Source organism: Suncus etruscus, chromosome 17 (assembly GCF_024139225.1).
Source record: "Suncus etruscus isolate mSunEtr1 chromosome 17, mSunEtr1.pri.cur, whole genome shotgun sequence".
Lineage (NCBI taxonomy): Eukaryota > Metazoa > Chordata > Mammalia > Eulipotyphla > Soricidae > Suncus > Suncus etruscus.
The window spans coordinates 26,552,271-26,624,359 of record NC_064864.1 but is presented as its reverse complement, the minus strand read 5'-3'; positions in this window follow the sequence as shown (position 1 = coordinate 26,624,359).

Genomic DNA, 72,089 nt, shown 5'->3' with positions numbered 1-72,089 from the left:
GAGCTATTACATTGTGTTGTGGAGAAAACTGTATAGCAACAAACTTATGTATTCTCTAACTCCTAAACCACAAGAATTGTGAAGTAGTTCATAATGATTAGTGTTATTTGATTTCCAGGAGTGCTGGGGAATGGATTTCAGGTCCCAACCATGCAAGGCACACAATTAATTCTTGAGTCATATTTTGGGTCATTCTGTGTGTCTTAATATGCTAATACTTGGAGTGATCTTTATTAACTGTTGACAGAAACTTGTTTACTGGCCTAAGTAATCTGGAGAGGAATATGTATAACAGGAGTTGAAAGATGCAATACTTTTTGTAATGTATATGATTTTTACTTCCTTACTTCTTTTGTTTATATTAGAAAGTATAGACAGGTCATCACTTAAAATGAAGTTTGTACCAGACTACAGTTTTCTAAAGGATTCTCTAGGAGATTAGGAGATTAGATTCTTTGTCCATACCCTGTACAGATTTTGATATAGTTACAGAAGAACTTTCTACTTCATTTACTCTATTGAAAACTCAGAGAATCAAACTGTGCCCGTTTTAGTAATAATTTTCCCACTGTGCCATTAATACAGAGAAAAAGTACTTTCTGGTCTTGGAGAAGACTAATTGGTAGGGAGGAAAGAAATAAACAAATTAGAGTTGGTAATTCTATTGTGATAAAATGTCTTAATGCTAAAATTACATTGGAAAGCTGGCTCATATAATTTCTGAGGGAGGCTTTTAGTGTACATTGCACATTAAAAGGCATTTGTATGTGCATTTTAATTTGATGAATGGTGACACCTTCCCATTCAAAATGCCAAATAGTAGTTGATAAAGTGTTGAAGAGGGACTGAAACAAAGCAAAGGGAAAAAAGTCTGTAAATTTTTTTATTCCCCATAAGAACAGTCTGGGAACATATTCAGAAACTCTTAGGTACAAAAATAATCAATGTCTCTGTCTCTCTGTAAACCATTTTGGTCATTGCTATCTTTATGCCCATACATATAGTTTCGTTACTAGTTAATGATAGGAAAACAAAGAAAAACTATTTCTAACTTCGATTATTTTTGTATCTGATGATAGTGACTTTTGTGGGAGTGAGAATTATAGTAGGATGAGTTTGGATGGTATAGAAACATTATAATCTTTAAGAAGGGGTGTGATTAATAAAAGTGAGGAAAATATTTTTCAACACAAAAGGATTGAACTTGCTTTCATGGTGTGACTGGACATCATGTTATATAGTGAGTATTTGCTTCATTAACAGGAAAGTAGAAAATACCCCTAAGTAATTGAATAATGCATCTAATATTATTTCTAGCCTGAACATTAAAGGTTTAACTTGTTTATATATTACTGCATTTAGTAAAATATGAAAAATAGAGAAAAAACAAAGGGAGGACTTTTAATAAAGGGAGAACATAGAGAGAAATTAAAGGAAGGGCTATTATATAAAAGGACTTTACACTAAAAGTTTTCAAGTTCTTTAGTAGTAAAATATTTATTCAATTAATAAATGATTTCTAAAAATGATCAAAATCAGCACTGTGCTAGAAAATAATGAAAATTTGATAAAGCCTAAGGTGTAACCATTAATCTTTTTTTGTTAAGGTCTTAGAAAAAGAATGTCTGTGTAAGAGTATCATTCTATCAGACTACAGGTTCTTAGAGGCTATTAGAATAGGTCATAGGAAATCTGAATCAAATGGTAAAACATTTAGACAGCTAAATAGCAGTGTTTTTCCTGCTGGATTAACACCAACAACAGGTAAAAAAAATATGGGTAGGTATTTAATTTTTCTATTGTATGAAGAAGGTAGCTAATGTTTTTAGTTTTACAGGTCTTAAGATTTTGAAAAAATTGCACTTTGAGATGTACTTAACGGATTATAATCAATGATATTTCTTTATACTTGGACTCATACCTGCTTCCTGTTTTACAATCTTTGTCACACATTGTATTGATTGGTGTATAAACTATATAAAATGACAAAAATGATAATATAGTTTTTCAAAATCTATGTTATATGTTGTAGCTTCTCCGTAGCTCTCTTGAAAACTTCCTCTCAAAATATAGGGTATTTCATGAGGATACCCAGGAAGTTAAGTAGTGTGATTCTTGTATATGTAACAGAAATCAGACTCTTTCTCTCTTTAGGACAAAACAAATTGATTGCTGTTATTAGAAAGTCATCTAAAAATCTATGCTCCAACTTTATCCATAATGTCAGATGAAATCAAACTTATCTCCATAATATTAAATTAAACATTAAATCAAACTTAAATGAACATTAAATCAAACTTATCTCCATAAACCACTTATGTATGATCGACTCTCAGATATATGAAATAATGAACATTTATTGTTTAAACTTTCAAATTTGGGGTAATTTGTTAATAGTAATAGATAACAACACTATTATATTTAATGCCATTGTTCTATGGATGCTTCCTAAAATGTGAAGGAAGGAAAAATAGCCAAATTGTCTGAGAGCTAGTGTTTAAGATTGCTGGTTTTCAGGCACTAGAGAAAAAGGGAAATAGATACAGCTATGACTTTGGCAAATTACTGGCATTTATTTTCTCAATATATTAAGTGACATTGCCTACAGTGATGTCAGTGAAGATTAATGGGATAACATTTGTATTGTGTCTACTATATTGTTTGCAATATTTTAGAATATCAACTGACATTTCTTCCAGCTATAGTTTACCAGCTACATTTTTAAGGTTTCATTCTTCTTTACAAGATATAATTTCAGATGTTCATATGAGTATCTTTAAGTTAGTTGTGCCTTTATATTTTTCGTTTTCTTTAAATAATAATTAAAATAATTCCCAAAACTCACTTTCCAGGGTCTTTGAAAGAAACTTATCAAGATTATTATTATCTACCTTTAGAATGTATATGCAAGAAGTATTGGTGAGGACGAATCATATTGAGATTGTTTGCCAGAAGAATTGCATGAGGATTTCACAAGACTTGCCACACATCCATTATTTTGTCTATATCTGGAAGCTGGTAAATTATAATCAATATTCTATATTTTCTATGTATAGCATTCTGAGGAGATTATTTTCAGCATTGGGTAGTTAGAAGGTAATCTATTCAAAGCAGATGGGTAGCAAATATTTTCTCAGAAATTATTTAATGTCACATTTAGAATTCTTGTACAGCTAAAATTTGAGATTAGACATCAGGCATCTGACAATTGTCATCCTATCTGCCAGTCAAATATTTCAAAAAGCACAACAATTCTGCATTTCATATAGCTTACTGGTAAAATTAGACTCTTGCTGATGGGCGCAGACTGCAGGGAAATTACTTATTTTTGTGTATTTTCCTTTAGATGTTAGAATGAAGAACTTAAAGTGCTGCCTTCTTTATTGCTATGAGGTAAACATTTTGGTCAGATAACATTCCATTTTGGATGATGATATGTATTTAAAATGAGTTGAAAAATGTTCAAATATCAGTTATACAAATGGGCATAAAAAGAAAAATAATGTTCGTCAAGGTAACGTTTTAACTCTTAAAAGGGTAACATGCTTATCATATGAAAATATTATATTTTAAATACAAATATAAATTATGGATTACTTTTTATATCTATTTTTCTTGTAGTCATTCTAATTCATTCTCTCTTAGACTCTACAGGTATTTTAAGCATGATAAAATGTTATATAATTTGCCTTTTGATTTATAAAATCTAAATTTTATTGTTAAAAAGGAAAGGAAAACTTATCATTGAATACACTTTATACATCAAAACTTAATGTAAGATAAAGATGAGAGAGCAGGTGAGAAAAAGTATACTGAAATTCATCTAGGTACTACTGACCATACCACTGGCAAGTCCTTGCATTGGACAATCAAATATTTAGTTGTGTCCTTAGTTGCAGGAACACATCCTTAGATGGGGTGATTTCTCATTCTGATCAATCATCCTGAGGAGATGTGTTGTTCTCAAACAAGCTGAGAAACTTATGCAGATGCATAATCCCATTTTACAATTTTTTAAAAAAAGACAAACCATAGGGGCCAGAGATTTAGTGCAGCGGTAGGGCGTTTGCCTTGCCAGTAGCTGACCCAGGACAGAGCTGGGTTCATCCCCGGTGTCCCATATGGTCCCCCAAGCCAGGAACAATTTCTGAGTGCATAGCCAGGAGTAACCTCTGAGAGTCACTAGGTGTGGTCCAAAAACCAAAAAAAGTCAAACAATAGATAGCATGACCTCAGCACAGATTCATCAGCTAAATTTTCATTGAATAGATATTCAGATTTGTTTAAAGATACTATAAGAAATCGTAGCTTACTTAAAAAATTAATTAATCATTTCAGCTGGTTTCTGGTCAAACATCCTGGTGACCTTGTCTTAAAATAATTATCTTAAAATAAAATTTAAAATTGCATCAGTAAGTAGCAAGATTCAGAAGAATGTATACATATAAATGTGTGCTGAATGGCCAAAAGGCACATGAAAATATGCTCAACATCACTAATCGTCAGGGAGATGTAAATCAAAACTACTATGAGGTACCACCTCACGCCACTGAGATTGGCACACATCACAAAAAAGGAAAACAAGCAGTGCTGGCGGGGACGTGGAGAGAAAGAAACTCTTTTTCACTGCTGGTGGGAATGCCATCTAGTCCAACCTTTATGGAAAGCAATATGGAGATTCCTTCACAAACTGGAAATTGAGCTTCCATACGATCCAGTTATACCACTCCTAGGAATATACCCGAGGAACACAAAAATACAATACAAAGATCCCTTCCTTACACCTATATTCATTGCAGCGCTATTTACAATAGCCAGACTCTGGAAACAACCAAGATGCCCTTCAACAGATGAGTGGCTAAAGAAACTGTGGTACATATACACAATGGAATACTATGCAGCCGTCAGGAGAGATGAAGTCATGAAATTTTCCTATACATGGATGTACATGGAATCTATTATGCTGAGTGAAGTAAGTCAGAGGGAGAGAGAAAGACGCAGAATGGTTTCACTCATCTATGAGCTTTAAAAAAAAATGAAAGACATTTTTAACAGTATCTCAGAGAGAAGAGAGATGAGGGCTGGTAGGTGCAGCTCATGACATGAAGCTCATCACATAGAGTGATGAGTGCAATTAGAGAGATGACTACACTGAAAACTATCATAACAATGTGAATGAATAAGGGAAGTAGAAAGCCTGTCTCAAGTACAGGTGTGGGGGTGTGGGGAAGAGGGAGATCTGGGAAATTGGTGGTGGGAATGTTGCACTGGTGAAGGGGGGTGTTCTTTACATGACTCTAATCATACAACTATAATCATATTTGTAATCACAGTGTTTAAATAAAGACAGTTAGAAAAATAAATAAATGTGCGCTGATACCTATATTCATATCATAGCTATATTTATTCATTAATTTTCATGCAAATGCAATACCTATAAACCTGTGATATGTGTATATAATTATAAGTTAATGAATTTTCTTGGATAATTTAAATAGTAGTATTTTTATGAAGCATCATGATTACAAACATGTTTATAGTCAGGTTTGTTATAAACAATGAATATCCCCCTTCACCACTTTAACATTTTCACCACCAATCCCCCCCATTCTCTCTCCTAAAAACTTGATTTTATTAGTAAGTACTTTTTCTTCTTATTTATTTCTTGATTGTTCATTTTATTTTAGTTTTGCTTTTGTTTTTGGACCACACCCGGTGGCAATCAAAGTTATTCCTGGCTCTGTATTCACAAATTGCTCCTGGCAGATTTGGGGGACCTCCTCTTCAATCTGTGCATTAGTCTCTCTCCAGAGATCATAAAAGATATCAATGATTAATTCTTCTGCTAGCTAATTTTTTGCTTTTCCATTTTCCTTTGTTTCTGTTTTTCATATGATTCAAAGATTATTCCTTTTGTTATTATAAATCTTACACACCCTTTCATTGATCTTTAATTTCTTGGTCACTTCATTCCTGGGTATAGAACCTTATTTTTCTTTAACACCATTAAAATGGTTTACTGAATGTTGAATTTTGTTATTATGGTTGGATATTGCATTTTTTAACTTTTCTAATTCCATCTGTATAGATTCTTTGATATCCTGAATCAGTTAATCTTTCAGTTGGTTGAATTGTTCTTCCAATAATTGCCTTATTTCTTTGGACATTGCTTGGAGCATATTTTTAAGTTTCTCATTGATGAGACTTTAAGATTTAAGTTGAGTTTGATCATTTCACAGGACTAATTTCTTTGTCTACCAGAGTATGTGAGTTGTTTGTTTCTTCATTGTTTTTAAATATTTGTGGGTTGCAGTGAATTTATATTAGATTACCAATTGCCTGATATCTGAACATTTGTTTATATTTCAGCAAACTATTACTCTCTAAAACTTGCTAATCTAATGATGTCAGTGCCCTAGTATGCTATTTTAGGGTTCATACAGAGAAATAACTAATTAACCCATTTTCTTAGAGGGAGATTGTAGAAGCATTTGAGGTCAGATATCAGAACCAGAAACATGAGGAATAGTGGGATAGAAGAAATGTGTCTGCATGGTCTTAGCTTTAAGAAGTGGGTGCTATAAGGGGACTTTTCAGTGCAGGGAAGCCAGAGAGAAGTGGTACAAGACACGGGGATAGTTGGGTGGATAGGGATCAGAACCCTCCATGGACTTAGATGATAAAATAGGCTCAGTCAGCATTATGGTCCCCTGGGAGCATGTACTGGCTTTCAGATGTAGGTACAGGGGCTTCAAAGTACAGGTAAGTCAGGGAGAAGTGGCACACAGTGTGAAGACAGTGGAGCAGGCTAGCTCATGCTTTTTATATTCAGTTAGGGCCTTTTATAGAGCACAATGATCTCAGCCACAGATTCACATTTTGTCCTACCTCTGAAATACTAAAAGCTGTTCTATAAAATTCCAACGTGAGCAACTTGTTTCCCAGAATACTAGCACAGAAATGTTTCAAACCTGATGTGTATATAAGTATGTAGCACTTTTATTTTTTAAAGAGTGTCTTTCATGAATTATTGACTCTAAATCATTGTCAGGGGAAACAAACTGTAATTCAAAGCCAAATACTGAGCACTTAATTTATTTACGCATTCTACACAACTCAAATGATCATAACACCATCTCTGGAAGTATAACAATGTCAGCATTGTAGACAATGTACTTGAAAAAATGTATGCATATAGAAAAAAAGAATGCACTTAAAAGCAAAATTTATAATATGTGGCATACAGATGATTTATTTCATTACATTAAAACAAAATTACTTTGTATGAAAGGTTTATATGCAATTGTATTAACATAATCTCATATATGATGATAAAACTCTGGCAATCAGTTAATTGGCCATACAAGAAAAATTTAACTTTTCCAAACTATAATATGGAGAGTGGCTATTTATAAAATGTGTAAAAAAGTTGGCATGGCTATCAAATAAAACTTTCTGTGAAATAATTTACTAGAGTACTTAGTATATGTAAGGTGATAAATTGTGATTAGCTTCCTATGGTACATTAACTGTGAAAATAATGCCTTAGAGTGTATTTTTAAAAGACATCTTTATTAGGAATATGTTTATAATGATATAATCAATGTTGAAAAACATAAGCAGATATAAATTTATTCATGAAAATGAGGCCCATATATAAAGTTCATTATTTTAGGGTCAGAATACTGGCATTTTGCTTTCCAGTTCTTCTTATTTAGTAATTATTAATTTGGAAACTACTGGGAAGTAGAAACAGCAAAAATGCTTGTGGATAAAAACTGAGCAGATTGTAGATTCCTTTGAAGTTTAGTTCACTTATCTGCAAAATCTCTAACTCATGCCTATTTTGTTTGTTTGTTTGTTTGTTTTGGGGCTCCTGGGAGGAGCTCAGGGGTTACTCCAGGCTTTGTACTCAGATATCGTTTCTGGCAGGCTCAGGGGACCATATGGAATGCTGATTTGAACCACTGCCTGTCCTGAGTTGGCTGAGTGCAAGGCAAACACCCTACCACTATGCTAGAGCTCTAGCTCCCTAATTTTTAATGAAAATTAAAGATAGCTAAGTAATATGCAACATTTCAGTACAGAATATCAGTTAGTACTAGCTCCAATTCATTTTTAATTCCATTGGTAAGCATTTTTGTTAAAGGCCTTAGTTTCTGGGGTTATTTTTATTGTCTTTTAGGAAAAAAATCGCTACAAAGATAATGGTTATCTGAATAAAAAGCAGAAAAAAACTAATAGCAAAAATTTAAAGTTTTGGAAGTTCAAAAACTAATCTAAAGTTTGCTTATTAGGAAAACTAATTCACATTTAAAAATTATAATCAGAGGATAGATAGTACTGCTGTTAAGATGCTTGCCTTGCACATGGCCAACCCAGTTAAATTCTTGACATATAGTTCCCTAAAACTAGCCAAAAATAATTCCTGGGTGTAGAGCCAAAACTAATCCCTGAGCATCATCAGATTTTGGGTAGTCCCCAAAACCAAAATTCAAAAATCCAGTACAAACTCACTCATGAAACAGTAATAATAATAATAATAATAATAATAATAATAATAATACTGATAAAAGACAATACTTTTGTCAGAATAACAAAATTTTGTTAAGGTTAAATGCTGCTGCAGTTATATAGGATCACTGCAAGGAATCTTTAAAAACAAGGAAGAAACAAAGAACTCACATACTCTGGTAGACAAAGAAATTAATCCTGTGAAATCATCCAACTTAAATCTTAAAGCTTCTTCAATGAGGCTCTATGCAGGGACACCAATCTGGCCAAAACTTCAGGCATATCTATATTTAGGCTGATATCACCAGGACATTTTGGGAGTGAGTACTGGAACCATGATCCCAACCAGCTTTCATACTTTCATACATGAAGCTGGGCCCGGAGAGATAGCACAGTGGTGTTTGCCTTGCAAGCAGCCGACTCAGGACCAAAGGTGGTTGGTTCGAATCCCGGTGTCCCATATGGTCCCCCGTGCCTGCCAGGAGCTATTTCTGAGCAGATAGCCAGGAGTAACCCCTGAGCACCGCTGGGTGTGGCCCAAAAACCAAAAAAAAAAAAAAAAAAAAAAGATGAAACAAAGCCATGAAGCTGGAAACACACCCCACAAAAGCCACATTATCAGAAATACTGCTTAAAATTTCTGGACCACGTGACCTAAAACTTGTATTTTTAAACTTAAGACATCCATAATCTCAGTGAAAGGCAAAGATTAAATTAAGTAATGGTTCCCCACTCATTCACATTCAAATTTTAGTTTTCTTGCTAATTTATTATAAAATTGCAAGCTAAAGATTTTTTCCTTATGATCTTTTTTTTAAAATGTAGGTTAAAGGTAAAAATACATTATACTTCAAATTTGTTTTTATTATTGTCTGATCATTAATAGCAAATACAAACTTTACTTATGCAGTAGATAAAACTATTAGATACTTAAAAGTCTTGGGGTTAGTGAGATAGCACAGCAGGAGGGTGTTTGCTTTGCAAGAAACTGATCCAGGACAGAAGGTGGTTCGAATCCTGGGCATCTCATATTGTCCCCATGCCTGCCACGAGTGACTTCTGAACGCAGAACCAGGAGTAACCCCTGAGCACCGCTGGGTGTGATGCTAAAAAAAGATATTTACTATCTTTATGCCCATCCAATGAGCTTGCAAAAACAATTTCAAAAAAGCAATCAACATGATGGATTTTCAGTCAGTTTAAGGCTAGATTTTACCTTGTTGCTCAAAGTATGGGCCATAAAGTTGTCTCCCTTTAGATTTGATGGAAATGCAAAGTTTCTTCACTTAATCCTATCAAACTGGTATTTACATTTTTACAAGGTCTCTAACTGTTTTATAAGCACAGTGACTTCTGAGAGTAGCAAGCCTTGACTACAGCATAAATTCTACTTGCATCTTACCATTGATTAATTTTGGTAAGGCAAATGGAAGAAAGACATGAAACAAAGAGGATGTAACTTGCAGAATGGAAATATAAATATAGGCACAGGGAACTTGGCTATTTTTAGAACCAGTAATTCTTACAAATGATTATTTTGAGCATTAAATGTTGTAAGTTTAACATGCATCAGTGTACCTAACAGCCAGATGATAAGAGTTCACAAATGCCCCTTTACTTATTAGAGAAATTTAGTGGCATTTTCGTGGCTACATTTTCACAGCAAAATAAGTCTATTAAAATAAATGATGGTATCTATTACATTATTTTATAAATACTTTTAGATATAGATAAATTATTTTATCTATTTATCTATTATCTATTAAAATAATCATTTTGCTTTAGGCTAAAACTTATTTTCTAATTTTATTAGGTCTCTATAGAAGTCAGTTTAATACAAGTCTTATAGACTTTGGCAAGAAGGACTTGGACTCTTTCCCTTCCTAAAGAGGGTGTAATGAAGGGTTTTAATTGCTGTACAATTAGAGCTTTGATATAAAATTAATTTTCAGTGATAGTGTTGGTTTTGGCAGAGAGCACAGACTGTATTAAATTAAGTTCGAATATATGCACACACTCTTACAACTTTTTATGCAAATTAAAATTCCTGCTTCATTTTCCATTTCTAGAATCAAAGATTAAAGATAATAAAGCTTTTTAACTTAAATTAGTTAAATGAATTTTATTACATCTAGTCATACTTTATCATAGACTGTACTTGGCAAATTCTTTCCACTTTGAATAGTAATTCACAAGATAACGATTTAATGAAAGTTGTTTGTGTAGATAATATGAAAATATGGTCTTAAATTAAAATTACAGGATTTAATGCGATTTTGAGCATATTTCTTACCTGTAACAATAATGTTAGTATTAAGCCCTAGTGTTTAAGCTTGTAGACTGAAATAAACCTTTTTATAGCAATGATTATATTTGTATACATGCCAAGAAAAGCAAATTATGGGAATAAAACACCTGTTATAAAAATTAAATAGCAACATGCTTTATTTCCAACAAACCGAATCAATTTTGTATCTAAAGTTTAGATCTACCAGTAAGAAAACAGTGTCAAGGGAGGGACTTCAGAGCATAAAAACCGGCTATCCTTTGCAAAAGCTGGATCCCTGTGTGTGACACCAGGCGGGGAAAATCCGCGAAAGTACACCGGCCCAGTGGGGCTCAGCTGTGAAAGACTGTGAGTGTGACCTGTCTATGTCTGTCTACTGTCCTCTTGCGTGAAACTCTTGCGAGTGCGGCAAAAAGAGGCTCAGAGGAGCACGGCCGCTCCGCTTCGCTACGCGGCCTTGCACTCTTTCTAAGGAAAGAACTCCATTGCAACAAGAAGGAAAAATCACACTAAGAACGGCGCTATATCACAGAAGCAAACATTTCTCTCTGGACTGTCTTCTCTGTTGCATGCTCGGGCCTAAGATTTGACCCAGTGTGAGGCTTCATCCACGGAGGACTCCCCTCCCTTAGAGGCAAGTCAGCCCATCCAGAAAGGGAGGAGCCAGAGGAGTGTGCTGCCTACATCATATAGACAATGAATACCACCACAACACGTAGAAAAACCCACAATACAAGTGTGACAATGGGGAAACAACGCAGGCCAGCATCAGACATAGAGAATGAAGATGACAATTCTGAGGACCAGATAATGACTGAACAACTAATCAACCTCTCCGATAAGGACTTTAGACTAGCAATATGGAAGGTGCTCAACAGACTCCAAGAAACCATGGATCGAGTTGAACAGAACACTAATAAGAACCAAGAAAATATGAAGGCAGAAATGACAAAACTCCAAACTGAAATAACATGTCAACTAACAGGACTGAAAAAGTCAGTAAACGAAGTGAATGACAAAATGGATAAGCTCTGGGACAGGGTATCAGAAGCTGAGAATAGACTTGGTGCTGTGGAAGATGAGATACATAACAATTCCATACAGCAGGAGAGATTGGACAAAAAACTTAAAGCAAATGAGCAGACAATGGAAAAATTAGTCAAAGAATGGGAACAGACGAAAATAGAAGTCTATGATAAGATCAACAGAAACAACTTAAGAATCATTGGAGTCCCAGAGACCCAGGAAGAAAATTTCCAGGAAGAATCAATGGTCAAGAACATCATTAAAGAGAAACTTCCAGAGCTAAAGAATATATGTGATCAAATCCTGCATGCCCGAAGAGTACCAACCAAAAGAGACCCCAGAAAAACCACCCCAAGACACATCCTAGTCACAATGACAAATCCCACAGATAGAGACAGAATTCTGAAAACAGCAAGATCAAAAGGGGAAATCATGTTCAAGCAAGCTTCCCTGAGATTTACAGCAGACCTGTCACCAGAAACGCTCAATGCCAGAAAGCAATGGTGGGATATTGTGACAAGACTGAATGAAATGAATGCTTCACCCAGAATACTATACCCAGCAAAACTCACTTTCCGGTTTGATGGAAGAATACATGGTTTCACAGACAAAAAACAGCTCAGAAACTTCACAGACACAAAACCAGTCTTAAGAGAAAAACTGAAAGACCTAATCTAAGACAAGACTACCCAAAAGACACACCAAATTTTGAAATAAAGATGGCGTTAAATCCCAGGACAATTCTTTCTCTCAACGTCAATGGACTAAATGAACCAGTTAAGAGACACAGAGTGGCTAAATGGATCAAAAAACTCAATCCAACCTTCTGCTGCCTACAAGAAACGCACCTGAATAGTCAGAACAAACATAGACTCAAAATAAAAGGCTGGAGAAAAGTTATCCAAGCAAACAACACCCATAAAAAAGCTGGAGTGGCCATACTAATATCAGATAATGCAAACTTTATACTCAGGAAGGTTGTAAGGGACAAAGACGGACATTTTATATTAATCAAGGGGTACGTAGAGCAGGAAGAATTCACTCTCCTAAACATATATGCACCGAATGAGGGGCCAGCAAAATATTTAATACAACTGTTGACAAATCTGAAAAATAATATCAACAACAACACAATAATTGTGGGGGACCTTAACACGGCTTTGTCAACACTGGACAGGTCAACCAGACTGAAACCCAACAAGAATATACTAGACCTGAGGAGAGAAATGGAAGAAAGAGGCCTAGTGGATATATATAGGACACTCCATCCCCAGAAACCTGGATACACATTCTTCTCCAATGTACATGGGACATTCTCCAGGATAGACTACATGCTGGCACATAAAACATACCTCCATAAGATCAAGAGGATAGAAATTTTGCAGACTACCTTCGCTGACCACAAGGCTCTGAAATTATTTGTGAACTCCAAAGGGACTCAGAAGAAACACTTTAACACCTGGAAGTTAAACAGCCTCATGCTCAATAACCAGTGGGTCCGAGATGAAATCAAGGAGGAAATAAAAAGGTTCCTGGAAACAAATGACAATAAAGACACAAACTCTCAGAACTTATGGGACACAGCAAAAGCAGTACTGAGAGGAAAATTTATAGCTTTGCAAGCACACATCAGGAAGGAAGAAGGAGCTTACCTGAGTAGCTTAATGACACAGCTAATAGAACTAGAAAATGCTCAACAAAAGGACCCAAGAATAGGAAGACAGAAGGAAATAACAAAGTTGAGAGCAGAAATCAACGAAGTGGAAACTCAAAAAACAATCCGAAAGATCAACGAAAGCAGAAGTTGGTTCTTTGAAAAAATAAACAAGATTGATAGACCACTGGCAAACCTAACAAAGAAAGAGAGAGAGAGAAACTTGATAACTCGTATCAGGAATGAAAAAGGAGAGATCACTACTGATATGACAGAGATTCAAAGGGTAATCAGAAACTACTTTGAAAAACTCTACGCCACTAAAAATGAGAACCTGGAAGAAATGGATAAATTCTTGGACTCTTATAATCTTCCACGGTTGAAGGAAGAGGATGTAGCATATCTAAACACCCCCATCACCATTGATGAAATTAAAACAGTAATCAAATGTCTGCCGAAAAACAAAAGCCCAGGTCCAGATGGATTCACTAATGAATTCTATCAAACTTTCCAAGAGGAACTACTGCCAATCTTGGCAAGACTCTTTCATGAAATAGAACAAACAGAAACACTTCCAAATAGCTTTTATGAAGCCAACATCACCTTGATACCTAAACCAGACAGAGACGCTACCAAAAAAGAAAATTACAGACCAATATCACTGATGAATGCAGATGCAAAGATCCTCAACAAAATCCTGGCAAATAGGATTCAATGCCTCGTTAAGAAGATCATCCACTACGATCAAGTAGGTTTCATCCCAGGAATGCAAGGCTGGTTTAACATCCGTAAATCTATCAACATAATACACAACATCAATAACAAGAAAAATAAAAACCACATGATCATATCAATAGATGCAGAGAAAGCATTTGATAAGGTCCAACACCCATTCTTGATCAAAACTCTCAGCAAGATGGGAATGGAGGGAACCTTTCTCAATATAGTGAAGGCCATCTACCACAAGCCAGTGGCAAATATTATCCTCAACGGAGAAAAACTGAAAGCCTTCCCTCTAAATTCTGGCACAAGACAAGGCTGTCCTCTCTCACCACTCCTATTCAACATAGCACTGGAAGTACTTGCTATAGCGATTAGGCAAGAAAAGGATATCAAGGGAATCCAGATAGGAAAGGAAGAAGTCAAGCTCTCACTGTTTGCAGATGACATGATACTCTACTTAGAAAACCCTAAAGACTCTATCAAAAAGCTTCTAGAAACAATAGAATCATATAGCAAGGTGGCAGGCTACAAAATTAACACACAAAAATCAATGGCCTTTCTATATACCAATAGTAATAAGGATGAAATGGACATTAAGAAAACAACCCCATTCACAATAGTACCACACAAACTCAAATATCTTGGAATCAACTTGACTAAATATGTGAAGGACCTATACAAAGAAAACTATAAAACTCTGCTCCAAGAAATAAGAGAGGACACACGGAAATGGAAACACATACCCTGCTCATGGATTGGCAGGATTAACATCATCAAAATGTCAATACTCCCCAAGGCATTATACAGATTTAATGCCATCCCTCTAAAGATACCCATGACATTCTTCAAAGAAGTGGATCAGACACTTTTGAAATTCATTTGGAACAATAAACACCCTCGAATAGCTAAAGCAATCATTGGGAAAAAGAATATGGGAGGAATTACTTTTCCCAACTTTAAACTGTACTACAAAGCAACAGTTATCAAAACAGCATGGTATTGGATTAAAGATAGGTCCTCAGATCAGTGGAATAGGCTTGAGTACTCAGAAAATGTTCCCCAGAGATACAACCATCTAATTTTTGATAAAGGAGCAGGAAATCCTAAATGGAGCAGGGAAAGCCTCTTCAACAAGTGGTGTTGGCACAATTGGATAGCCACTTGCAAAAAATTAAACTTAGACCCCCAGCTAACATCATGTACAAAGGTAAAATCCAAATGGATTAAAGACCTCGATATCAGCCCCAAAACCATAAGATATATAGAACAGCACATAGGCAAAACACTACAGGACATTACAGGCATCTTCAAGGAGGAAACTGCACTCTCCAAGCAAGTGAAAGCAGAGATTAACAGATGGGAATATATTAAGCTGAGAAGCTTCTGCACCTCAAAGGAAATAGTGCCCAGGATACAAGAGCCACCCACTGAGTGGGAGAAACTATTCACCCAATACCCATCAGATAAGGGGCTAATCTCCAAAATATACAAGGCACTGACAGAACTTTACAAGAAAAAAACATCTAACCCCATCAAAAAATGGGGAGAAGAAATGAACAGACACTTTGACAAAGAAGAAATACGCATGGCCAAAAGACACATGAAAAAATGTTCCACATCACTAATCATCAGGGAGATGCAAATCAAAACAACGATGAGATACCACCTCACACCCCAGAGAATGGCACACATCACAAAGAATGAGAATAAACAGTGTTGGCGGGGATGTGGAGAGAAAGGAACTCTTATCCACTGCTGGTGGGAATGCTGTCTAGTTCAACCTTTATGGAAAGCGATATGGAGATTCCTCCAAAAACTGGAAATCGAGCTCCCATACGATCCAGCTATACCACTCCTAGGAATATACCCTAGGAACACAAAAATGCAATACAAAAACCCCTTCCTTACACCTATATTCATTGCAGCTCTATTTACCATAGCAAGACTCTGGAAACAACCAAGATGCCCTTCAACAGACGAATGGCTAAAGAAACTGTGGTACATATACACAATGGAATATTATGCAGCTGTCAGGAGAGATGAAGTCATGAAATTTTCCTATACATGGATGTACATGGAATCTATTATGCTGAGTGAAATAAGTCAGAGAGAGAGAGAAAAACGCAGAATGGTCTCACTCATCTATGGGTTTTAAGAAAAATGAAAGACACCCTGGTAATAATAATTTTCAGACACAAAAGAGAAAAGAGCTGGAAGTTCCAGCTCACCTCAGGAAGCTCACCACAAAGAGTGATGAGTTTAGTTAGAGAAATAACTACATTTTGAACTGTCCTAATATTGAGAATGTATGAGGGAAATGTAGAGCCTGTTTAGGGTACAGGCGGGGGTTGGGTGGGGAGGAGGGAGATTTGGGACTTGGGTGATGGGAATGTTGCACTGGTGATGGGTGGTGTTCCTTTTATGACTGAAACCCAAACACAATCATGTATGTAATCAAGGTGTTTAAATAAAAAAAAAATTATGCATTAAAAAAAAAAAAAAGAAAACAGTGTCAGCATATATAAAATAAATGTGTAAAGCCAATAATTAAGGCTCTTGATGGAAATAATTAAAATAATTAAGGCATAAACTCAACATTAGGAACATATAATTTTGACTAAAGTTACTAATAGAGATTTTTACCCCTCTAAGATTTTGCTCTTACATAATAATGAAAAATAACTTTTATATGACTAAATTTTTTCCTCATCTCTAATTAATGTAGTCACATTCCTCAAAATTCAAAATGTGATAAAGTGTACTGTAAAATTTCTTATTCCAAAAAAATCACATATATTTTCACTTTCTAAAAAGTGAAATTTTCATTTTTCTAAAAATGGCAGCTATTAAAATGTGGGTTTATTTTTTTTTAACATTTTCAAGAAATAGATTCAGTTAATCCACAACACAGCTCCTTGTCTAGCAATTTTATTCTATCATTTCCCTGATGCAGAGCTGATGCTTGGTGTAGTAAAATATTTTATGCTAACCTTACAGCAAGGACAGAATTGAAACTGAAAATCTGGATACAATACTACTATTTCTATTGGCCTTAACTATATTGCAAATTAAAAAATTATTTCTTACGTTTTCTTTTTAAGGATTGCTTAGAAGAGGGGCCAGAGCGATGGAGCAGCAGTAGGGCATTTGCCTTGCACATGGCTGACCCAGGACGGACCAGGGTTCGATCCTCGGTGTCCCATATAATCCCCAAAGTCAGGAGAGATTTCTAAGCTCAGGAGTAACCTCTGTGCATCTCCGAGTGTGCCTCCTCCCCCCAAAAACTTATTGCTTAGAAGAGTAGTTACCAACAGAAAGTTTTTATTGAACATTCCTTTTTATGCAACTAAATATTTTAAGATATATTCCAATATTGCTAAAAAACAATGCCTTTATTTTGCTAGTATTTAATGTAAATTTTCCTATTGTTTGAATAACTAATGTTCTACAAATGGAAATAAATATGGCTTATCTTTTCATATCACAAATAGTGAAACAATAATTAGCCACTTACATTTATCATTATTTTTCTACATTTGAAACTGTAATTATAAGGTAAGATCCCAAACCTGAAAAGGCTGAGTCCATAAGTACAGTAATTTTGGGAATTGAGGATAAAAAGCACATAGTTTTTCTGTGCTTTGGATACATGCAAAGTGTATATTTTGTATCACTTTGTATGTAATGGATACCTAGTCTACACACACACACCCCAAATAATTAGAATGTTAAGTTTTGATATGAAGTCCATGGAGATAACAGACTGTTCCTACAGAGATTGTACCAATTTTTAATCCAATGAAAATTAGAGGTTAACAATTTTATTTTCTCAAAGCACACTGTCCTACATTTGGGGGGGGGTGGAGAGCTAGAAGGCAAGTGTTTTAATTAAAGCCAATAATTGCTTTCTGGGCTAACATTTCTTTATTTCTTAACTATTAGTGTATTGCAAGAATTGCAGTGAATTATTTTAAATTAAGATATAAATTCTGATTTTGACAAGATTTTAAACAGAAATGTTAAAAGAAATTCCTCAAACTTCAGTAGATACGTCATTATACCTCAAAACTTAGCATTGACATAACATCCTATATAAATAGTACATTCAATAAAATCAGACATTTAATAATTTAATATAAAATCAAAACTATATATTATTGAATTGTCACTAAATATTATAAAAGCTTTATGCTTACCCAGTATTAAATGTTTGGTATTATATATATTGTTTAGTCTGTTATATTACTTATGTATTTTTTATTTTTGATAGTTTCTTGGGTTTTTGTTCCTTTTCATTAATTTGTTATTTTTGAGAGTAGTCAGATACTTTGTGTAAAGTGTCTAATAGTTTTTGTGGTCTCATGACTTGAAGAATATATCAGATTTAATAGCATGCATTTTGTGAGGCACATAATATGAATTCAGTTCTACTACTGATCATTTCAAGTTGATCTCTCTTGTGAGCTGGCCAATTTCCATGTATTTTTGCGGGGGCCATACCCACGTGACTCTCAGGGTTCACTCCTAGCTATACGCTCAGAAGTCGCTCCTGGGTTAGGAGACCAGATGGGACTCCAGGAGATCTAACAGTGGTTCATGCCAGGCTAACGCTGGCAAGTTTCCATGTATTTTAATGTTATTTCTACATATTGGTTATTTTAGGGGTGATGTCTTGAGACTCTACCAGTCTATTTTTATGGTATATTGACTATTTTAAAATGTTATTACTTATTTATTTAAAACCAAAGGACAGAAGTATTGGCTAGACAGTGAGGTCAAACAGCTGAGAGGACATTGAAGCCTTGCTTTGGTTCTCATGATATTGAGAGACCAGCTTATGGGCACAGGCTGATAAAGAGGACAGCAGAAGCAAACTGTTGTTGCTTTCATTTTCTGTAATGATTTATTCTATAGTTTGGAACAACTTGTGTTTGTTTTTTTCCTTTTACAATAGGTTCCATTTGTTTAATTCCTTGTAGATGATGGTAGCCACCTATGCAGGGGACATGCTGACAACTAATGTACTCTAAAAGATAAAAGATCTTTTCTTTAACAACGTTCTTCCATCCAGCAATAATATCACCTGCATGACCCATCATCTTTTTCCAGGAGGTGCTGTCAAAGCAAAGGCTTGGCTTACAGACCTGAGTTATGCTTCTTCAAAAGTTAATAATAAAATAGGTCATGCTTGCACTGGGCCAGCTTCATGGACTCACCATTTTATCAAAAGTGATGTAAACCAAGTTGTGAAAAATCATAGGTACAACAACCCACGGAGTAGAAAGCTGATCATGGGCTCAAGCCTTCCATCCTGCTGAAGTCATGACAACTGCCTCCACCACCCAAAATCATCATTTTCCTAATAACCAGCCTTATCACTGACTTGCTCTGATTTCCTTCGAGGCCACCAAATTTCAGGTATGCCAGTTTGGGAGTTGATATAAATAGGGTTGTTGGAGTTATGTAATGGCACCGTCCTCCCCTATCTTGCTTCTTCAAGGAAGCTTGGCAGCTGAGCTCTGACCCCTAAAAGTCAATACTTGTGGTATTGATTTACACAATCTACATACCACCACTCCTCAGAGTGCCTACAATTCTGCATCACAGTCTCTGTGTCACTTCTAGTCTTATTCTCTGACCCCCACATATACTCATTCACTGCTTGAATCTAAAGTATGTAATTGAAAACTTAGGTTACTAAATATTTTCAGAAATTTTAGAATTTTCAGATGCGTACAAGTTTTGATGCGATTACTCTGAGAAAATGAGTTTTTGATTTTGGATATAAGATTAACATTTTCACAACTCATTATTCTTATTGTATTTTCTCTCTAGTTAATCTGTGTGAGCATCAAATTAATTTAGTTAAATGTCATAGAAAATGTTCCTTTATTTTTCTTGATATTTTCTCTTGATAACTTTTTGTTAGAGTTGAACAACACAGAATCTTGTCAGAGTTGTAATTTCCTGAAAATATGATGATTTACATTAAGCATTTATTTTATGCATTGATAGTTTATGGTTTTGCTTGTTGTAGTTGGCTTAAATAACCTATTGTTTGGTTTTTTTAATTAGTTTTGCTACATTTCTTATGTCTAATTGATTACATTTTTGTTTTTTAATCTTTACTAAATCAATTTCTCTGTTTTTCTTGGTTTGTTTATTATTTTTATCCTATCTTTAATTAAATTTTATCATTATATTACTGTTCCTGATATGAATAGCTTTCATAATTTATAATATTAGAATCTCTGAAATTTGGGTTTGTATATTTTTTCCTGAAAAGTTTTATTCTGGTAATATGGTAATTTTATAGTTCTTTAAGATATTTTGTTTGCTATTAGAGTTATTCATATTATTAGAAAATATTTTTCTAAAATTTTAATTTCCAAACACAGTTTATTTGTGGCTTAGTATTTAGATATACATGTGAGTTATACATTCATATCTTATTCATTTATATCTTGGCTATTCTTCAGTAACAACCTTCTAGAATTTTATACCATTGCAAGCTTTTAAATAAAATTTGTGGTATTTTTTATTCATTTATTTATTTGGTTTTCTTTTTGGGCCTCACCCAGTGTCACACAGTGGTTAATCCTGGCTCTCTGCTTGGAAGTTACTCTTGGTAGGCTCAAGGTTGCAGCCAACATATAAGACAAGTGCCCTACCTACTGTACTATAGTTATAGCCCCCAAAACTTGTAGTCATTTTTTAAATTTGATGAAACTACTGACCTATTTAATACTTACATGGAAGATATAGCAAGATCAACTAACTGGTGATTAACTTCTTTAAATTTTTATTTTGTGAATGACAGTCTATGATGCTGAAGGCTTAATCCTGACCTATGCTCAGAAATAACTCTTGACAGTTCTCAGGGAACCAGATATGATGCTAAGAATCATAGCAAGGTTCATTGCTTGTAAGGAAAGCACCTTAATCCCTATTTCTACTCTCTCTAATTTGTCTTTGACCTTCATTTTAAAGTTCAGAAAAATGATCTTTATTTGAAATTTATTTCAGTTCTTAGGTTTTTCCATTTTACTTAGCTAATTTCATATAATACCTACTGCTTTTGTAAATACATGCATAATTTAATTATCAGAAACTCCAAATAGTTTTAAATTGAAAAGCAAATCAAGAAACTGTAGTAGTAATATTTTGATTTTATGAATATATAACAACATATAGTTATTTTAATTATTGTATAGAATATTTGTTTTATATAAATTTGCCAATTTTTATCTTCAGTTTATTGTCACTTTAATTGTTTGCAACTGTTTTTTTACAAATATTGTAGAGAGAAAGAAGTTTATTAGTACAAATATCTTAATGTGTTTGTATGGGCACACCCATACAGAAAAACAATACCAATTTAATTCCAAGCAATTATTTTATAAGAGTTCTCCTGGAATGCACTTGTAGAACATATAGATTTAAGAGCATTGCCCCCAGAAAACACTGTATTTTGAAGATGTGTACAAATCAAGATTCTTATACTTATTTTCTATTATTATTATTATTTTAATTACATGGCTTATTTGTTGAAATGAAGGTTTGTTAAGGTATGGAGTTTAGAGTTGGGATACAGAGTCAACCATTAGTGCCATTGTCTATGACATACACAGACTTGCATTTTATCATAACATTTTGCTCTTATATTGTTTTTTTTTGGACATACCCAGCTGAACTAAGGAATCAATTCTAGCTGTGTGTTCAAGGGCTACTCATGGAGGACTGATTCTTGATGGATTGAGGGTTGACTGAAGGGCTAATCCTGGTTTGTCGAGGATTGAACCTTAGTTGGTTGCATGCAAGGTAAGTGACCCTTCCCACTGTACTATCACTTCAGCCCCTATGATAGCTATTTTTATGAGACTATAGCAAAGTACTTCATGTATGCTTTTGCAAATGGTCTGCAGAAATTTAATAAAAAGAAACCTAAAAATATATATACATAAGATCAACTGCATAATAATTTTCTAATTTATCTATATAAATATTTTTCCATTGGTGTTAGCATTATGATACATTTTATTTAATAATATTAATTTTAGTACATTTTTGCAATTTTTATGATTTAATTTTATATTTTATAGCTATTAAATTAATGTGCTATAATGAAGTACAAGACTACAAAACACAAAGATTAGAAATATAGTTGATTTGCCTACTTTTAACTTGACTTCTATAAATCCAAGTATGCACAGTACTTGGAAGAATTAAGTAAATAGGAGACCAATTAACTGCTGAGGCAAATTAAAAAACAATCTGCCTTCTCACTCTAGTTTGTGCAATAACACTGAATGAGATGTTATAAAGACTTCCTGGTGACTAAGCTTTTGTATAGACTACCCTTTGCTACTATTACTCCCAATCTCTGCAGAAAGTAAAATATTATCTTTAAATTTTGGTCTAATATATTATTTAAAATCTCAAAACCTTTATCTCAGAACTTCCTAAATAGTCCTCAACCTGGACAAGTGACCAGTGTTGAGAACTATTTGGCAGGTCACTTATCAGTTTCTTCTGTACTCACAGAAGAACACTATTTTTTTTTTTTTTTGATTTTTGGGTCACACCCGGCAGCACTCAGAGGTCACTCCTGGCTCTATGCTCAGAGATTGCTCCAGGCAGGCTCAGGGGACCATATGGGGTGCCAGGATTCGAACCACTGTACTTCTGCATGCAAGACAAACACCTTAACTCCATGCTATCTCTCTGGCCCCAAGAACACTAATTTTAAAAATAATTTTAAAAGATAACAAATGACATTTCAGAGTGGGATGCACTGCAAGAAATTGATAACCAAAACACTTTGGGTGATGGTTAAGTGAAAAACTGAGTCTCTTAGATAATTTACAGGGCTTCCTTGACAATGTCTCTTCTGTCTAAGATTTCAATTCACAGCTCTCAATCTGATTTATGCACAATGATGTTACTATCAGACACAGATGTAAAAATATTCTGAGCAAATTATTTCAAGGATGATCAGGTGTTGTTTCAGAGTGATGCATATCAAAGCTAGACTCTTTTGCCATGGGAGTTCAGAACATTAAGAGCAGTTTTGACTGTTGCTGGTACTCAGCGAATCTCTTACATAGAAGAGAGGAAGCATGAGGAATGGAAGAAAAGTGAGAAGTTAATTTTTTAATGGGACATTTAGGCTAATTACTATTCTAAATTCTAAACCGATACTAGCATCTGAGTTCTTCCAGGAAGGATATAGAACAGTTGCCCCCTTCTTTGACTTAAATCTGTCTTTAAATAACACTTACCTTTAATCACTATGCCAATTTTTACATACACTCATTTAACATAATAAATTTCAAATGACACCTTCCTGAGTATGACAAAATTGTCCCTTTTTTCAGACATTTTGCCATACAAAAGAAATATTTCTCTGTGCAAAAAATATCTTTTCCCACCTTATAATTCTATAAACACCATTCCTCTTAAAGGTAGAGCATGACATGTGATTTCCTCAGATCAGTTTAAAAAAGGATTTGGGTGCTATTGATTAATGAAAGAATGCTATTTGATAAAAAAAAAATATCTAGGCATTGGAAAAGAGATGAAGAAAGTGAAGGTTTGGAACAAAGATGTACTCAGGCAAAAAAAAAGGACCTTGAGATCTGCTTCTAGAAGATTCCAAAGTCCCATGTTGTATTTTATTTTCTAGAGAAGCCTTTTTTTTAATTAGGTGCTTCCTAGAAAATTCATGTTCGACATATTAAAGTGTTCTAAAATAAGTAAAAAGTTGTGAACTCTTAGCAAGCAATGTTTTATCAATCATCAGATGGGAATACTAACTCAGTCATCAGGAAATAGATGTGTCATCAATAAAATCTTTGAGCTTGCTCTTGTCTATCACTTGTGTCACATTACAAGCAGATATGGTGGTGGGGGGGGTTTCCAGAGAGAAACAGAGATAAGAGGGAATCTGACCCTAACAGCACAGAATATAGCCTGGTTAGTCCACAGCATTGCTGATCATATACATATTCCAACCACCAACCTGAGCACTGAGTCATCTAGTCCAGCTGCTTAGCACTAAAATTGGCCTCTGGCTCCTCTTAGCATTTCTTTGGAGTGTTCTTCTATCTCCAATCTGCCAAACCTCCAAAAAGAGAAAAGGATAAATAGATTCATCTTGAAACAATAATTTTTATCTACAAAGATTTTTCAAATGCATCTGCTTGGCCATTGCATGAAAATATTTATTCATAGATCACTATAATTTTTATGTTATTTTACAAAAATATGTACTTTTCAATATACTCTAAACAAAATTATGGTTTATATAGTGCTTTATTCACATTATCTTTCCAAACAGAAAATAAATCATCGACTTAGAGTAATTTTTGTAAAAATGATGTAGGTGCATTTTCACCAGACACTCAAAGCTATTGCTTGTAAAATGGAACCATGAATAAATAGGGTAATAGTAATTCCAATTTCAGTGGATGGTATGTTTTTTAAAAGGCATTTCTAGAACTAAGTCCAGATTCTACAAAAAGCTGAATCATATTCCTAAAACATCTGTTGGTTGTTGAAAACAAAATTCATATGAATTTCCATTGAACCTGTCCTGAGTATTCATAATCACATTAAGTATTGAGAAATAGTTCACTATCTAAACATTCAGTATTTTCCTTCCACATTTCAAAAAAATTTTTTTTACTAGTTTGGTAAATAATTTCTTTGGATTATAAGGCATACCTGTTCCTAAAGCAAAGAAAGATCTTAATTTTCTCACTGTCCATTTAGGAAAAAGCTTATGTTCTCAAAACTGTCACAATTTGGATAATGTAGATCAAAAGGAACAATTCCAGAAACAAGAAAAAGTATTCTTAGAGTGTTGCTCAAAATTAAAATGATTTTAAATGATTGATATCTAAACATTATTTCTAAGTAGAGTTTTTTTCTTTTGTCCCTTTTCACAAATGCAACAATTCACTAACACTAGAAAAAGTGCTGTCTTCATTAGATATGGATGAGATTGTTCTGGTCACAAAGTATTCTAATAAACATTTTTGCAAAGGAGAAAGGAAGGCAACATTTTCTTTCCAATTTCCTTTCATTCCTTTTCAGTCTGCAATAGCATAAAAAAGTTCATTTGGGGGCCGGGAAGGTGGCACTAGAGGTAAGGTGTCTACCTTGCAAGCACTAGCGTAGGACGGACCGAGGTTCGATCCCCAGGTGTCCCATATGGTCCTCCCAAGCCAGGGGCGATTTCTGAGTGCATAGGAGTAACCCCTGAGCATCAAACGGGTGTGGCCCAAAAACCAAAAAAAAAAAAAAAAAAAGTTCGTTTGGGTTTTGTTTGTTTATTTGTTTCGTTTTTGGGCCATACCAGCAGCACTTGGGGGTTACTTCTGACTGCACTCAGGAATTGCTCCTGGAGGGCTCAGGTGACCATATGGGATGCTGGAGATTAAACCCAATTAGGCTGCCTGCAAGGCAAACACCCTACCTGCTGTACTATAGCTCCGGCCCCTCACAAAATATTTTTAGGTAAGTGACTGAATTCCCAATATGTTCCAGTAAATGAAATGCATTTACCAATTTTTTATTCCATTCAAATATCCTTTTAAGGTATGTGCATGCCCTAGTAGTTGCTTATGAATTATACTGAAAATTCTTGAGTATTTGAATATTTGTCTCATTTCAACATTGCTACTTGTTCTTTGTAAACTCTATTTTAGTCACACGATACTTTGATGGTTACATGGTTCTTTTCCCCAGATTTGCTAACATATAGAATATCTGGAGCTTATGATTCTTCTCCTTCTAATGCAAATCCTTTCTTGATTTTCTCCTCATAGCAACCAAAAGATCCTCATTCCTTATTTATCTCAAAAGTGTTGTCTTCTTGATAAATATTGATCACTTCAATAACATGGGATTTACAATAGTTAAAATGTGTATTGATTCAAAGTACTTTTCTCTTTCACCTTGGAAAAAAGAGTGAGAGGGTATGAATAATTAAAAAAATTAAGCATCCTATTTTCAGAAGTGCAATATAGAATCTAACTAGAGAAAGGGGGTATAGTCAGGAAAAAAAATACAGCGATATAAAACACAAATTGTTCTGACCTATAAACTCTTAATTCAGTGGAAAAATTAAAATAGATATTTTAATTCACTTATCTATCTAGGTGAGGGAAAATAATACTAAATTTATCTATATCTTTACAACAATTTTTATTTCCTTGCTAATATGAATATATTAAAGTGAGGCCCAATTTTAAGAAAATTTAAGAATTATATGTGTAAAAATATTTGAGCATGCTTTTTTATCAGTAATTCTAAATTATATATTATTTTGCTTTTAAAACAACTTCAAAGAGAATTTTCTATAAGCATAGACATTGGAGAATTGTTTATTTATTATTATTTTGGGAAGCCTACTGAATAACACATTTAAGGATATTATGTTTTTTTACAATTGATTGATGTTTGTTTATTCCTTAAAAAAAAACCCTCTGGACTACCATGATAGTAACAACATATATCAAACATAGGTAGATTGAATGAAAATTTAAAGGCAAAAATCATGTTCATTATTCTATTACCTAGCAAGAGAAGTGACATGTCCATTTAGAAATAAAGAAACCAAGACAATAAGTTATTTGATTTATCTGTAAGCCATGGTCAAAGGACTGCAGCCCAAGGCAGCATGTGAGTATCATGGATATTTAATTGATAGTTGGGATTGGTGAGACCAAAAACAAGACAACATTTTGGTAACAAATATAGGGTACCATGCCAGGAAGGGGCCTGGACAGGTGAGTTCAAGAGGAGAAAGAAAAACAGGAGAGACCACTGGCATGATTTAAAAAAATGTCAAACACTCCAGAGCAGATAGTTACCATAAAAAAATTGCAAAAATTTGAAGTTCCAAGATTGAAAAGTTTTCAGAGCTCTTTTGTCTTTGGGTAGAAACATGATATCTTTATTAAATCTGCATTTTCTCTGATGATGTCTCATTATTTTTAATCCTGGTCATTCTTTCCAATTAGAATTAATATCCCATGGCAGGAGCTATAGCACAGTGGGGAGGGAGGTGCCTTGCATGCCTCCTACCTGGGTTCTGTCCCTGGAATCCCATATGGTCCCCTGAGCCTTCTAGGAGTGAGTTATGAGCCTAGAACTAGAAGTATCCCCTGAGCGCCACTGGGTGTAACCCCAAAATTAAAACAAGGGAACAAAAATTAGAATGAATTTCTTGACAAATTGTACACTTCTTCAAGATATTTATTTGTAGATATCATCTTTTGATTCTCATCTTAGCCAACATGGCGGTGGATGATTATCAAGTTGGCAAATTTAGATTCTATACAGAAGAATCCATTTTTAATTACTATATTTAAGCACCATTGTTCATATTTGGTCACAGAATTGTTCATATTTGGGTTTTAGTCATAATATGTACAGCACCCTTCACCAGTGAACTTTCCTGCCACTAATGTCCCCATTTTCCTTTCAACCCCCGATCCACACAAGTCTCTTTCTCTAATTATTTCTCTCTCCTTTATGACACCATGAAATGCACTGTTGCTGATGAAGGGGTGCCAGTCATGCATTTCACTTTATCCCCTTTCAGCCTATAATTATTGTTCAGAAATATCAGTTCCAACTCCCCTTGTCATAGTAGACCCTTTTCTACTTTAACTGCACTCACCTCACTTTATACAATGCTTTCTACCATGGAGAGTCTTACTGACCCTCATCTCTGAATATTATTATCATAGAGTCTTTTTTCTAATTCCCACATATGAGTGAAATTAGTCAATGCATATTATTCTTCCTCAGACTCATTTCCTTCAGCATAATGATATTTATGTCTATCTATATATCTTAACATCATTTTTCCTAATGGATGTATAGTATTCCATTGTGTAGATGTACCATAGTTTCTTTAGCAAGTCTTCTGTTGTTGGGCAATTGAGTTGTTTCCAGATTCTGGCTATTGTAAATAATACTGAAATGAACATAGGAGGGCACAGAGCTTTTTATGTATTTTTATGTGTTTTTATGTGTTTTTTAATGTGTTTTTGTGTTTCTAGGGTATATCTCTGGGAGTGGTATTTCTGGTCATATGGATACCCAATTTACAGTGTTTTGAGAAATATGAATTTTGTTTTTCAGGGAGGCTGACTACCTGCATTCACATCAGCAGTGAACGAGAATCCCTTTCTCCACACATCCAATCAGTACAGGTTGTTCTTGTTTTTAGTGATTTGTGCTAGTTTCTATGGTGTAAAATGATACTTTATTGTTGTTTTATCATTAGATATCCCTGATGATTACTGATGTGGAGTATATGCCAATATTTCTTTTTTGAGAAAATATCTTTTTATTTCTTCTCACCATTTTTAGATAGTTTGATGTATTTTCTTGTCAAGTTCTGTCAGTAAATGACATTTTTTAAAGAAGTGAATCAGACACACTAAAATTTATTTGAAACTAACATCCATAAACAGCTAAAGCAATGCTTTGAAAAATGAAGAAGGGAGGCATCAATTTACCAAATTTAAATTGTATTATAAAAGCAGTAGTCATTAAAACAGCATGGTATTAGAATAATGACAGAAACTCAGATCAATAGAATAGTCTTGCATATTCAGAGAATGACTCCCAGACATGAAATCAAGAAATGCAAAGTAAAACAAGAAAAACCTTCTCAAAACAATTCTCAAAAACTGTTTAACTATATGCAAATAAAGTGAACTCTTATCTATCTTAAAGCCAATCACAAATGTCAAATGAAAATGAATTAAAGACATTGTTATCAGACCTGAAACCATAAAGTATATTGAGGAAAGCATAGGTAAAATACACATGACATTGAAACTAAAGGCATCTTCAGGAAAGAAATTTCACTGTCCAAGCAAAGATAAACAAATGGGTCTTTTTTACTGAGAAGCCTCTGTACTTCAAAGCAAATAGTGACTAAGATACAAACATTACCCATGAAATGAGAGAAACTATTTGCCCTATATCCATCTAATAAGGAGTTACAATCTAAGATATACAAGGTACTGATAGAACATTAACAAGTAAATTTAGATGTTCAACCAACAGAGGGATCATATTAAATCTGTACAATGCTTTAGTAAATATTGTCATTTTTATGATGTTAAACTTTTCCATCCATGAACAAAACCTAGGTCTCCATTTCCTTGTGTCTTCTTTTATTCCTTGAAGCAGTGATATTTTAGGATTTTTTTTTTAAATATAAGTCTTAAAATCCTTCAATTCTTCTAAGTTGGTTTGCGTCTGTAAAGTTTTTAGTGTTGTTTATACATGAAGCTTTGTGGCCTTCTCTCAAACATGAATGGATATCTAGTCTGGTGAAGTATTCTTGGTGAAGTATTTATTTTGTTAATCTTTTTTTGTTGTTGTTATTTTGGCCACACCCATTTTACACTCAGTGGTTATGAACTCTGCTATGAACACTGCCTATGAACTCAGAAATCACTTCTGTCTTGGGGGACCATATGGGACACCAGGGTATCAAACTACCGTCCTTCCTATGTTAGCACGTGCAAGGCAGATGCCTTACCTCTAGCGACACTGTCCCAACCCCTATTTCCTTAAGTTTTGTCACAATATCCCACCATTGCCTTTGATTCTTGAGGGTTGCTTGTGATAAATCTGCTGTAAGTCTTAAGGATGTTTCTTTGTATGTAATTTTCTTTTTTTAAATCTTGCTGCTTTTAGTATTGTATCCGTATCTGTTGTTTTCATCACTGTAACTAGGATGTGCCTTTGAGTGCTGTTCTTCGGATCTCATTTAGCTCGTATACTTTGGTCATCCAGGATTTTGTTCCATGCACTCTTTAGCTCTGGGGACTTCTCAACAATGATGTCCTTGACTGTTGATTCTTTGTTAGTCTTTTCCTTCTAATTCTCTGGGACTTCTATGTTTTTATGCTGTTTTTATTGAGTTTATCCCAGAGTTCTACTTTCATTTGTTTATTTTCTTTGAGGATATTATTCCATATCCTAATTATTTATCTTTTTTTTTTTTTTGGTTTTTGGGCGACACCCGGTAATGCTCAGGGGTTACTCCTGGCTATGCGCTCAGAAGTTGCTCCTGGCTTGGGGGACCATATGGGACACCGGGGGATCAAACCGCGGTCCGTCCAAGGCTAGCGCAGGCAAGGCAGGCGCACCTTACCTTTAGCGCCACCGCCCGGCCCCCTAATTATTTATCTTAAGACTCTTTTCAAGCCTCTTCTTTTGACTGTATGTGTTTTGCAGCTCATCTTCCAGCTCATTGATTCTGTCCTCAACAGCTATTACTCTACTGGTGAAGACTTCCAGTAAGTTACTCATTTCACCTGTTGAGTTTTTCACTCTTTTATTTCAGTCTCAAATTTTCTTACTTCTACTTTCACATCATCTTGAGTCTTAGTAGTGGTTTGTTTGGTTTATTCCATGTATTCTCTGAGTTCTATGGACATTCTGCATTTCTTCTTTAAAGTCTTTTTCAGAGTTTTTTTTTTTTTTTTTTTTTTTTTGGTTTTTGGTTTTTGGGTCACACCCGGCGGTGCTCAGGGGTTACTCCTGGCTGTCTGCTCAGAAATAGCTCCTGGCAGGCACAGGGGACCATATGGGACACTGGGATTCGAACCAACCACCTTTGGTCCTGGATCGGCTGCTTGCAAGGCAAACACTGCTGTACTATCACTCCGGGCCCTTCAGAGAGTTTTTATAGTTGGCTGGTACTTGTTGGATCTTCAGAGCTACCAACTTCATTCTCTAAACATGGTGGAATTCTGCATTGTTTCCCCATTGACAGCTTTGCAGTGTTATTTTTTATGTATTGTGCTGGGGTTAATTGGCTAAGATAAATGCATGGCTGCAGAGGATTTTGAGATTAAATATATGTGTTGTGTCCATAGCTCTCTGGCACTTAATGACTTTAACTGATTTTCTATGGTTAAGATTCGTACATTTCTATTGCTTTTATTATAGCTCACAGATTATTATTATTATTATTATTATTATTAATTATTATTATTGCCTGTCTGTTTTTGCTTTGTTTTTGGGTCACACCTGGCAGCACTCAAGTATTTCTCCTGGCTCTGTGCTCAGAAATCGCTACTGGCAGGCTCTGGGGATTATATGGGATGCTGGGAATTGAACTGGGTAAGTTCTGTGTTGGTTGCTGCAAGGCAAACACCCTACTGCTGTGATATCTCTCTGGTCCCATAGCTCACACATTATTATTTTAATTTTTGTGGTCCTTTTTTATTCTTGAGCCTACCTATGTAGCATTTTGTTTTGTTATTTTGTTTTTTCTGAAGTTAATTTTAGTAATATTTTGTCTCGTGAATTTCTTTTTTGATACTTTAAATTCTTTATTGACTAAGACCATTATATATTTTATTTTAATAAAAGTTTTATCATTGAAAATAACAATATTTATTGATGAACACTTTATTATAACATAAAATAAGTAATTCTTTTGCATAAGTGCAAATATATTTTATGCACATTGTGCTAAGCTTAGCACAAGAAGTCTGACTATACAGAAATATGTTTTATCATGCTTGATTTTAAATCTTTGGCTAATATTTCTCACATATTTTATGTTGTTTTCTGACCTTATTGATTATTCTTTTTATTCAATGTGAAGTTTCTGTCGTTCTTGTTATGACCTGCAGTTTCCAATAGAAATTTGGACATCTGAGTGCAGGTGGTCGCCAACTGAAGCGGGTGGAAGGCGGCCATTCAAGGGAAGCTTGAGCTCCTGGAACAGGCCAGAGTGAGTGCAAGTGGTCGCAGAGCGAGTGGAAGGCGGCCATTCAAGGGAACCTTGAGCTCCTGGAACAGGCCAGAGTGAGTGCAGGAGGTCGCTGACTGGAGCTGGTGGAAGGCAGCCATTCAAGGGAATCTTGAGCTCCCAGGACAGGCCAGAGAGTGAACCTGCACTGTCTGGCAGGAAGGGGGTGGTGATTGACCAGGCTTGACTGGAGGACTAGGGAAGGTTCAAAACTCAGCGACATCACCCAACATCCCCACGTAGAGCCACACCCCGAGAAGGGACCCAGTTCCACACCAAAGGTGGCAAAAGTGGGCTGAAACCTGAAGGTACTGCACTCCAAGCCAAGCCAATAAATGCAAAGAAAGATGGGTAAACCAAGGAAAACATTAACAACAAGGGAGATGCAGAGAAATCAGAACAAGTTTCCAAGTTCACTACTTACTGATCAGGGGAACACTAGACCAAGAAGTGCTAACATTGGTTAAAATCTACACACCTAATGCAGAGCCAGCAAAGTATGTATGGCAACTGCTTGCAAAACTGGAGAAACACATGAAAGGAAATGTGATAGTAGTAGGAGATATTAATACTCCACTATTACCACTGGACAGATCCACCAGACAGAAAACTAACAAAGAAATAAGAGCCCTAAATGAAAAATTAGAAGAACTAGGGCTAATAGACTTATATAGGGCCCTCCACCCCCAGAAAGCAGAATACACATTCTTCTCAAGTCCAATAGAACCTTCTCCAGAATAAACCATGCCTTATGATACAAATCTAACCTGCATAAAATCACAAAGGTAAGGATCATTAGAAGTACCCTGTCAGATCATTATGCAACAGAGGTCAAAATTGACTGTAAAAAGAAACAATGGGAAAAATACAACACCTGGAGATTAAAGAACATGCTGCTCAAAAACAGCTGGATCAAAGAGGTACTCAAGGAAGAAATAAAAAGATTCCCTGAGACAAACAACAATGAAGAAACAACTTGTCAAAACTCGTGGGACACAGCAAAAGCAGTAATCGGGAGAAACTCATAGCAATACAATCCTATATCAGGAAAGAGGAAAACGACAAAATTAGCAGCTTAAAGGACCATCTTAAGGAGCTGGAACAATAGCAACAAAGAAATCCAAACACAACCAGAAGACACGAAATAATAAAAACCAGAGCAGAAATAAACAACATAGAAACTAAGAAAGCAATACAGAAAATCAATGAAAGCAGGATTTGGTTTTTTGAAAGAATAAACAAGGTAGACAAACCACTGGCAAAATAAAGAGGAAAAACACCCAAATAAGCAGGATCACAAATGAAAGGGGAGAGATTACAACAGAACCCCAAGAAATCCAACACATCATGAGGATATATTATGAGCAACTATACTGTTAGGCTAGAGAACCCAGAAGAAAGTGATAAATTCTTGGAAAAATACCAGCTTATATGACTAGAAAAGGAGGATTTAGAAAGCCTAAACACCCAATCATGTCAGAGGAAATTGAAACAGTAATTAAGAAACTCACCAAGAACCAAAGTCCAGGCTCAGATTGTTTTACAGGTGAATTCTTTCAAACATTCCAAGAAAAATTACTTCCACTGATCCACAGGCTCTTCCAAACCATTGAAAAGACAGAAATCCACCCCAATTCCTTTTATGAGGCTAATATCACTTTGATTCCCAAAGAGGGCAAAGATACCACCAAGATACCACCAACTACAGACCAATATCACTAATGAACACAGACGCAAAAACACTCAACAAAATCTTAGCGAACCGAATCCAGCACTTCATAAAAAGATTATACACCATGACCAAGTTGGTTTTATCTCAGGTATGCAAGACTGGTTCAACATATGCAAATAAATCAACATCATACACCACATCAATAATAAAAAGAAAAAACCACATGATCATATCAATCGATGCAGAGAAGGTATTTGACAAAATCCAACACCCATTCATGTTGAAAACACTAAGCAAAATAGGTATGGAAGGAAACTTTCTCAAGATAGTTACAGCCATCTATGAAAAGCCCTCAGGTAACATTATCCTTAATGGTGAAAAACTGAAAGCATTTTCACTAAGGTCAGGAACTAGGCAAGGATGTCCACTCTCTCCACTCTTATTCAACATAATCTTGGAAGTCCTAGCAATAGCAATCAGACAAGAGAAGGGAATCAAAGGAATTCAAATAGGGGAAGAGGAATCAAACTATCTCTTTTTGCAGATGACATGATGATATACATGGAAAACCCTAAAGAGTCCACAGTAAAACTTCTAGAAACAATAAACCAATACATCAAAGTGGCTGGTTACAGAGCCAATACACAAAAGACAGTAGCATTTCTCTATACAAATAATGAAGTAGAGGAGAGAGAGATTAAGAATAAACTCCAGGCAAAAGCTGGCTCCCTGTGTGTGACACCAGGCGGGGAAAATCCGCGAAAGTACACCAGCCCAGTGGGGCTCAGCTGTGAAAGACTGTGAGTGTGACCTGTCTATGTCTGTCTACTGTCCTCTTGCGTGAAACTCTTGCGAGTGGGGCAAAAAGAGCCTCCAGAAACCTCGCTCGCCCAGACGCCATTTTCAGGGAGGGACTTCAGAGCATAAAAACCGGCTATCCTTTGCAAAAGCTGGCTCCCTGTGTGTGACACCAGGCGGGGAAAATCCGCGAAAGTACACCAGCCCAGTGGGGCTCAGCTGTGAAAGACTGTGAGTGTGACCTGTCTATGTCTGTCTACTGTCCTCTTGCGTGAAACTCTTGCGAGTGGGGCAAAAAGAGCCTCCAGAAACCTCGCTCGCCCAGACGCCATTTTCAGGGAGGGACTTCAGAGCATAAAAACCGGCTATCCTTTGCAAAAGCTGGCTCCCTGTGTGTGACACCAGGCGGGGAAAATCCGCGAAAGCACACCAGCCCAGTGGGGCTCAGCTGTGAAAGACTGTGAGTGTGACCTGTCTATGTCTGTCTACTGTCCTCTTGCGTGAAACACTTGCGAGTGGGGCAAAAAGAGGCTCAGAGGCTCTAAGGAAAGAACTCCATTGCAACAAGAAGGAAAAATCACACTAAGAACGGCGCTATATCACAGAAGCAAACATTTCTCTCTGGACTGTCTTCTCTGTTGCATGCTCGGGCCTAAGATTTGACCCAGTGTGAGGCTTCATCCACGGAGGACTCCCCTCCCTTAGAGGCGAGTCAGCCCATCCAGAAAGGGAGGAGCCAGAGGAGTGTGCTGCCTACATCATATAGACAATGAATACCACCACAACACGTAGAAAAACCCACAATACAAGTGTGACAATGGGGAAACAACGCAGGCCAGCATCAGACATAGAGAATGAAGATGACAATTCTGAGGACCAGATAATGACTGAACAACTAATCAACCTCTCAGATAAGGACTTTAGACTAGCAATATGGAAGGTGCTCAACAGACTCCAAGAAACCATGGATCGAGTTGAACAGAACACTAATAAGAACCAAGAAAATATGAAGGCAGAAATGACAAAACTCCAAACTGAAATAACATGTCAACTAACAGGACTGAAAAAGTCAGTAAACGAAGTGAATGACAAAATGGATAAGCTCTGGGACAGGGTATCAGAAGCTGAGAATAGACTTGGTGCTGTGGAAGATGAGATACATAACAATTCCATACAGCAGGAGAGATTGGACAAAAAACTTAAAGCAAATGAGCAGACAATGGAAAAATTAGTCAAAGAATGGGAACAGATGAAAATAGAAGTCTATGATAAGATCAACAGAAACAACTTAAGAATCATTGGAGTCCCAGAGACCCAGGAAGAAAATTTCCAGGAAGAATCAATGGTCAAGAACATCATTAAAGAGAAACTTCCAGAGCTAAAGAATATATGTGATCAAATCCTGCATGCCCGAAGAGTACCAACCAAAAGAGACCCCAGAAAAACCACCCCAAGACACATCCTAGTCACAATGACAAATCCCACAGATAGAGACAGAATTCTGAAAACAGCAAGATCAAAAGGGGAAATCATGTTCAAGCAAGCTTCCCTGAGATTTACAGCAGACCTGTCACCAGAAACGCTCAATGCCAGAAAGCAGTGGTGGGATATTGTGACAAGACTGAATGAAATGAATGCTTCACCCAGAATACTATACCCAGCAAAACTCACTTTCCGGTTTGATGGAAGAATACATGGTTTCACAGACAAAAAACAGCTTAGAAACTTCACAGACACAAAACCAGTCTTAAGAGAAAAACTGAAAGACCTAATCTAAGACAAGACTACCCAAAAGACACACCAAATTTTGAAATAAAGATGGCGTTAAATCCCAGGACAATTCTTTCTCTCAACGTCAATGGACTAAATGCACCAGTTAAGAGACACAGAGTGGCTAAATGGATCAAAAAACTCAATCCAACCTTCTGCTGCCTACAAGAAACGCACCTGAATAGTCAGAACAAACATAGACTCAAAATAAAAGGCTGGAGAAAAGTTATCCAAGCAAACAACACCCATAAAAAAGCTGGAGTGGCCATACTAATATCAGATAATGCAAACTTTATACTCAGGAAGGTTGTAAGGGACAAAGACGGACATTTTATATTAATCAAGGGGTACGTAGAGCAGGAAGAATTCACTCTCCTAAACATATATGCACCGAATGAGGGGCCAGCAAAATATTTAATACAACTGTTGACAAATCTGAAAAATAATATCAACAACAACACAATAATTGTGGGGGACCTTAACACGGCTTTGTCAACACTGGACAGGTCAACCAGACTGAAACCCAACAAGAATATACTAGACCTGAGGAGAGAAATGGAAGAAAGAGGCCTAGTGGATATATATAGGACACTCCATCCCCAGAAACCTGGATACACATTCTTCTCCAATGTACATGGGACATTCTCCAGGATAGACTACATGCTGGCACATAAAACATACCTCCATAAGATCAAGAGGATAGAAATTTTGCAGACTACCTTCGCTGACCACAAGGCTCTGAAATTATTTGTGAACTCCAAAGGGACTCAGAAGAAACACTTTAACACCTGGAAGTTAAACAGCCTCATGCTCAATAACCAGTGGGTCCGAGATGAAATCAAGGAGGAAATAAAAAGGTTCCTGGAAACAAATGACAATAAAGACACAAACTCTCAGAACTTATGGGACACAGCAAAAGCAGTACTGAGAGGAAAATTTATAGCTTTGCAAGCACACATCAGGAAGGAAGAAGGAGCTTACCTGAGTAGCTTAATGACACAGCTAATAGAACTAGAAAATGCTCAACAAAAGGACCCAAGAATAGGAAGACAGAAGGAAATAACAAAGTTGAGAGCAGAAATCAACGAAGTGGAAACTCAAAAAACAATCCGAAAGATCAACGAAAGCAGAAGTTGGTTCTTTGAAAAAATAAACAAGATTGATAGACCACTGGCAAACCTAACAAAGAAAGAGAGAGAGAGAAACTTGATAACTCGTATCAGGAATGAAAAAGGAGAGATCACTACTGATATGACAGAGATTCAAAGGGTAATCAGAAACTACTTTGAAAAACTCTACACCACTAAAAATGAGAACCTGGAAGAAATGGATAAATTCTTGGACTCTTATAATCTTCCACGGTTGAAGGAAGAGGATGTAGCATATCTAAACACCCCCATCACCATTGATGAAATTAAAACAGTAATCAAATGTCTGCCGAAAAACAAAAGCCCAGGTCCAGATGGATTCACTAATGAATTCTATCAAACTTTCCAAGAGGAACTACTGCCAATCTTGGCAAGACTCTTTCATGAAATTGAACAAACAGAAACACTTCCAAATAGCTTTTATGAAGCCAACATCACCTTGATACCTAAACCAGACAGAGACGCTACCAAAAAAGAAAATTACAGACCAATATCACTGATGAATGCAGATGCAAAGATCCTCAACAAAATCCTGGCAAATAGGATTCAATGCCTCGTTAAGAAGATCATCCACTACGATCAAGTAGGTTTCATCCCAGGAATGCAAGGCTGGTTTAACATCCGTAAATCTATCAACATAATACACAACATCAATAACAAGAAAAATAAAAACCACATGATCATATCAATAGATGCAGAGAAAGCATTTGATAAGGTCCAACACCCATTCTTGATCAAAACTCTCAGCAAGATGGGAATGGAGGGAACCTTTCTCAATATAGTGAAGGCCATCTACCACAAGCCAGTGGCAAATATTATCCTCAATGGAGAAAAACTGAAAGCCTTCCCTCTAAATTCTGGCACAAGACAAGGCTGCCCTCTCTCACCACTCCTATTCAACATAGCACTGGAAGTACTTGCTATAGCGATTAGGCAAGAAAAGGATATCAAGGGAATCCAGATAGGAAAGGAAGAAGTCAAGCTCTCACTGTTTGCAGATGACATGATACTCTACTTAGAAAACCCTAAAGACTCTATCAAAAAGCTTCTAGAAACAATAGACTCATATAGCAAGGTGGCAGGCTACAAAATTAACACACAAAAATCAATGGCCTTTCTATATACCAATAGTAATAAGGATGAAATGGACATTAAGAAAACAACCCCATTCACAATAGTACCACACAAACTCAAATATCTTGGAATCAACTTGACTAAATATGTGAAGGACCTATACAAAGAAAACTATAAAACTCTGCTCCAAGAAATAAGAGAGGACACACGGAAATGGAAACACATACCCTGCTCATGGATTGGCAGGATTAACATCATCAAAATGTCAATACTCCCCAAGGCATTATACAGATTTAATGCCATCCCTCTAAAGATACCCATGACATTCTTCAAAGAAGTGGATCAGACACTCTTGAAATTCATTTGGAACAATAAACACCCTCGAATAGCTAAAGCAATCATTGGGAAAAAGAATATGGGAGGAATTACTTTTCCCAACTTTAAACTGTACTACAAAGCAACAGTTATCAAAACAGCATGGTATTGGAATAAGGATAGGTCCTCAGATCAGTGGAATAGGCTTGAATACTCAGAAAATGTTCCCCAGACATACAACCATCTAATTTTTGATAAAGGAGCAGGAAATCCTAAATGGAGCAGGGAAAGCCTCTTCAACAAGTGGTGTTGGCACAATTGGATAGCCACTTGCAAAAAATTAAACTTAGACCCCCAGCTAACATCATGTACAAAAGTAAAATCCAAATGGATTAAAGACCTCGATATCAGCCCCAAAACCATAAGATATATAGAACAGCACATAGGCAAAACACTACAGGACATTACAGGCATCTTCAAGGAGGAAACTGCACTCTCCAAGCAAGTGAAAGCAGAGATTAACAGATGGGAATATATTAAGCTGAGAAGCTTCTGCACCTCAAAGGAAATAGTGCCCAGGATACAAGAGCCACCCACTGAGTGGGAGAAACTATTCACCCAATACCCATCAGATAAGGGGCTAATCTCCAAAATATACAAGGCACTGACAGAACTTTACAAGAAAAAAACATCTAACCCCATCAAAAAATGGGGAGAAGAAATGAACAGACACTTTGACAAAGAAGAAATACGCATGGCCAAAAGACACATGAAAAAATGTTCCACATCACTAATCATCAGGGAGATGCAAATCAAAACAACGATGAGATACCACCTCACACCCCAGAGAATGGCACACATCACAAAGAATGAGAATAAACAGTGTTGGCGGGGATGTGGAGAGAAAGAAACTCTTATCCACTGCTGGTGGGAATGCTGTCTAGTTCAACCTTTATGGAAAGCGATATGGAGATTCCTCCAAAAACTGGAAATCGAGCTCCCATACGATCCAGCTATACCACTCCTAGGAATATACCCTAGGAACACAAAAATACAATACAAAAACCCCTTCCTTACACCTATATTCATTGCAGCTCTATTTACCATAGCAAGACTCTGGAAACAACCAAGATGCCCTTCAACAGACGAATGGCTAAAGAAACTGTGGTACATATACACAATGGAATATTATGCAGCTGTCAGGAGAGATGAAGTCATGAAATTTTCCTATACATGGATGTACATGGAATCTATTATGCTGAGTGAAATAAGTCAGAGAGAGAGAGAAAAACGCAGAATGGTCTCACTCATCTATGGGTTTTAAGAAAAATGAAAGACACCCTTGTAATAATAATTTTCAGACACAAAAGAGAAAAGAGCTGGAAGTTCCAGCTCACCTCAGGAAGCTCACCCCAAAGAGTGATGAGTTTAGTTAGAGAAATAACTACATTTTGAACTGTCCTAATATTGAGAATGTATGAGGGAAATGTAGAGCCTGTTTAGGGTACAGGCGGGGGTTGGGTGGGGAGGAGGGAGATTTGGGACTTGGGTGATGGGAATGTTGCACTGGTGATGGGTGGTGTTCCTTTTATGACTGAAACCCAAACACAATCATGTATGTAATCAAGGTGTTTAAATAAAAAAAATTATGCATTAAAAAAAAAAAAAAAAAGAATAAACTCCATTTAAAAAAGTATAAAAAACATCAAGTACCTAGGAATCAACCTTACAAGAGAAGGGAAGGACTTATACCAAGAAAACTTCAAAACACTTCAGAAAAAAATTAAAGAGGATCTAGAGAAATGGAAGAACATCCCATGCTCATGGGTAGGTAGAATCAACATACTCAAAATGACTACACTACCCAAACTCCTATATAGATTTAACACAATCCCCATCCAAATTCAAACATCATTCTTTAAAGACTTAGAACAATCAATCATAAAATTAATCTGGAACCACGTAAGACCCAGGATAGCCAAACACATACTAAAATCAGGAAGCTGGGTGGCATCTCTTTACCTAACCTGAAGTTATTCTATAAAGCCATAGTGATCAAAACAGCATGGTACTGGTACAAGGACAGAGCCTCAGACCAGTGGGTTAGAACAGAATTTACAGACATAAGCCCCCAGCTATACAGTCAACTAATATTTGACAAAAGAGCCAAGAACATGAAATGGGACAAAGAAAGTTTTTTCAACAAATGGTGTTGGTACAACTAGAAAACCATTTGTAAGAAATTGAAAATTGACCCATATCTCACCCCATGTACAAAAGTCAACTCAAAATGGATTAAATACCTTGAAATCAAATCTGAATCTATAAAGTTTATTGAGGAAAAAATAGGCAGAACACTCGAAGACCTATATATCAAAAAAGTTTTTGATGATAGAATGCCAATGCCAAGAACTTTAGCATTAAACATAAACAAACGGACTACACCAAACTAAAAAAGCTTCTGCATGGCAAAAGAAACCCTACTTAACACAAGAAGATAACTGAATGGGAAAAAAATTTTCGCACTCAACATGTCAGATAAAGGGCTGATATCCACAATATATAAAGCACTCAGAAAGCTGAGACCTCAAAACCAAATAAAGCCATAAAAAAATGGGGAGATGAAATGAATAGACACTTCTCTGAGGAAGACCAAAAGATGGCCAACAAACACATGAAAACATGCTCACCTTCACTCATCATTAGGGAAATCCAAATCAAGACAACAATGAGGTACCATCTTACACCAGTGAGGATGGCTCACATCAAAAATAACGGGAACAATCTCTGTTGGCAGGGATGCGGTATGAAAGGCACTCTCATCCACTGCTGGTGGGAATGCCCCCTAGTCCAACACCTATGGAGAACAGTCTGGAGAGTGCTCAAAGATCTCAGAATTGAGCTGCCATTTTGCCCAGCAATTGCTCTCCTAGGTATCTACCCCCAAGTTGAAAGGACATTCATTCCAAAGTATGTGTGCACCCCACTATTTATTGTAGCACTCAGTATAATAGCCAAGTCTTGGAAACAACCTCGATGTCCAACAATAGATAAATGGATCATTAAGATGTGGTATCTATACACAATGGAATATTACATGGCAGTCACAAATGATACAATCACAGACTTTGCGGCAATGTGGATGGACGTAGAACATATCATGTTAAACAAAGTAAGCCAGAAGATGAAAGACAAACAGAATGATAGCACTATTCTAACGCATCTAGAACATATACCTTATATACAACTAATATTCAACAATCAAATAACAAGGTTTAACAGGGTAGAAACTCCAAACACTGTAACAGTCAACATATACCGGAGAGCTGTGCCCAAAACACATGAAAGAGGTACAACACAAACTCTTGACTACACATTATACCACAAAGAAAACAGCAACAAAAGAAACAGCAGCATAGAGAGAACAGGTATGTAATCAGCCTTCTACTACAAAGGCCCATAATAATCCCTTAGGGATCTTATACAGGATAACAGGTAAAGAGTACCATGGGAAATCACTGACTCCAATGGAAGCATTTCATAACAATTTGTTTAATGCCTTAATCTTACTATATTTAAAATAACCTCTCAGCTTTTCTGTCCACAGGCGTTCTTGGATACAAAGGGTGGACAAACTAAGATGGCATCTCGGGGCTCATGCACATGAGATACCACACCCAGCTTGCACTATGAGAATGTCCTGATAAAACTCTTTAACATACCCTTTATCTCTAGGTTATACCTTCTTTTAGGAACTAAAAGATAGTTGGAAATCCAACTATCCCTTCACCCCTCAATCCCACCCAGATTTCCCACCTCATTAAAACTCTTCACCCTCAGTTCTTAACCCATTAGGCATCAAGACTGACCTCCTACCCCAACGAATCAGTACCCAGCACCCAAATGAAGGACAACCAGTCAAACCCACACCACGTCCCCTGCAAGAAAAGGCAACCAACTCTCCTGCTGACTCATGCTGCGTGGTCCTCCTTACCAACACTTCCTAACGTGGACTGTTATTTGAAACCGGATTTAGCTATAAAAGTATCCCCAATGCAAGAACTCTTCTCAAGACCTCCCTACCACAAATCTTTTGCCATTAAATGGTCAGGTTGTGTGATGAAAAGGCACCCAGGACTCACACACCACAAGAAAATCTCAAAAGACAATGGGGAAACCTGTACTTCCATCATAAGTATAGGACCTGTATTACACCACCTCTTTACCTGCTTTTCCCCAAATGTAAGGTAGTCTCTTGCATCATTCTGTTCCTTTAATTGCTTTTTATTTTATTTTTAAAAATCTTTTTTCTTCTTTCTTTCTTTCTTTCTTTCTTTCTTTCTTTCTTTCTTTCTTTCTTTCTTTCTTTCTTTCTTTCTTTCTTTCTTTCTTTCTTTCTTTCTTTCTTTCTTTCTTTCTTTCTTTCTCTCTCTCTCTCTCTTTCTCTCTTTCTTTCTTTCTTTCTTTCTTTCTTTCTTTCTTTCTTTCTTTCTTTCTTTCTTTCTTTCTTTCTTTTTCTTTCTTTCTTTCTTTCTTTCTTTCTTTCTTTCTTTCTTTCTTTCTTTCTTTCTTTCTTTCTTTCTTTCTTTCTTTCTTTCTTTCTTTCTTTCTTTCTTTCTCTCTCTCTTTCTTTCTTTCTTTCTTTTCTCTCTTTCTTTCTTTCTTTCTTTCTTTCTTTCTTTCTTTCTTTCTTTCTTTCTTTCTTTCTTTCTTTCTTTCTTTCTTTCTTTCTTTTCTTTCTTTCTCTCTCCCTCTTTCTTTCTTTCTTTTTCTTTCTTTCTTTCTTTCTTTCTTTCTTTCTTTCTTTCTTTCTTTCTTTCTTTCTTTCTTTCTTTCATTCTTTCTTTCTTTCTTTCTTTCTTTCTTTCTTTCTTTCTTTCTTTCTTTCTTTCTTTCTTTCTTTCTATATATATGCACATATATTTTTATTTCTATTTTTATCTTTTTTTGGGTGTATGACCTATTTCTGTTTTCTTCTCTTTCCACCCTCAAATGCACCTGCAATATAATGTAGCAACCATTTCTCCCTGCAAAGGCACACTAAAAAAAGGGGAAATCTTATGTATATAAACGAGCTCTTATCTACTAGAGATAAGAACTCATACTTCTCTACAATACAGGGGCCTCTCCAACCTTGAAAATATGTCACGTGGACCCAACTTAGACCCCAGGTGATTAGACACCAATCGTCCAGACTTGAACCCTGGATTCCAGACAGAGAAATGACACAGTTATTCACAACAGCCACAGGAAAGAAATCTCATCCGGGACATCATTAATACTGCTCGAACATCAATAATTGCCAGCTCTAATATGATATCCTGACAACGAGGAAACTGGGAACAACTTGACCTAAGAGCAGGTTATCCAAACGATAAGACAAAATCAAAAGACTTGTCACCCTTTGGTCTGTCCAAATGCCAAGATCGCGATTTACAGATGACTTTCTGATAGAACCATGACTAGACTATATGTATCCTGGGACCAATAAAAAAAGCCCTAGTCTAGGGTGTGAGCTACGACCTGTGCAACAACCATGATCTCTAGTTCCAGAGGTCTGTCTGAGACAATTGCAACGGAATGGGTCTTCTGGAAACAACAAAAACGCTATCCCAGGCCCCATCCTAGGATCAGCACAAAGACCAAGACCACCAACCTCAGAAAACAAATTAAAATGAAACTGAGGGAACAGAACTTCTAGAACCACAAAGACAGACTTCATCATAAGTTCCACTCCCTGATCTGTGCAGATGCCGAGATCTTTAGATACAGAGGTCTGATTTTATCACCCAGGACGGAGCAGAAGTCTTCCATGCACCACAAAAGCACCAAGGGGAGAGTAAATGAACCTGAAAGGAGTCTTTAGTTAATCCCATGACAATATACTTCAAGGGTGGAGAAATCCTGTTTCTCTTAGGCCAAGGGAATTCCTTTTCGAATGACCCCATTATTTACTGTGCCTGTGCAGGAGGGAAGAAACAAGAAAAAAAAGGCAAAAAGCACAAAAATTTTTTTTTATTAATTTATCTAGTTTTTGCTGATTTATTTGTTTTGGTATGGTTATTGAAGCTGTTGTCTCCATTCATATTTATTTTTTTTTCTTCTTTTCTTTTCTTCCTTGTTTTTTATCTCAAGACCATGGCTTTTATGTAGTGCTTATCTTTATTGCTGGAGTGTTCACTGGATGTTTTATTTGACACTTCTTTTTGTACTGTTGTTGTGTTCTACCTCCTTTTTCCCTTTCATCTCTCAAAACTAGTGTGAGAGCTTCCAGAAGAACTCCGCTATTTTTGGCATATTTGATTTTTTCCCCAGTTTATTACTTTTCTCTTCTTCAAACAAAACCATATAACTTAAACTTTCTAGTCCCGCCTCCCAACTAGAGCGGGAAATAAAGGAGGTACCAAGACCAAACAGGTGTAGGACCACTAAGTAGTTAGCTAGACACAGAGGGGACCACTTATTCTGGCAGCCCCGAGGGTGAGGGAGGAGGATATGGGAGGTAGGACAGAAATGGAGGTGGAGGGAGGACAATTCGGTGATGGGAATTCCCCTGATTTTATGTTAATATGTACCTAAAATATTATTGTCAATTATATGTAGGTCACTATGATTAAAATAAAATTATATTAAAAAAGAAATTTGGACATCTTTCATTAATTTATAATACTCTGTGTTTTACTTAATTATTTTGCTTCAGCTGATTTTTAAAAAACAGTACTATCTGGCAATAAAATGTTGTACTGCATCTCATTATTTATAGTTAGATATAGTGCTGATTGATTTGTAATTCTAATTCTACCTTCTTAGGACTCAAGTAGGTAGAAGGGCTCCCCATCAACTGATTAGTGAGTTCAGTTCATTTTGTGTTCATTTACATCACAAGGCATTTGTACCAATCTGTGTCCACTGCTACCATCACAATTTTCAAGGGCAGAGAGTGTAAAACAATAAAAACCTTAATGCCTGGTGTGGTAGGATTCTTGTGTTCTCCAATCTTCAGTGGCAGTGGGAAGTTGTGGTTATTTATTCACAACTGAAGGAGGAGATGAAAACATGGGAAGAGATTTTTGGATTTGTAATGAAATAAATCAGTCTTCTCCAGACTTTTTTTTTTTATTATGTGGAGCAGACTTTAATTGAGACTTACTATCCAAAATGGCATTGTTAAGTTTTTTTCCCTCTCTAAATAAGGGGTACCTGAGGCAAAAAGAAAGCAAATGAAATTCATCAACAATCAGTACATGTGTGTTATAATGCATAAGTAATGTATTATTAGACTATCACAATGTCACTACAATCTTCAATTGTCTTTATTTCTGAACCTTTTTAAGTCTTCTCATATGCAACATGTATAATAGCTAGAATTTTATCATATTTATCAGTATATATAGAAATATCTGCCTAAACTATTATGAAAACAAATCTCATATTTTATCATTTTATTGATCTATTGCTTATGCAATATTAAATCCATATTAATTATAATATTTTATTAAAATATTCTTGTCACTGAGGCTGGAGCAGTGGTGCATACCATAAGGCATCTGCCTTGCTCACGCTAGCCTAGGACAGACCTCCGTTTGATCTCCTGGCATCCCATATGGTCACCCAAGCCAGGAGCAATTTCTGAGCACATAGCCAGGAGTAACCCCTGAGCCGGGTATGGCCGAAAAAAAACAAAAAGTAAATACTAAATTCTAATATTCATGTCACACATACAATCACTCTGGTGAAAGCAAAGCTAGTAATGCATATATGATTTATATTTGAATATATAATGTATACATATATATATACATATAAACAATATGTATTGAATTACTCCATTCTGCTCCAGTAGTATCATCAGACTTTTGCTAATTTTCTCAAATATGACTTCTGCAATCACCATTTTTGTTTATAAAGAGTATTATCTTCCTTCCTTCCTAATCAGTAGTCATAATTTTATTTTTATTTTATTTCATTTCATTGAAGAAACTACAGGAGAATGTTAAATTATTTTAATACTGTCATAATTTTTCCTGCTCTAATCAGACATTACATTACTTCCTCATCCTTCCTTCATTCATTGCAATCAGCAACAAACTACTATCATCAAGAAACTCTGTCATGCTGATTTTTCCTGGTTTTGATACTGGTTCTCTTATTATTGGTTCTGTATGTTTTAAGATAGTTTCTATAGCTCATTCTTAAAATTTTCCACTATTTTATCTGTGAGGACTGTTTATTTGGCAGAAAGATGAGGCCACAACTGATGGTGCTTTATGCTTACTCCTGATTCTATGAACAGGATTCTCTCCTGGAGGGATTTGAGACATTATATGAGCAGCTACGAATTGAACCTGGGTTGACATTATGCATGGTAAGAATCTTATTAGCTGCACATCTTCCTGGTACTTATGGAGACACTTTAGTAAATCTTGTATAGTTTGCTGAGTTAACTTATCTTCAATTCTGTATCCTTTTAACACTGACATTTTATCAAAATCTTTCTTTCCATAATCTTCTATAGCTGTCTTTGCTTCCTTGATGTGACTTCCAGCTATAACAGGTGTATTGGCAGTTCTCTTATATGAAAAGTTTCTAATAATAGTTTTTTTAATTTTTACTTTTCTGATGAGCTAAGAAGTTGAATCTTGAACAATGAAATGTTAGTCTCCAAATTTTTATAATTAAATATCCCCCATGTAAATCTTGACTTCCACAAAACTTATTTATATTCCCCCTCTCAGTAAAGATAGGGGATTGATTACTGGATCCACACTCTTTCCACATCAAAATAAATAAATATTCAAGTCTTTTATAAATCGGCCTCAGCTTCCAAAAATCACATATATAAGGGTTTAATTTAGTGACAATTTCAGATGGTTGAATCCAGAAATATAGTTTGGTGAAAAAAAATACTCCATATATAAGTAAATTTGCACAATTCAAACCATAACTAAAATCCCTCTTGAGTTACTGTGATTTTTGATAACTTTAATGATGATTTCATGCATACATCAATCCAACACCCACTCAACACCAAGGTATTTATTTCCCTCCATTAAGTTCCTAAAGAACTAACTCTCTCTCTCTCTTTTTTTTTTTTTTTTTGGGCCACACGCAGCAGTTCTCAGGGGTCACTCCTGGCTGTCTGCTCAGAAATAGCTCCTGGGAGACATGGGGGACCATATGGTACATCAGGATTTGAACCAGCCACCTTTGGTCCTTGATCGGCTGCTTGCAAGGCAAACACTGCTGTGCCATCTCTCTGGGCCCAGAACTAACTCTCTTATTCAAAATATTCCAGCCCTCACTCTGGAAACATATATGTGGACCAATCCTCCAGTTCTCATGGGTTACGCCTGTATATATGCTCAGAAATTGTTCCTGGCTTGGGGGACCATATGGGATGCCAGGGAATGGAACCATGGTCTGTCCTAGGCTAGTGCATGCACGACAGATGCCCTACCACTTGCCCCACTGCTCCGGGCCCTATGACTTTTTTATGCTTATCCATAATTTTTTTGATATATTATTCATTTCTTTTCAAATTATTTCTACTCTGTTATTTCATAGTCATTTCTTTATTCTCATCCTCATCATGGGGCTTTTTAATATTTTGATTGGTTTCTGCTAGTTTGCTGCTCAAAACTTAATTTTGAAAGTAATTTCTTTATTTAAGCACCATGGTTACAAACACGTCAAAAGCTTCTACTGACATTCTATATAGCCTATTATATCCGTTAATTCTCTTATTTATTTATTCATTGGGTTTTCAACTCTCAGATGTTCTTGTACTTTGCTGACTACTTGAGGTATTGTTTTCATCAACTCATTGAACATCCTCTTTATGCTGTCACTAATGGCGTTGTCTGATTATACTGATGATGTGGAATAGTGGCATAGGAATATATCTAAACTATTCAAAACATATGCCATCTAAACTGCAACCACCAAACTTTGTAATGTGCCTGTCAAGGTGACAAGTGGGGATTGATGAAGTCTGGAAAGTTGGTGAAAGGAGGTTAACACAGGGGTGGTATTAGTGGTGGGATGATGCTGAAATCTGACATGCCTAAATCTCAGCTATCAATAACTTTATAAATTATTATTATTTAAATTAAAGTTATTTTTAAAAAAGCAAATACAAAAAGATTTTTCATAATGTGGAAGACATATATTTATTAAATATATTGAACTAAATAAAGACATTTTCTGATCATTTTAATGGTGTAGTTTATGCCTTTGGTGATGTTGTTTTCACTTTTTGAGTTTTGTGGACTTCTATTTCTTTTTCTCATTAGTTTTGCTGTGTTCTTGATGTAGTAAGGGGTGACTGTGGTCAGAACCCCTGAAAGTTGCTGAGGAATTAGACCTTGATTGTTATTTTTCTTTTCCTTTTATCTATACCAAATGGCAGGAAGAATAATTGTGAGCAATATGTATTCTGTTAATTAGTTGAGTTGTGAGTACACAGACCTTCATAAGCTGTAGTGTGAATCCATATATATGGTTCAGGCCGGTGTGGAGGCTCATGGGAGTTATAATGAAAGGAGGGGCTCTACCTCCCATTCTAGATTATTCCCAGTGGTAGTGCCCAGAAGTAGGACTCACCTGGAATGGTGGAGCAGCAAGTAATTCTTTATTTTTTTTCTCTTAGTTTACATCTTTTAGGAAACCAATGCCTGATTTAGATTCTTTCCTTTCCAAGTCTATGTAGGTAGTATGTCCAAGAATTCATCTTACTAATGCTATTTTCCTCCCTATTTTTTCTGCCTTTTCTTGTTTGTTTATTGCTTCATTGTTTTATTTATGGCTCTATTTTATATATGGCTTTATTGTTGGGCAACAGAATTACTATGACCATTCTTCCCTCTACACCTATACTTTCAAATTATATTGAGCTGTAATTCTGAACAAATCCCTTCTAATTTAAATATTTCACAGACATAATACCTCCGATTCTTTACAAAAGGCTCTATTTATCTCTGTCGCTTGTCATTCCACAACCCAGCTTATTTTTTTTCTTCAGAATTATGGACCACACTTTGTGTGCTCAGGGATCACTTTTGAGAGTTCTCAGAGGGACATATGTTGTGCTAGGGATTTATCCTAGGTTATTTAAGTAAAAGGCGAGTGTCCTACCTACTGTACTATTGCTTTATTCTTGTGAAAACAGTGGCCCATAAACTGTAAGTTTCATAATTCATTGAAAAACTGATTATTTTACATCTTTAATATGTTTAATTTCAATGATGATATAAATTGAGTGTGAGTGTGCTCATTGAAGAAATATACAGTTGAAGTCTAATATCCTCACTTTTTAAAGTTAAACTTGATATGAAGTGATTAAATTAAACACTGTCCTCTCAAGAATACTTCTTAAACCTAAATATTCATTTGAGTTATTTTCTCAATCTTGCATTATAATAATGCATATGAAGAAATTGAGAGAATGGTAATTTTCATACCCAATGTAGAGTTGTAGACTATATCAATTAGGAGAGGAGAAATAAATCAAACTCAAATGGCAAAAAATAAAAAAAAGCAATGATCAAAAGCATATTAGTGAATCTCCCTACTATGAAATACCTGCCCCTATAAAATATTTTGTCAATTCTAAAGCTAAATGGGAAGTAATACTTGTTATTTCTTTGTTTGTTTGTTTGGTTTAGGCCACACTGCAGTGTTCAGGAGTTAATCCTGCCTCTGTGCTCAAAAATTACTCCTGGCTGCCTCAGGGATCAATATGGAATGCCAGGAATTGAACTTGGATCAATCATGAGCTAGGCCCTACACACTGTGCTCTGGACCCTGTTATTTCTTTTTTTAACTAAGTTTGTATCAATTATTCACAAATATATTCATATGTAGTATGGTAAAAAATTTCCTATATTATTATGGTACATAATAAAATTGTTGCAATTATTAGTTATGGGAATGATATGCGCTACAAATAATATAATTATGGCAAATTTAATTATGAAACATGGAGGGTGTACAAATACATTTGGTAATTAGAACATTAGAAATGAAAACGATTATACACATAGCCTTAAAAGTTTGACAAAATAGTATGTGGTAATATATAAACTTGAACATATTTTTGTGGTCATAAAATACTGATGGCAACTAACTCAGTGCAAATCATGTCATTAAACATATATTCATGATAAACCTGCAGTAACATTTTTTACAGATATACTTTTATATATCCTGTAGACAAAGGTCTAGTTAGTGAACATAGACAAGTTTATTCAAAATTTTTCCCTTTTCCTTAATGGCATATATCTGTTGATTCATAGGATAATAATAATAGTGTACTAGGATATTTAAGAATACAAATTCAAACAACACTCTGAATAATCAAAATACTGATTAAGGAAGTAAAGTTACCTAAAATGATGGTTAAGATAAAATAATTATACATAATATTTACAGTTAGATGCAATTTATATGCTTCTCTTTATCAGTTTCCTCATCTATAAAATCTAGAAAACTACAATGCCTTGCTTACAGCATTGTGGCATTTATTTCAAGTACTGATGCAAAAATCAGCTTACTATTGTTCCATAACACTAGTTACTACAATTTTATTTTTATTACAAAAATTAGTGATTCATGTAAATGAAAAGGTATTTAGCATATGACAAATACACTGTAATAGAAACATATATAAAATTATCAGAGCACTTATTAGAAGAGAATGGTAATAAATTCTATGTGAGTTAAATTCACCACTTCAGCATTTATTGACTCAACCTTTCATCATGTCATTTTACTATCTAAGTAATGAGAGTAATAATATCTACCTCTATATATGCACTAAAGTCATATTATCTATAATTATTATTTATTAGCAATTGTTTAAGCTATCAAAGTGTTTGTAATTCTGGTATTCCCATAATTACCTTCTTTTTAATATTGTCTTTTCATGTTAAGACTTTTACCAGGGTTAATTTTGCCAAGATATATTTTGTAAGACCTGTTTTCATAACTGTTAGGAGATAAGGAAATTCATTAGACTCCCAAGTCTAACAGGCATCAGAACACTGCTAGACTTTTTACATTCTCCGTAAAACATAATTAGATCAGTAATATCTGTACTATAAGACTAAGAAGCCCTAGAATACATATAACTAACACAAATGTTTGAAAATGGGTATTTTAATATTAAAATATTAATTAATATTTTAACTTCTCTCATTCATATCTTTTGTATACAAATATGGCATTTTGTAGAGGAGAAAAACAAACACTTGTATAATAAATTAGAGGGAGCAAATAGTTCATATTGCTGTGTTCAGTTTCAGAAAATACAGCGAGAGAATATAGTTTCATTGAAATACCATTTTGAGGATTAAAGTTCTCAGCACGTAGTAGGTAAATTTTAAGAGTTTTTTCCTTTATTTCTGACTTTCTCATTGACTTTCAAAAGATAGAACTGATGTTCTCAAGGTGATTATATGTGAATAAACTAGTACAAAGGAAACATATATTAAAATGATTTGAAGCAAGGCTTGGTTCCCTGAGGTGAGAACTTCCTTTCATCACAAGGTATATCTTATGAATTGTACTACATCAATAAAACTAATGCAAAAAATGTACTCTCAGCCCCAATAAAGAAAAATGTAAAGTATGTACTCAGTTTTTATTTTTTATTTTTTTTCAGTCACACGCGTTTGATGCTCAGGGGATACTCCTGGCTAAGCATTCAGAAATTCCCCCTGGCTTAGGGGGACCATATGGGACGCCGGGGGATCGAACAGTGGTCCTTCCATGGCTAGCGCTTGCAAGGCAGACACGTTACCGCTAGCGCCACCTCGCCGGCCCCTCAGTTTTTATTTCTATTAAAAAATGGCTTTTCCAATGACTCCTAACTGTTTTTCAACAAGTATGTTTAATTTACATATTGATCAGCTCATTGGAAAAATATTGTACCTAAATACTATAAAACCTACTATTATTCAGATAAAGAGATGGCAATAAAACCGCATCCAGTGATCCATGTTTTCTGTGTTATTTCCTATAGTAGATTTTTGATATCTGAAGCACAGAAAGAATTTTCTTTTAAAAGGAAATATCACAGAGAAGAAAGGCACTACATCAGTGTGTGGGTGGAAACCAAATAAGACCTAAAACCTATGAAAGCTCTATAGCTCAACTGTGCAAATAATCTGACACGTTGCAGTTTCCCACTCAGATAAGCTGTAATAATAGCCAATATAAACCTTACTCAAATTCCATTAACGCTTAAAGGTTTTAAAATTGCCAGCAAATAAAATGCAGGATAACATGTGAATCCATATAGAGAAAATGAAATAGAAAACAAGGTGGAAAGTGTGGTGCTTGTCAATTGTAATAGCAGAAGGATCCAGACAGAGCACCAGGCAGTGACAGTTAAGTTTAAGTGAGAAGTTAACCTTTGTTGTCCTAATTGCTGCTATGGAATCATCTGAAAACAGTTAATGAAACTAGGATGAAACTTCAGAATTTCATTTTATGAAATTCTATGTTTACTCCGCTTTTTTATTTGTCTACCATAACAATTATGAAGACTAACCTCTAATAAAATAGAAAGTTTGAAAAATATTTTTCTGGTGCATATTAGTTGACAAAATAAATTCTAATGGATTTCTTATTTCTTTTTTTCTTCCTGTTCTGTTTCTGTCTGATGTTGGTGAGTTTTCAGATACCACCACTATCCTACTTTAAAATATTTGGACATATCTTTTCCTTAGCTATTCTGCTTTATGTTGAGATAAAATCCATTTTTAAATTTGTTTTATACAGAGATTATATTTTGAATGCTTGAGTTCACATGAAATACCCTAGAAAATTAAAATACGTAATGTTGCATATACTTCATTTCATCTGTTGGTTAAATAGCTGATTCTTGTGATATTTCATTTTTTCATTTTTTTTTCTAATCATACTGTCCTCATAAGTGTCCAGGTGGCTTTGGTTTTCATAAGAAAATTTTATTTTGAAGAAACAGAAGGGGGAATTTTAAGGTTGCTCCAAAGTGAAGGTTATTAATTTTAATGTAGCATTTTTCAACCATTTGACTGCCACAAAACGTCACAAGTCAGCAGACCTACAGTTGAAGACCACTGATATCAATGCATATTCCAATCACTTGGAAATTTTATTAAGATGCAAATTATTATTTGCTAAGGAAGATTTCTAGCAAGCTAACCTGACTTGAAAAATCCGGTTGGTAATCAATAAATAATTGAATATTAATGTTCTAATATCTCCTGTGCTTAAAACTTTCTCTTGGCTCTGCTGTCTAGAATCAAACCTGGAGGCCTGGGGGAACATTTGTAGTGCCACGAATTGAACCCAGTTTTACCATGAGTAGGATAATGACTTGCCCAATATACTAACTCTCCAAATTCAATTCTTTATCATTGAATTATATTTGTAGGTAGAGGAATCTATATTATAACCACTTCCTTTAATAATGATACAAATTAAACTTTAAAATTTATTATGTTTAGGTACTGATGGCATCTCCAATAAAGGACAACAACAGACAGCATGGGGCTTGAGACAGAAATTTAGAATTTATTTATATATTTTTTCTAACTCATATTCTTTGTGTATTTATTACCCAAATATATTATTGTAATTCCTAAATGGATGGCAATATTATATATGTTCAAATATTAGGATACATACTACTTTATAAGTATTAATGACTTGGCACAGTGGTAGAACTTTCCTATGCACATTTAAGGCACAGGGTTCCTTGGAGTCAAAAAAGATGAAGATTGCCTTCTCTGTGGATCCTTCCTTTCTATCCCATTATCTATATCCATAACAACATAATCAACACAATAACTCAAATACCCATCCTGTTTAATTTTCTCAGAACAATGAAGGTTCTTTGGATTTCTTGGTGTATTTTGAGTATAGATGCTCCTTATTAATTTATTTTTTATTTAACACTAAACTAAGTACAGAATTTATACTAAAGGTATAAAAGAATATATAGTATATGTGGAAACTATTTTGAAATAATGCTTGATAATGTCTGTCTATAATGTAATTGATGCTTGAATATTTGTCTATATTAATGTAACACACATAGATATTTATGTAAAAAATATATTCCTTTGGGGCCCGAGTGGTGGCACAAGTGGTAAGACATCTGCCTTGGATGCCTTAGCCTAGGACAAACTGAGGTTTCATCCCCCAGAGTCTCCTATGGTTCCCCCCAAGCCAGGAGCAATTTCTGAGCACATAGTCAGGAGTAACTCCTGAGCATCACCGGGTGTGGCCCCAAAATGCATATATACATATATATATGTATGTATATGCATATATATACATATATATTCCTGGCCTATCTGGATATTCCAGAAAAGTGTTCATAATACTTTTCTCTGGACACTTCAACCATCTATGGTTAGATGTTCTTCTGCAGTGGAAGGATACACTTTTCATTTTAAAACTGAAAACTATTTTTTACTATTTATAAAAAAAACAGATTCTATCTTTTTTTTATAGTATCAGTCATGGCAGCCATCTGATGGTAATAATTTAACCATCTGCAACTGCAATTATTTAGTAAACTGCTTGCAAAAATAAACCATAAAATGAAATGCAAATTGGATGAATTCAGAGGCACATATTTCTCTAATTAATATTGCTTCCTAAGAAAATTATATGTTCCTCTTGGTAACATTCATTTTATTGAAATATACTCTGGAAATTTCAGTTAAAGAATAGAACCTTGCGGGGCCGGGTAGGTGGCGCTGGAGGTAAGGTGTCTGCCTTGCAAGCGCTAGCCAAGGAAGGACCGCGGTTCGATCCCCCGGCGTCCCATATGGTCCCCCCAAGCCAGGGGCGATTTCTGAGCACATAGCCAGGAGTAACCCCTGAGCGTCAAACGGGTGTGGCCCAAAAACCAAAAAAAAAAAAAAAAAAAAAAAAAAAAAAAAAGAATAGAACCTTGCATTTTTAGAAGAAAATAGTATGGTTACCTTTAAACCAACTTCACCTTGGTTTATAGTTCAAAATAAAGTCTTGTAAAATTAATAGTTTAGGTACCAAGTATATTCTCAGTGGAAAGAAAAGAAATATAGAATGCTTTCATAATGCCAAGTGAATAAAATTTGAATCCTTACTCGGGTTTTCTAAGATAAAATGGTGTGAAAATAATCATCCTAAACTTTTTTTTGTGATATGTCTAGAATCAATTGCCATTTCTTGCTGGTAGGCTAGCAACTCTATTTCAGATACTGTTATCACTATATCTCCCACATAATAAAAACTAGTTAAAAATTTAATATATGAATATATGATGGAGATAAAATTGAGTTAATATTTTATTCATAAATTTTTATTTATAGAAAATATTTTTCTTAAATTTATCCTTTGTTTTAATTTGGTGAGAGCACACCAGCAATGCTTAGGGATCACTGCTAGTCAGATTTAGTGAATCATAAGGAGGACCAAGATTCAGTGTCTGAATGAAGCAATAATCCTACCCACTGTATTATCTACAGGGCCCTATATACTGATTTTTTAATTAGAACATATTTGTTCTTTTAGTTCTAACAATATGATAATAAATGCTTTTTAAAGTATTCATAAGACATGATTAATAGGAGTGCTAGAAGTGCTTCCTAATTTTGCAAATGATACTCATAGCCACCTATCTAAATTTTAAGTCCATTGAAGGGAATAGCCATAAGATACTGATAGGATATTTAGAATATTTACCACAGAAAGTCTGTATTATTATTTCCCAGATGACAAATTGTCTGATTTTTTTATTTTCATGTTTTACACAATGTATTTCTCCTTTTATTCCCTTAGCTTAAAATCACCCAAACCAAAATTCCTTTGCTCAGAGAAATATATACTTAAATCTCTTCTTTTTCTAGCCTTTATTTTCTGTCTTCCTAACACAAATTCCTACTTAATAAATTGTGATAAAAAAAAGTTGACAAATATAATTGAATCATCAAAGTCCATATTATCATTATTAAAATACCTAGATGAATTTATAAATTTTATTTAAAGTATTGTGACTTATAAAGTTATTCATAGATAAGTTTTAGACGTGCCTACCACCAGTATCAACCTTCGTCCACTAACATTTTCAGAGCCCAGCCCTGTGAAAAGCCCTGCTGTGACATATTTTTATTTTTTTTATTTAAACAACTTTATTACGTACATGATTGTGTTTGGGTTTCAGTCATGTAAAGAACACCACCCATCACCAGGCAACATTCCCATCACCAGTGTCCCAAATCTCCCTCCTCCCCACCCAACCCCCACCTGTACTCTAGACAGGCTTTCTATTTCCCTCATACATTCTCATTATTAGGATAGTTCAAAACGTAGTTATTTCTCTAAACTCATCCCTGTTTGTGGTGAGCTTCATGAGGTGAGCTGTAACTTTCAGGTCTTTTCTCTTTTGTGTCTGAAAGTTATTATTGCAAGAATGTCTTTCATTTTTCTTAAAACCCATAGATGAGTGAGACCATTCTGCATCTTTCTCTCTCTCTGACTTATTTCATTCAGCATAATAGATTCCATGTACATCCATGTATAGGAAATTTTCATGACTTCATCTCTCCTGATAGCTGCATAATATTCCACTGTGTATATGTACCATGGTTTCTTTAGCCATACATCTGTTGAAAGGTATCTTGGCTTTTTCCAGAGTCTTTCTATGGTAAATAGTGCTGCAATGAATATAGGTGTAAGGAAGGGGTTTTTGTATTGTATTTTTGTGTTCCTAGAGTATATTTCTAGGAGTGGTATAACTGGGTTGTATGGGAGCTCGATTTCCAGTTTTTGGAGGAATCTCCATATTGCTTTCCATAAAGGCTGAACTAGAGGGCATTCCCACCAGCACTGGATAAGAGTTCCTTTTTCTCCACATCCCCACCAACACTGCTTGTTCTCATTCTTTGTGGTGTGTGCCAATCTCTGGGGTGTGAATTGGTACCTCATAGTTGTTTTGATTTGCATCTCCCTGATGATTAGTGATATGGAGCATTTTTTCATGTGTCTTTTGGCCATTTGTATTTCTTCTTTGTTAAAGTGTCTGTCAATCTCTTCTCCCCATTTTTTGATGGGATTAGATGTTTTTTTCTTGTAAAGTTCTGTCAGTGCCTTGTATATTTTGGAGATTAGCCCCTTATCTGATGGATATTGGGTGAATAGTTTCTCCCATTCAGTGGGTGGCTCTTGTATCCTGGGCACTATTTCTTTTGAGGTGCAGAAGCTTCTCAGCTTAATATATTCCCATCTGTTAATCTCTGCTTTCACTTGCTTGGAGAGTGCAGTTTCCTCCTTGAATATGCCTGTAGTCTCAATGTCCTGGAGTGTTTTGCCTATGTGTTGTTCTATATATCTTATGGTTTCGGGTCTGATATCGAGGTCTTTAATCCATTTGGATTTAAACTTTGTACATGATGTTAGCTGTGGGTCTAAATTCAATTTTTTGCAAGTGGCTAGCCAGTTGTGCCAACACCACTTGTTGAAGAGGCTTTCTTTGCTCCATTCAGAATTTCTTGCTCCTTTATCAAAAATTAGGTGATTGTATATCTGGATATATATTTGTGTGTGTGTTTGATTTAACCTTTATTTCTTAGAAATAAAAATATGTCACAGAATGTTCCCCAGACATAAAATGACATATTTTTATTTCTAAGAAATAAAGGTTAAATCAAACACACACATATATGTGTGTACATATATATACAGTAAGTTTTAAAGACCTTTGAAATGGGTAAAACATTTTATACCTGGATACCTAATATAGACACAATTTTAAATCATGGTGCCTAAATTATTTTAATTCTAAAAATAATTTAATGACGGCTGAAAATGAAATTACAGTGCAGAAAGGTATTTGTCCTGCATAGGTCTGACCCATGTTTAATTTTAAATATACTATATTATCCACCTAATACGTCCAGGAGTAATTCCTGAATGCCTGACCAGGATAACTTCTTTTTTTTTTTCTGTTTTGTTTTTTTCAGGCCACACCCATTTGATGTTCAGGGGTTACTCCTCGCTAAGCGCTCAGAAATTGCCCCTGGCTTGGGGGGACCAGATGAGACACCGAGGAATCAAACCGTGATCCTTCCTTGGCTAGTGCTTGCAAGGCAGACACCTTACCTCTAGCGCCACCTCGACGTCCCCCAGGGATAACTTCTGAGCATTGCTAGGTGTGCCTTCAAAACCAACTATAATAAATAGTTTAATGAGGTAGAGTTAATGTATATGAATGTGAGTGTGTACTCGTGCACGCATGCTAGATAGATAAGTCTATATCTCTTGCTAAAGTTGTAAGTATTTCTCTTCTGACATTAACAAAGTTTAAAAAGTATTTTGAAAGAGCATGTCTTTTAAGACAGCAAAATCTTAATTGAATCTTCAAAATTAATTCGGTTGTAATTATTGAACTAAAAGGTTTGCTGTATATTTCTTTTATTAAAAGGTAACAAATGTAATGGAACAGAATGTATTCCCTTAATTTTAGGGAGTGCTCTAGTGCGATCAAAATAAATCCACTTAATTCCCTACATTTTTTATTTCCCAAGTTGTAAAATTGTCTACATTTTTTATTTCCCAAATTGTGAAATATCCTGAATGATGAACCTTTGTCTGAACTTCGGCTGCAATGAAGAGATAATGAGGTAATATAGGTAAATCTATTTTGTAAATTACAGTGTACTGAACAAATAGAAGAATATCTTTAATGAATACCGATCTCTAAAAATTAGTCAACGGGGTTGGAGAGATAGCATGGAGGTAAGGCATTTGCCTTGCATGCAGAACAGTGGTTTGAATCCTGGCATCTGCATCTCATTTGGTCCCCTGTGCCTGCCAGGAGCAATTTTGAGCATAGATCCAGGAGTAACCCCTGAGCACTGCCAGGTGTGACCCAAAAATAAATAAATGCATTAGTGATGGCATGTAAAATTGTAAAATGTTCTTTATTTAATTATATATTAAGGCTTGGTTACACATATTTTAAAATATTACTAAAATAGTTTTTTAATGGTCAGAGGACTGTCAAAATAATTTATATTATTTTTCCACCATTGAGGGAACTAATATTATAGCCAATTAGACTCTTAGTCTATTAGTATTCTACTTGTTTTCTGTTGCAATTATGTTGAAACTACTAGGTAATGTGATCTAATCAAGTGAGTTTCCAGCAAATCAGGAAGCATAAATTTACTTTCAATTAATGCTCCTCATACCCTATCCTCCCTTCTCACCAGTCACCTAACTCTCCTGGCTATCTCAAGGTCACTACAGTTATTCATAACAATGAAAACGAATACTAGGGTGTTAATATCCAAAACTTATTGGTTTGCCAATAGCAAACTAAAGTAAGCTAACATGTAATTTTCTATCTTGTAGTTTTATGCACACATAGCATAGAAGACAGTACTGTGGAGATACATGAATTTGAGTGAGTTTTTCAGGAATAGATATTTCCTATAGAACATTTATTTTAGGGATTATCTGAAAGTGTAAAATGAAACTTTATATGGTCTAGGAAAGTAATCCATCATAACACTCTAAAGACATAAGACATAACATTTCCAGGGCTCAGAGGTATATTCAAAACAATAACTCCAATTGATATGGCAGAACTACTGATAAACTAGAAAATGATTAACAGAGAAACAAAATGGGATATGTATTTCTATTTTAGCCTTCTATGTCACAAGAGAAAGACTGATAGATCAGAGATACTAGGGAACCTACAAGTTTTCTATCAGCTAAAAGATTATTTCTATTTGAGATCAAGTTAGGTCACACTGTAACCTAAGAGCTGAACTAGTACTTAGTACTCTTGTGGTCTCTGGAAAAACTAGCTCCACATTTACATTGTTCACAACTAAAATCCATAGGGAGTTTGTTGTCCTCTTTCATAGAAACATGGAGGACAGAAAGAGTGGTCTGTGTATGTTCTAAGAGATGTAATTATGAGGAAATAAATTAATAGTCTTCAAATCAAAATTTTTCATAATTAAGCTTTATCACATTGAGTGAAATATTCATCTCTCTTTCTATTCCATGCATATATTTCTGTGAAAATTAAAGTAAGATGTCTTAAGTAGAGCCATGTTTAAAACAATGAATACTATGTAATTAAGAGCTGTTATTATATTGTCACCTTGCTCAATGCATAGGTAGGCATAAAACTATTGATATTATACTTTATTGGACACCATTACTGGAGCACACTTTATATTTGTACATGCTGCCAAATTTCTTCTGTGGTCTGAAAGAATTATACAATACATCTTCTAGGTCAATGATTTTGTCCTTGGGAGCTATTATTCTGCTGGTGTGGCCTTACTGTGAGTTTTTCATTTTGCCTGCCAACATGTTCAGTTCTATCATTTCTGTTTGAAGCTTTCTCATTTTTCTCATTGAAGTTTTCTGCTCTCATATCCTTTGGATTCTTATTGCCTTTTGGTTCCATGGTTTGTTTGAATTCCTTGCATATCATCAATATGTTTTATTTAAAGTCCTTATCAGAGATATTTATAGTTGGCTGGTCATGTTTGAATCTTCAGAAATATCTTCTTTGCTCACTAAGCATTGGGGAGGTTCTGTTTTCATTTGCAGTCTGGAGGTGGATATTATGTGTAGTTTTGTGCTGAATGACTGGAAGTAATAAACTGCTGTGGAGCAAATGCTTTTATTTAGGATGATGACCTGGGTGTAAAAATGGTGCTTTTGTGTCATCTATGTCACCCTTTTACTTTCCTTATGTTAGAATTTAGTTTTATAACATTGCTAAGTATTTAAATACATTTTTTGCCTTCCATTTCTTTGTCATGTTATTTTTTTAATCGCAGATAAGGGACAACATTTAGTATTTGTCCTTCTTCTGTGATACTTCATTTAACTAGAGAACAAGTTTCATCCTGATAATATGATGTGTTATCATTAGGTTTGGAGTGTTTTTTCTGCTCTACAATCTTTTAAAAAGTATTTAAATTTATGCTCCATTTACCCACAATTATGATGGAAGATGATCATTCCCTAATGAAAAAAGCAGACATATTTCTATAGATAATTTAATATATTATCTTACTCATGACATCATCAAGCAGATTCATGTTTTCATGTAGATTTAAGTGCTATTTTGCTACTTGAAGCTACAAGTAATTTTTCCTGTTTATTATTCCACTTCAAATAGTCAGAAAAAGACTAGCAATTTCTACATAATAAGATAAAATAAGAACTAGTTTTACTATAAGAATGATAAATTCTTAGGCTCCAGCAAAAATACATTAGCAACTAAGGTATAAAACCATCAAAATTTCATCTAAATGGTACTGTCAATGATTTCTACTTATCTTGATCTACAAATACTCTTCTGAGCAAGACAGTAATGCCTATTGTCCTAAAATTATAGCAGCCCTTTGGACTCTGTTTTCTTCCTCCTGGCAATTTCTTATAGTTCCCTAGTTGTCAGTCAAGTTGGCATTTTAGAACCTTGCCAAAATTTAGATTATATGCTTAGATGCTAATGATAAAAAATATGAAAAATTATGTATCTAGTGCAGCTAAAGAAAATTTTATGACTTGGAAAAAACATTTAAATAAGGCAAAGAAAATTATAGTAAGTGATAAATATTTTTGCTTTTATTATTCATTTAAATTTTTAAATTCTTTTTATTGAGATCAATGTGAACACAAATCTTTCATAGCTATATTTAAGGTACATAGTGATTGTGAATTAGGGCAAATCCCACCAACAGTGCTGAAGTCCATCTGCCACTGTTTCCAGCATGCATCTATTATTTCCACTTTTAGCCCACTGGACTGATAGTGTAGCAGGTACCTCTTGTGTATAGCTTGTTGTAGTTTGAGTCTCTTGATTCTATTGTCATTTACTTTGGGTTGGGTATTTAGATCTGATCGTTTTTTATTTTACTCAATGTTCGTGAGATGATTGTCCCTGGTACAATTCACATTTTTTCTCTCAGTTTATGAAGCAGAACAAGATGATTTATGTTTTATGGTTCTATTGAAAAAAACACAAACAAACAAAAAGAAAGTGTGGAGGACCCTCTGTCTAGAAACTATAAATATAAATTTAAAAGAAGAAAGAAAGATCATAAAAGAAAAACAAAACAAAACAATACCAAAAAAAAAAAAAAAGGAAGAGGGAGGAAGAGGGGACAGGTGTGGAAAGGCTGTTTTTGAGTGTGTTTATTTGTTTATTTATTTGTTTTTTTGTTTGCATAGGCACAGTAAGTATTGGGAAAATTAAAAATGAAATTCCCTTGGTATAGGACAGTGGTCGGCAACCTTGTTTTTCAACTGAGCCATATCTCGCCAAAACCACGATTGAAATTTATTTTGAGAGCCACACAGGGCGCACACTGACAGAGGCTAGGAGCAGAGTCCTGACTCCTAGAGCGGCCAACCGGCACAGAGAAGAGCCAAATTAAAAATGTAAAGAGTCACATGTGGCTCCCAAGCGGCAGGTTGCCGACTACTGGTATAGGAGATATAGGGTTTCTCTACCCTTGAAGCATACTGTCATGGAATCAACTACAGGCTCCAGACATATTGTTTATTGTCGAACCCCCAGGTATTTTTATGGTGCCACGAAATATTCTACACAGCTGTAGAGGTCAAAGTCAGTCCTCTGTAATTAGAGATCTCGGTTTTTGCACAGATCTTAGGATAAAGTATAGGATAAAGTCTTTCTTTAAGGTTCCAGAATTTCTGATCAGTCATGGTTGTTGTAGTCAGTCTTCTGTAATTCGTGATCTTGGTTTTAGCACAGATCAAAGAACAGAGTGTCTTCTGATTTCATCTCACTGTTAGGTGATGAAGTAGGGCAAACTACCCTAAAATCGAGTTGCTGCTCTTTCCTTGTTGACAGGATATCATATGAACCTAGCCTGGGCAAATTGGTGCCAGATTGGTATTAGGGATTTCCCCTGGAGGGAGTTTGATTCCTGGTGCTGTTGCAGAGAACTGTCAGTTCTAAGGTTGGTATCCAGAGTTCAGGGTTGGATGGTTGATGTCTGAGCACATGAGGTCTAAATCGAGTTCCCAAGACAAATAAATGTTCAGGGTAGGGGGCACCCCTGTATTATAAAATATATGGCTTCTTATTCCTAGTAGATGAGAGCTTGTTTCTATACATAAGATCATAAGATGTCCTCATTTTAGTGTTCCTATGCAAAAAATAATGATGCCATATTATATTGTTGGTGCATTTGGAATAATGCCAGGCTTTTACAATCTCTGTGCCCTGGTTTTGACCTGAACTTTTAACCTAAGCAAGACTTTCTATTAGAATTTCATACTGCAACTCTGATGGAACGCTGAAGCCTGGCACATCTCTCTGGACTGTCCGTCTTCTGTGCGGCATCTGTGGGCCTGATTTCCTCTGTGTGTGGCTTCATCTGCTGGCCGCTAGCCTTTCTTGGAGGCGAGTTTTTCCGCCCAGAAAGGGAGGAGCCAGAGGAGCGGGGCTGCTCCGCTTTGCTATGTGGCCACGCACATCATTTAGCCAATAAATACAACCACAACACATAGAAAAACCCACAATACAAAGTGTGGCAATGGGGAAACAATGCAGGACAGTGCCAGACATAGAAAATGAAGATGGCAACTTTGATGACCGGAACATGGCCAACCAACTAGTCAGTCTCTCAGATAAGGAGTTTAGAGTCACAATATGGAAGATGTCCACAGAACTCAAAGAAAGTATAGAAGAGAACACTAATAAGAATCAAGAGATGGGGCCGGGCGGTGGCGCTAAAGGTAAGGTGCCTGCCTTGCCTGCGATAGCCTTGGACGGACAGCGGTTCGATCCCCCGGTGTCCCATATGGTCCCCCAAGCCAGGAGCAACTTCTGAGCACATAGCCAGGAGTAACCCCTGAGCGTTACCGGGTGTGGCCCAAAAACCAAAAAAAAAAAAAAAGAATCAAGAGAATATGAAGACAGAAATCAGAAAACTTCAAACTGAAATTTCAGGTCAAATAACAGGTCTAAACAACTCAGTAGATGAATTGAAGAAAAAAATGGATGAGCTTTCCCACAGGTTAAGAGCAGCTGAGGATAGAATTAGTACACTAGAAGTTGAGATGAATAACAACTCCATACAGCAGAAGAGATTGGAAAAAAGCCTTAAAGCAAATGATCAAACAATGGAAATATTACTCAAAGAATGTGAACAGATGAAAATAGAAGTCTATGATAAGCTCAACAGAAACAACTTAAGAATCATTGGATTTCCAGAGACCCAGGAAGAAAGTCTCCAGAAAAAAATCAACGGTCAAGAATATCATTAAAGAGAAACTACCAGAGCTAAAGAATACATGCGATCAAATCCTGCATGCTGGAAGAGTACCAACTAAAATAGACCCCAGAAAAAACACCACAAGACACATCCTAGTCACAATGACGAATCCCACAGACAGAGACAGAGTTGTGAAAGCAGCAAGATCAAAAAGAGAAATTACATTCAAGGGAACATCCTTGAGATTTACCGCAGACCTGTCACCAGAAACACTGCCAGAAGGTGTGGGCGACCGTACACCCACATATTCAATGGAACTCTGAATGAATTTTTCACCGCTGCCTGATTCAAGCCATAAGTTTGCTTAGCCCCGAGCCAAAAAGAAACTCTGCAAATAAATTTAGCCCGGCACACAGAATCTGGCTTAAACCAGATTCCTTACCCTTTCCATGGAACCTGTTTTTGTAACTGCTCTCAAAAACGTAATTATAGATAGGTTTTTGTAAGGTTTGAACTGTAATCCTTATTGCTTGCACAAAAGAAGATCTATTAACTATTTGTTTAAGGATTTGCTTCCCCTCCCCCCATCCTGCCAGGTTCCTCTTTATTCTTCTCGCCATCAAAATGTGTTTATGCTCCCATTGGTTAAAATCATTGTACCTGTACAAATCTGATTGGTTTAAGTTTCAATCCTATGTTGCTGCTCCTTCCACTGAAGCAGGGCATAAAAGCCCTGCTCTCTCCCTCAATAAACCTCTTGACTGGAACGCACCTTGAGCACTTTATTAACTTCTACAGCTTAATTTTTTAGGTGTTCACAAAAGAGCTTAACACTCGCGAATTATTTGTAGCTGCTTTCTGCCTTCTGTCCCGGTTGAGAGGAAGCTGCTGGCCGGAAATCTCTCCCAGTAAAGGGCAGGAGCAGAGGCGGGTACAAGAAGGCAGTGGTGGGACATTGTGACAAAACTCAATGAAATGAATGCTTCGCCTAGAATACTGCCTTCAGCAAAACTCACTTTCAGGTTTGAAGGAAGAATAGATGGCTTCACAGACAAACAACAGCTCAGAAACTTTACAGACTCAAAACCAGTCTTAAAAGAAAAACTGAAAGACCTACTTTAAGACAAGACTGACCAACAGACATGCCAAACTTTGATAATAAGACAGCACTAAATCCCAGGACAATTCTTTCTCTCAATGTCAATGGACTAAATGCACCAGTTAAGAGACACAGAGTGGCTAAATGGATCAGAATTTTATAATAAGCAAAATCCAAACAAGCAAAACAAAGGGGGAGTGATGGAGGAGGCTACATTTACATTTGAAAATAAACACTAAGATAATCATATTAAGGAATTAAACATAAAAAAGAAATATATATATCCCCATTAATTCTTTTGACATAATCTTGGGAGGGGGATGAGATCCAGGGCACGTTTTTGTCCAACTCTATGGTCTTATTGAGTCTGAGAAGTGGTTTGTAGTAGTAAGGGATTAGGTAGTGTCCTTGAGCTGAGGGTCCTCTGGAGCTGAATCCAGTAGCATACAACAGTACACATTGAAGGGAGATGTGCAAGAAAGGGCCTCATAGATTGAGTCAGCACAAATGGTGATTGCAGCTTCTTGTTGCAGTGAGAGAAGTGTGACTGAGAGAGTGTCCTTTAGCTTTGGGAGTTAGGAAGCAGTTAATTGGGATAGGTGGTTGGTATCAGTTCCTAATGAGTTAAGAACTGAGGTAAAAGGGATAAATAGGGAGAAATAACAAGTCAGGATTGAGAGGTTGAGAGAATAAAAGATGTTCTGAACAGGGTGGGGGGAAGTATAATATATAATTAGGGCTATATACAATACAGGCATGGATTGTTTACAAAATAGTTTAGGCAAGAAAAGAGGAGTCCGATACATAAGAACTCATGCCCTCTTATAGACAGATATATTCATATATTCATAGGTTGTAGTTGGAGGCCTGACCCTTTTGGGGTTGGTCAGAGAGCTTAAAAATAATTGAATTAAGAAAAAATAAATACATAAATTAATAGATGTAAAAAAAGAAGAAAAATTAAAGAAAAATAAATCAATAAATTGGACCAGCACACCAGAGGGGAAAGGTTTATCCAGTCTTTAGGCACTTCATCAATGGCAGGGTTGAACTTCGCTACATGAAGCTTTCAGGGTTATATTGTGCATGGAGCATTTTAAGATAAATATAATTCTCTTGTCTAGAGTACTAAGCAAAATGGTAGTGAGCACTATAAGAGTTTACCCTATGTAGTATTATCCATTTTGTCTTGTGCATTGAGGTTTCTAAAAGGAAACTGACAGCATAGACATTATGGTATACTAGTAACATAGCATGAATTGATAATGAAGAAAAAAGGAGAAAAGAAACAAAGAAAAAAAGAAGGGACTAAAGTACTTTGCAAAAATACTAAGTGAGGGACCTGTAACATACATGTATGGTGTACAGTTGCCTATTTCAGTGGTCTCTATGGACACAAGCTTTAGGCACTAAAACTTAGTAAGTGTGAGCACTGCATCAAAAGTCCCTGGCATCCAATCATATTCTGAAGCTGATTCTGTGAATTAAAAACATTAAAACATTATTAAAGGCCTTTGTATTGGAAAGTTGATTGAACACCTGTATTGCTTTATTGTTTCTAGGAGCTGTTCTGTGGGCTCTTTATGGTTTTTTGATGTATAGCATCATATCATCTGCAAATAGAGATAGTTTGACTTCCTCTTTCCCTATTTGAATTTCTTTGATTCTCTTCTCTTGTTCATTGCTATTACTTAGGACTTCTAAAACTATGTGTAATAAGAGTGGGCACAATGGACAGCCTTGCCTAGTACCTGACCTTAGTAGAAATGCTTTGAGTTATTCGTCGTTAAGGATAATGTTGACTGTGGGTTTTTTATAGATAACTTTAAGTATCTTGAGGAAGGTTCCTTCCAACCCTATTTCGCTGAGTGTTATATTTTATCATGAATGGGTGTTCGACTTTGTCAAATGCCTTCTCTGTGTCAATTGATATTATCATGCAGTTTTTTTCTTTTTTATTATTGATGTGGTGTATGATATTGATTGATTTGCGTATATTGAACCATCCTTGTATCTCTAGTTGGTTATGGGCTCTTATGTCTTCGTTAGTGTTCTACATAGTGGAACTGTCTAGTGGCGTTATATGGTGTGTTGAAATCTCCCACTACTATCACATTTTAGTACATATGTTTCTGCAGATTTATGAACACAAGCCTTACATATTTGCTGGCTCTACAGTTGGTGCATTAATGTTGATCAGAGTTAGTACTTCCTGTTCTAACATTTCACTGATCAATTAGTGTCTCTGAGCATTTCCTTGAGGATAAATGTGATTTGAATTGATATTATAGCTGTCCCAGCTTTTTTGTTTTCCAGTAATTTGAATAATTGATTTTCATCATTTTAGTCTAAGCTTGAGTCTATCCTGAGAATTTAGGTGTGTTTTCTGCATGCAGCAGATATTTGGTATATGTTTTCTGATCCAACCCTCTACGCTGTTTTTTAGTGGTGGAGTTTTATACATTTACATTTAAGGACATTATTGACAGAGAGGGTTGTTATGATGTTATAGTGTTTAGGGTTGTTATATAATTGTGTTTTTGGGTTATGTAATTGATATCTGAATAGTTCATTTATAGTTGGCTTGGTTAGCACAAATGCTGTAATTTCTTTAATGTCTGAGAATGTTTTTAGTCCTCCCTCCCATGCAAAGGAGAATTTTTCTGGGTAGTGGACTCTAGCTTGGAGATTTCTTTCATTCAGTAATTTAAATATGTCATTCCACTATCTTCTTGCCTGAATTGTTTCAAATGGAAGGTCTGGTTTGTTTCTTATGCTCTTTGCTTTGTACTTGAGGGTTTTCTTTTCTTTTTCTTTCTTTCTTTTTTGGTTCCTTGTATTGCTTTGAAGAATTTATCTCTCTCTCTTTCTTGCAACTTGAATTACTATATGTCTTGGTGTTGATCTATAAGGGTTTATTGTATTTGGAACTCTTTAAACTCTTGATTTGTAAAGGTGAAATGATTTTCCAGAGTGGGAAAATTCTTTGCTATTATTTCCATCCCTAATTCTTCTTCCACTTTCACATTTTCCTCTCCTTCTGGTATCCCTATAGGTCGTAGGTTATTTCATCTTTATTCATTAAGTACCTTACATATTCTTACAATATTTTGTCACTCATATTTTATTGACTTCCTTGTTGCAGGCTTGATTTTTGTCTTTATGTTCATATATGTGATTCTCTCTGTGTGCAATTCTGCTACAGTGGCTTTAGCATATTTTTAGTTCCCTTAGTTTCATTTGAATGGAATCTCAAAACTTCTGATAGAGTTCTTTGTGTTAGATGAATTTACGTCTATAGATTCTTTTTTTTTTTTTTTTTGGTTTTTGGGCCACACCCGGTGGTGCTCAGGGTTACTCCTGGCTGTCTGCTCAGAAATAGCTCCTGGCAGGCACAGGGGACCATATGGGACACCGGGATTCGAACCAACCACCTTTGGTTCTGGATCGGCTGTTTGCAAGGCAAACGCCGCTGCACTATCTCTCCGGGCCCATCTATAGATTCTTAATTTTTTGGTTAGTTAGTCTTTGAATTCTATTGCTAAGACAATAAGTGCTGATTTCAGGTCCTCATTTATGAAGTTTGTCCATTTTGGAGAATGTGAGAAACTGATAGGATTTCTCTCCATGTCCTCAGCTGCTGGTGATTTACTTGTTGTTTATATTGGGTGGGTTGGGGTGCTGGACTTTTAGGAGGTTTTTTTTTTTAAAGTGATCTGTTTAATTATGTAGAAGGTGATTGGAGGTAGATCTGTTTTAGGGTTTATTTATTCTAGGTATGCGAAGTTAGCCAAGTACGGAAGAGACATTGTACTTTAGTTTGTTGGGTTTTTCCTTTTGTTTTGGGCTATATATTTTCTAAGACAGAAAGAAGCTGGACCAGGTCTGCTTAGGGCTGTCTGAAGTGTCAGCAGGGTTTATCAGCAGGGTTTCTTTATGGTCACACTAAAAAAATAGGGTCTTCAATATTGGGGTGACGATTGCTTATGAGGGGTGGTGCCAAGCTGGACTTTGCTAGAGGGGAGGGGATTCTGACCAGCAGTGGCTGGAGCCTCATTTTACTTTTAATTTAAAAATTTTTAGTTTTCTCCTAATATTTGCCATTTATTAAGATGAATTCTAAGGAACTATTAAAATTAAACTAGTACCTTAAGATAGTGGCAAATTACCATGCCAGAAATAATTATAAAATATAAGTTGCTATAAAAACTTTTATATAAGCGATAGTGAAGTCAAAATTTTATGCCACAGGGGTCCAGAGTGATAGCACAGCAGTCGGGTGTTTGCCTTGCACTTGGCAACCTGGAATGAACCAGGGTTTGATCCCAGGTTTCCCATATTGTTCCCCAAGTCTGCCAGGTGAAACTTCTGAATGCAGAGTCAGGAATAATCCCTGAGCACAGCTGGGTGTGATCCAAACACTGAAAAATAATTTTGCTTTTGTGTTCCTAGGGTATATACCTATGAGCAGGATAGCTGGATCATATGGAAGTTCAATTTACAGTTTTTTGAGAATTCTCCATATTGTTTGTTTGTTTTGAGCCACACCAGGTGACGCTCAGGAGTTACTCATGGCTATGCACTCAGAAATCACTCCTGGCTGGGGAGACCATATGAGACTCAGGGGGATCGAACCCTGGTCCATCCTATGCTAGTGTTGGCAAGGCAGATGCCTTGTGCTCAGTGCGACCACTCCGGCAACTCTCCATATTGTTTTTTATAAACACTGAACTAGATGGCATTTTCCCAAGCAGTGAATGAGAGTTTCTTTCTCCCCACATCCCTGCCAGCAATAAGTGTTCTTATTCGTTGTGATGTGGGCCAGTCTCTGTGGTGTTAGATGTTACCTCATTGTTGTTTTGATTTACATCACCCTGATAATTAGTGATGTGGAGCTTTGTATCATGTGCCTTTTGGCCATTTGTATTTCTTCTTTAAGAAAGTGTCTGTTCATTTCTTTGCCCCATTTTTTTGATTGGGTTAGATTTTTTTTCTTGTTAAATTCTGTTAGTACCTTGTATATCTTAGATATTAGCCCTTATCTGATGGGTATGGGGTGAATAGTTTCTCCCATTCTATAAGTGGCCTTTGCATCCTCGTCAGTATTTCCTTTGAGGTGCAGAAGCTTATCAACTTAATATAGTCACATCTGTTTATCTCTGCTTCTACTTGTTTGGACAGTGCTATTTCCTTAATGAAGATTCCTTTACTCTCAATGTCATGGCGTGTTTTACCTACTTGTTCTTCTATACACCTTTGATTGCAGGTTAGATATCCATGTCTTTAATCTATTTCGATTTTATCTTTGTGCATGGTGTTAAATGGATGTCTGAATTCACTGTTTTGCATGAGGCTGACCAGTTTTCCCAGCACCACTTGTTGAAGAGGTTTTCCTTGCTTCATTTTGCGATTCTTTTTGTTTGTTTGTTTGTTTGTTTTGGCCACACCCAGCAGTGCTCTGGGGTCATTCCTGGCTGTCTGCTCAGAAATAGCTCCTGGCAGGCACGGGGGACTATATGGGATATCAGGATTCAAACCAACCACCTTCAGTCCTGCATCGGCTGCTTGCAAGGCAAATGCCGCTGTGCTATCTCTCCGGGCCCATTTTGCGATTCTTACCCCATCATCAAAGATTAATTGAATGTATGTCTGGGAAACATTCTCTGAATACTCAATAGATGAATGGCTAAAGAAACTGTGGTACATATACAAAATGGAGTATTATGCAGCAGTCAGAGATATGAAGTCATGAAATTTTCCTATATATGGATAGATATGAAAACTATTATATTGAGTGAAATAAGTCAGAGGGAGAGAGATAGACACAACAGTCTCACTCATCTATTGGATTTAAGAAAAATAAAAGACATTATATAATAATACCCAGAGACAATTGAGACAAGGGCTAAAAGGACCGGTCCACAATATGCAGCTCACCACAAAGAGTG